The sequence below is a fragment of the Ixodes scapularis genome, unplaced genomic scaffold (assembly GCF_016920785.2).
Source record: "Ixodes scapularis isolate PalLabHiFi unplaced genomic scaffold, ASM1692078v2 PGA_scaffold10__122_contigs__length_95168666, whole genome shotgun sequence".
NCBI classification, from domain to species: domain Eukaryota; kingdom Metazoa; phylum Arthropoda; class Arachnida; order Ixodida; family Ixodidae; genus Ixodes; species Ixodes scapularis.
The window spans coordinates 81,858,723-81,929,626 of record NW_024609836.1 but is presented as its reverse complement, the minus strand read 5'-3'; the positions used below and the strand labels follow the sequence as shown (position 1 = coordinate 81,929,626).

Genomic DNA, 70,904 nt, shown 5'->3' with positions numbered 1-70,904 from the left:
TAAAGATGCAAGAAAGCGTGCACCAAAATATCGTTTGATTGCACTAAGAAGCCCACCACTAAATCCGGCAGTCAAGGACCGTCATCGAGGATCGAGGTCGCGCGTCGCGCACGCCGCACGCACCGAGCGTGGCCTGGAGCTCGGGCCGGGCGCCATTCTCGCCCAACTCTCGTTCGAACGAGGAGGGCGAAGTGGGACGGGCCGGCTCCGCGAGTTCGAATCTCCTCCGGAGGACGCCCCGCGCTTCCGCACCGCGTCCATCGGACGCCCTCGGCCAGGATGCGGCTGAGCGGACCCCCAAAAAAGCGGCGAGACGCCGCCCCGAACCGCATCCCGCCAATGTGGACATCGGCCAGGGCCCCGGCGGTGACCCCGCCCGTGTGGCGGTTTCCGCCGCTGCGCTCGCCCTTCTTCGTACCTGCACCTTTCCTCGCCGGCGGCGCTGATGGAGGACCTCCGCCGTCCATGTCACAAGGCGGTAGTGGCGGCGCCGCGGCTGCCGCAGCGGCCGCCAAGAGGGACAAAGCCAAGATCGTCCAGTTCGAATGGAACGGCTGCACCTTCTACCGCTACATCCCGGATGGCGGCAAGCTGGGAGGAGGACGCCTGATGCCGGGTGAGCCTCCTTTCGGCAGGCCTCGGGGCTTCGAGTGGCAACAGAGGGGACCCCGGTCGCAGAGTCGACGTCGCAAGCAGGTAGTACCGCCGCTCCGCGCGGCGCCCACCGCCCCGCCCTGGTCAACCCCTGGACTGCCCGAGCGTAAGCCGTACGGGGCGGCTCCGTTCCGAACTCGGGACAACCCCAGGATTCCGCGCAAGGACAACAAGGCTCCTTCAAGCCATCTGCACCTGCCACCGTTCCTGGTGGGACCGGCAGCGGCGGCTGACAAGCCGACGACGTCTGGGTCTTCGACCAAGAGCCAGTCGCCGGCTTCGACAACGTCGAACCTATTGGGCCCGCCACCGAGATCGGGCATCTTCCAGTGCAGACCCAAGGACACCGCGTTTCCATTCTCCGTGAGGTCCTACAGGACCCCGGACGACTGCCTGCCGCCTCTGCAGCCCAAGCGAGAAACCGCGCAGACCAAGGCCAAGCCGACTGGCATGACAATCCACAGGTCTCAGGAGATTCCCGAGTCCGATTTGTTGGGAGCCAAGCCGAAGAGACCGCTTCGGATGACAACGACCGTGAAGCCAGAACGTTCCGCGAGCTCCACGTACAGTAACGCTAGCAGCAGCAATAAGACATTCTCGAGGGCACCGCCCTTCAGGAATAACCCACGAGTCTACAGTTCTACCGTGCTTAAGGATTTCAACCTGGCCGGAAAGCAGGACCTGGCAGAGAATCCGTCCGGAGACAGAGGCCCCCTGGTCATGGCGACGCCTAAGCGCGACTCGCCGCCCAAAGAGCAGCGCAGGCCGGAAAGAAGAGTGCGCTACAAGGCCGAGATTGTGGGCTCCAACATCATCGTAACGCGGGAGGAAGCCAGTCCCGACAAAAAGCAGGAAGGCGCTTTCGACTGCTCTAAAGCCTTTGCCATCGAGCGACAGGTCTCCAAGGTCAAAGAAGGAGAGTTCTCAAAGGGAGAATCCTCAAAGAGTATTTCTGCTGCTAAAGAACCACCGATAACGAGTTCAGAGGAGGAGACTGCGGTCATGAATCAATCTCTTGAGGCTGACTTAAAGACAGGCCAAGGGGCTGAAGGCCTCAACCCGGCGAAAGCAGACGCGTTCACACAGCTTTCAGATGATTTTGCCACCAATGTTGGAGACAAGCTCGTTTGTCCCAGACAGCTGACACTAGCCAAGATAGACATTTTGTCGCCAGCTGATAGCGAAGACGACGGCAAGTTTCGAAGTGTTTCGGTTCAAACCCGAACTTCCGACACGCCGTCGGAGATGCAGCTTCTTAGCCCGGGCACGGAAACAGAAGGCAGCAGGTCTGACGACAAAGACTGGGATTCCACCGAAAAGCCGCACCCTCTTGACGACGCAGATATGTTCGCTGACCGCTACCGGCAGCTCACGGACGAGGAACGAAACTGTATGTCCGAAGATCCTCCCACAAGCAGCTCTGAGATCTACTTGGACAGCCTCGTATCGAACGGCACGTCGTCGTCGTCGCCCAAGGACGACGCCCAAGGTAAGTTGAGAAGGAATGGCACCGACGGAAAGACTGACCGGACGGCGCTCCTAATGGAAGATCTCGACATACTTCTCAAGGACTGCAGCCCAATTAAAAGTGCCGACGAAAAGAGTTCTTGCGAGTCTAATCCTAACACTTCTTCGACGCCGTGTCTGGATCCGATCAGCAACGACGACTCCGGCAGTTCGAGGGATGAGTTCCTTGAGGTGCCCAAGCTCGCAAAAGACTTGGGGGACACTATCTCGACCACCAGCGATGTCATCCTAATCAACTTTGCCGAGGACACGACAACCTTAAAAGAGCACCTGGACGGGATCGTAGCCGATTACAAATCTAAGGCGGGGATCGACACCGCAGATTCGGGATGCAATGACCTCAACGTGCTGGAAAGTTACGCTGGATCATCTCTGGCGGAGTCTAACGCACCTGTTCTCAAGCCGGCCGATGTTTCACCCGTGCTCCACGACGCCGCTCTAGAAGACGCCGCAGCAGGAGACGACAGCCAGGATGGTCGGCAGGGGTGTCCGCCTCCAATGAAAACTCAGCAGAGAGAAGTAATCTCTGACAGAGGAGACCAGAGGAGCCTAGAGTATACCGGTTACACCGTAGCACACGGGTCGGGACCCGGTGTGACTGGCAGCAGTGACGAGAGCAAGAGCTACTGTAACAGTTGCGGAGTGTACAGTCCTTGCTGCAACTCGATGGACAGCGAGGGCGTGGTCAGGGTTTGCTCTTGCAAGACTAGGCTCGCCAGAAAGAGAGACGTGTGCAAGGCGGTGGCCGACGTGGCCCTGAAGGAAGAGTACCGTGACCCGGAAATCGTCCCTTGTTTTGCGGAGGAAAGTGTCGAGTACCTCCTCTTGGAAAGCGAGGAAGAGGAGTACGAAGAGGTGAAGCGCCGGGTGGCCCCAGGCCAGCCGGGGGAAGAGCGCAAGAGGTATCCAGAGAACAGCAACAGTTGGAACAAGAGAGATACGATCTCCGATCAGGAGCCGGAGCAGAACGAAGCCGGGGCTTCGCGAGGACTCATCTACGACTGCCCGTGGTGGATCCACGACCACGCCGAAGACGCCATGTGCAAGAAACTCGTAAAGGAAGACAGCAGCAGCGTTGGATTCACGCGAGAACTCGCGCCCGCGGCCCTAAACCCGTGGTCACTTTTGAACGCGCAGAACAAGGAGTCCGGCCTCGACTGCGGCGGGCCGTCGGGAGAAGGAACCAATCCGTGGATCCCGTTCCTCGCAGGACCCAAGGTCGGGGTGATGATGTCTTCCGGAGACCACCACGGATCCGCAGAGGCCCGTCCTACCCGCTCGGACGCCGACTTCAGCACCCTCTACATGGAGGGACAGCCCCGAAAGCCGCTTCTCAAGCAACACTGGGCTCCGCTCAACATGACCCCCGAAGAGCTGCGAGCGCGCGGCTTGGACCGGGACTCGTTGTCCTTCTACGAGTTCCCGATGAACGAGCAGCAGGACACGCACGCGCAGTCGCTCAGCCTGGAGACCCTGGTGGGGTCGAACCATCAAGACGCGGCATCCACGTCACCAGCCGAAGGAGGACGGCTCGCCGAGGGAGAACTGAGGCGCGGTTCCCTCAACGGCAAGGCGACCGGGAGTCCGTCAGACTCTCAGTACTGCGAGGTGGAGTTGTACGCGCCCGTGAACAAGAGCGGGCCAGCCGTGTGCACCGTGGTCGTGCCGTCGCACCCGACTTCGGACGCGGACGGCAGCAAGGGTGATGTCCTGGTGGATGGAGGACCCGGGGCATCGACGCCTCCTGACGACGTGGTCGACTCGTGCGGTGACAAGAAGGCCGCGGAGAACAAGCCGATGGGGAAGATACGCACCCGTTTCCGCGATTTCTTCTGGAAGCACAAGTAGCTTTGTTGCTGAAGTCGGTTGTTGCTGTTGAGTTCACTGAAGGGACATCACTGAGCATCGTTGTTGGACATTGACTTTTTTTGCGACCAAACGATAGTTTCGCGTTAGCTTGTGTCCAAGCACACGTTAGAAGTGCAACACAGCAGAGCACGGCAGAATGAGGTTTAGTGAGTTGTTATTAACGCGCTCGCTGTTAACTCGGGCATTTTTTTTTTGTTGAGTTATTAATTGGCTTATTACAGTTGTTGAGAAAATTCTCGTTGCAAATGGTGTTTTTGTAATCCCATTTTCGCGCAATAAACAATTAAACGTTCTTTAGTGTGTGGATCTTACCGGACTCCAACAATAATTACCTGTCATTTTGTTTTTATATTTTGCCGTTTGACAGCGACAGGAAGAAATTTCAGCTACTTGCAAACCGCAAATTCCAAGGCCAGCTTCAATACCGTAGACTTGTTCCTTTTTTAATATTATTATTAATGCGTTAGCATTAGTACCCACATGACAGGAAAAAGGTCACCCATCTGTGGACGGACGCCGTCACCTTGCCTACTGGAGAACCACTGCGATGGGCTGCCTCTTGAAACCTCGGGGTTCAATCAGGAAGGGATGTCACTTAAAGGGCCTCTGACACGCCAAAAAAATTTTTTTTTCCATGCTAGGCATTGAAATGGCATGTCAGGACATTACAAAAAAAAAATGTTTCACTATAGAGGTGCGTAGTTTTTTTATAAAAAATAAAAATACGAGTCCCAATTCAAAGTTCTTGCCAGTACACTGTGACGTAACAGTGTACCGCAAGGTGTCGGGGCGGTCAGAAGGGAGGCATCGCCGGAAGTCACGTGAGTTGTATCCCTCCTCGGGCTTACAGCCAGCGCGTGTAATATTTTTTAAATATTTTTGTTATTCTCCGCACCTCCACGAGCGATCCAAGCAGACAAGGTTTCTTTTATTTGCTTTCCATCGCTTAATGTTGCTGTAAAGGTAGAAGAAGAGGAGTCAGTGAATTGACGTGATCAACTACAATGCCTAGAAGGTGCTGTGTGAGGGACTGTCTCGGTATTTCAGCAACTGAAGAAGAGATCACACTGCATGCATTTCCGAGAGACGGCAGGCATCTTCAGCCTGGAAAGTATACAATAATTCGACGAACTTTTTTTTTTTTTTTTTTGCAAGAAGCATAGCTTGATTGTTTAGATTAGGTGCGCTATTTGTGCATCCCGTAAAAAGCCCAAAAGGGCTCCGGCATGCGCGTTCACTCTGGTTCATTTGCAGTAGTCCTCAGGGGAGGCCAGGTTGAGGTCTTGTGCCTGAGTCAGGGAAAGGAGGCGGTGCTGAAGATTTGAGCAATTCCAGAGAATGTGTCGGAGGCCAACTGTGGACGGCCTAGCAAAGCAGTAGAGGCACGCCGGGCTGGCATCATCGGGGCCTCGGGAGGAGAAGGTGTCCGAACCTTCAGCAATGCAATGCTCGAGACACGTGCCGCGCGCCCCTTCTCGGCGTCTGAAATCCAGCTCAGTGCTGCTGCAGTGTACTTGAATACTGTAGTGCTGCGATGTGCCGCCATGATCTTCCCAAGGGCTGCACGTTGCACGTGCCTCGTGCATCGAAGCACCTTGCGCTACTTTTAAAACATGAAGAGGCTTTAGGAGAGGCTAAAGCTCCTCTAGGAGAGGCTAGAGTTCCCGTATAGACGCTTTACACACGCGCTAAATTACAGCCGCCATTGCTGACCTTCTCTTGTATTACCGAGATGCCGAGTAACTGAAACGGTTGACGATCCTCTACAAAAGCCGATGCTTTAGAAAAGGACACAGTTGAATCTAATATGGCAATAACCTGGCCTGCTATGGTAATGATGAAGTGAATGTGTGAGATAGTTCATCGCTCGTGTCGGCTTTGCCGACACGAGGGAAGAGGAAGAAGTGTATTAAAGAGCGGGCAGTTGCGTGCCTGGTTCCATGTTGAAAGGTCGCCCTTTTCATACTTCCAACATGGTGTCAGAAGTGGGATCCGGCCATGCATAATCCCTCAGCTTGCGAAACAACCGGCTCTTCAGACGCCGAAGCGACCGCAAAGCAGCTGCCACGGAACAGTTCTGGTCAACCTCTAATACAAGGTACGCAATCAGACATCAGCTCTATAATGGCGTCGTTCCAAATAGCTCCACCCGACCCATTTAACTTCACCACTCCAAACGAGTGGCCTGCTTGGAAGAAACGTTTTCTTCGGTACCGCACAGCCTCGGGATTACAAGCTGCTACCGAAGAAAAGCAAGTCGACACGCTTGTCTACTTGATGGGAACGCAAGCGGAGGACATCTTCAACACTTTCAAGCTAAGTCCTGAGAACGCTAAGAAGTTTGAAGTCGTGTTAGGCCACTACGAGACCTATTTCTTTCCAAGACGCAACATAATCTTCGAAAGAGCACGATTCAATACCCGAACACAGGGAGAGAGTGAATCACTGGAAGACTTTGCGACGGCATTGCACACATTAGCCGACACCTGCAACTTTGGCGAGCTAAAAGAAGAACTCATCAGGGATCGCTTGGTCGTGGGCCTGCAAGACAGAAAAGTTTCAGAAAAACTACAGTTGGACTCGTCGCTGGACTTGATGAAGGCACTCACAATTGCCCGTCAGCATGAGACAGTCCGACAACAGCAGAAAGAGCTACGATTCCCAGAAAACACAGAATCAGTAGACCAGATACACACCAGAAGGAAATTTACTACGCCGCAAAAGGCTGCAGTCGCTTGGGACAGAACTTTATCAAAACGTTACCAACACGACACCAAAGCTCAAGAACGATCCTGCATCTGGTGCGGACACGAAACACACCCTCGATCGAGATGTCCAGCAAAAGACGCGGTGTGCCGGAGTTGTGGAAAAGGAGGACACTTTATGACGGTTTGTCGGTCGACATCTTCTCTTAGAAATGTCACCGAGCAACAAGAAGGGCTCGTCTCAACAGGACAGTTAATGACTGCCTCGAAACCCGCCACCGCAACGAAGAACAATGGGAAGCAAGAGCCAGGATTTCTCGGAACGTTATCAAACTTTGGAGCCTCAAAGTGGGAATTGTCAATATTGGTCCAAAGCCAACCGGTTCTATTCAAGATAGACACCGGTGCAGATGAGACGGTGATCCCCGAAGACCTTTTTAGGAGTCTCTTCAAAGACCGCACTCTACACTCGCCGAGACGCCAGCTGCAGGGGCCCGACGGCAAGTCGCTTCACGTTCTAGGCGTCGCAAGCATGAACCTTTCGTTCAAAAACTACAGTAGCGAAGAGGAAGTTTACATTCTGCGTGGCCTCAACACACCGCTGCTTGGAAAGCCAGCTATAGAAAAACTCAAAGTACTCTCTGAAATCTGCGAGGTGCGTGGACTGTACCCTGAGGAAGATTTTCCCAGCCTTTTTCAAGGTCTCGGCACAATGGAGGGTGACTACGACGTAAAGCTTGCACCGGATGCGACGCCCTTTGCCTTGACTTCACCTCGCAGGGTCCCTCTGCCTCTTTTTAACAAGACAAAAGTGGAGCTTGAGAGGATGCAGAATCTGGGAGTCATTTCACCAGTGACAGAACCCGTGGAGTGGTGCGCCCCGATGGTAGTGGTCCCTAAGGCCTCGGGTGACATTCGGATCTGCGTTGACTTTACGCAACTGAACAAGTACGTCCAGAGGGAATGGCACCCGATCCCATCAGTGGAACACTCTTTGGGAATGTTGCAGAAGGCAACCGTTTTCTCGAAAATCGACGCCAACTCGGGGTTTTGGCAAATCCCCTTAAGTGAAAACAGCAAGCCCTTGACTACATTCATAACACCTTTTGGAAGGTTCTGTTTTAACAGGTTGCCGTTCGGAATTTCTTCGGCGCCAGAACACTTCCAAAGAAGAATGAACGATGTTCTTTTGGGTCTTGAAGGAGTGGCGTGCCATATGGACGACGTCCTGATCTGGGGATCTACAAAAGATCAACACGATAGCCATCTAAGAGCAGTCCTGGAGCGTCTCACTCAAGCGGGGATCACACTAAACAGAGAGAAATGCCTCTTCAGCGTTACGAAGATTTCTTTCCTGGGACACGTGATTGAGAACAATCAAGTTCGTCCAGATCCAGCAAAGCTGTCAGCTATTCTGCAGATGCCAAATCCAACATCAAAGAAGGAGTTACGACGCATCATGGGAATGGCAACGTATCTGGCGCGCTTCGTGCCTAATGGTGCACAGCTCCTAGAACCGCTATCGTCGATGCTAAGCACCAAGCACGACTTCGTCTGGAATCAACCTCAACAGCTTGCCTTCGACCGGTGGAAATCTATGCTTTCATCAGACCCAGTTCTAGGCATCTACGATCCAAGCAAGGAAACAGTTGTCAGTGCTGACGCATCGGCATACGGTCTAGGTGCTGTCTTACGCCAGAAAGAAGGAGAGTGGTTCAAGGTGATCGCCTACGCGTCAAGACTCCTAACAGACACTGAACGCCGATATGCACAGATCGAGAAGGAAGGCTTGGCCCTCGTATGGGCCAGCGAGAAGTTTCGAGACTACCTCGTGGGAAGAAACTTCACTCTTGAAACTGACCACAAGCCCCTCGTCTCACTCTTTGGGTCCAAAGCGCTCGATGACCTGACACCGAGGCTACAGAGGATGCGCATGAGACTCATGCGTTTCACGTATGCGATTGTTTACGTCCCTGGCAAGGATCTCACTGCAGCCGACGCTTTGTCAAGGTCTCCTATCTTACAATCCGAACCTTTCGAGCTCGAAAATGAAATTGACGGCTACATTACACACGTCGCCTCTTCTATGCCTCTGACAACATACAGTATTCAAAAAGTCGCCAGTGAACAACGTAAAGACAAAGTGTGCATGCGTCTTCAGAAAATCATTCAAACAGGGTGGCCGAGAAGAAGAGATGTGGAGCTGGATCTCAAACCCTATTGGGAAAACAAAGACAACATCTCAATTGTTGACGACGTATTAGTATACACGTCAAGAGTGATAATCCCGGAATCGATGCGCGACCAAGTCCTGCGCCAACTTCACGAAGGCCATTTCGGGATGGACAAATGCAAAGGACGAGCGAAGGACTCTGTCTGGTGGCCTGGAGTCGATTCAGACATAGAACGTTTGATCAAAAACTGTCACGTGTGCCTCAAACAGAGCGCCAATCACAAGATGCCTCTTCTGCCAACAGATTTCCCACAACGTCCATGGGAAAGAGTAGCGATGGATTTGTTTTTCTGGGATGGAGCCTGGTGGCTAATCGTAACTGATTATTTCTCACGCTACCCAGAACTGACCCGCCTTGCCAGCCTCTCGTCAAAAAGTGTGATCAATCACTGCAAGTCCATTTTTGCGAGGCATGGGATACCGGACGTGGTGTTATCTGACAACGGACCCCAGTTTTCAAGTGCCGAATTTGACAAATTTGCAAAAGAGTACAGCTTTCGCCACATTACTTCGAGTCCACGATATCCCCAAAGCAACGGAATGGCAGAAGCCGCGGTCAAAATAATAAAGACGTCACTGAAGAAAACTGGAGACCCGTATAAGACCCTGTTGGCATACAGAACAAGTCCACTGAAAAATGGGTACTCTCCGGCAGAACTCCTGATGGGCAGGAGGTTGCGAACAACTATTCCTGTTTCATCCAAGTGCCTTGTTCCCTGCCTTCCAGATCTTAGCAGCGTAAGAACATATGAAACATCCCAGAGACGAAAGCAAAAACAAGACTTCGACCGTAGGCATGGGGTCAGGGACTTGGTCGACCTTGACGAAGGAACCGACGTGTGGGTAGTGGACCTGCAACGACAAGGAGTCGTCGAAAGCAATGCAAATGAGCCCAGATCTTACTGGGTTGACACTGACGCCGGAGAGCCCATTCGCAGAAACAGAACACACCTGATTCCTTTACCAAGTCAGATTCCCAGGCCAGAAATAGTACCGGTACACGAGGATGTGCAAAGAGACGAAACTGAGCAACCGGAGCCTGGACCTCATTCCGCCGAGAACAATCACACCTACACAAGGAGTGGAAGATGTGTTCGTCCACCAAAGAGGTATCCCGAACAATGAACGTTGCCGATGTGAGACTTAGTAGGGGAGATGTGTGAGATAGTTTACTTAGTAGGGGAGATGTGTGAGATAGTTCATCGCTCGTGTCGGCTTTGCCGACACGAGGGAAGAGGAAGAAGTGTATTAAAGAGCGGGCAGTTGCGTGCCTGGTTCCATGTTGAAAGGTCGCCCTTTTCATACTTCCAACAGTGAAATGAACGAAATAAGAGGAAACAAAAACTGAAGGTCAGTTATGGCGGCGTCCATGCACAGTTGCTGCAAAGCGTCTATAGGCTCCCTACGGGAGCCAGAGGTGCGCGTTCATCTCCGCAGCGCCGTCTTTCCTGCGCGGAATGTTGATCCCGCTCGTCACGTGACTGAATTCGGCGAATAGCGGCGCCGCGCGTTCGAGGCGCGCGGCGCGCTGAAAAAGCAGGGGAACGTACGCCGGGGCGCTTGCAACGTCTACTTTCCCGCACGGCACTTGATCCGGCTCCTCACGTGATCGGATCTCGGCGAATAGCGGCGCGGCGGCACGTGGAAAACAGAAGCGCAACTCTGGCTCCTGTATTGGGAGCCTATACAGGAACTCTAGGAGAGGCTAAAGCCCCTTGATAAAGGCGTTTCTTACAAGTACCGCCAACCATTGTTGGGGAACCGCGCGAGACACGTGCCACGAGCGGGTGCTCGGCCGCCATTCGCTTCCTAGGGCCGCTCATTTCAGTGCTGGGCCGCCATTCGCTTCCAAGGGCCGCTCGAGACGTGGGTCTCGTGTACTCGCGCATTTGACGCTACTTGCAAGACAGAGACAAACACATCGAGGGGCTTTAGGAGAGGCACGTAACGGGCGCCCCGCTGCAGCGAGACGCCGAAACACACTTGTCCCGAACGATGGAATGTCCGCTCGTGCTCCTCGCGTTCTTCGGGCTACCGCTTCTTTTCTTGTCGGGTTTGAAACCCATGTTTCGGGTCCTCGCCGCTGCAAAAGCTGTGCGCTGAATACCGGAAATGCTCTCTGCTACCAGATCCTCCCGCTCCAAATCTGCGACCGGGCACTCTATGGCTCCGTCGTCGAACTGCCAGGCTTTGTGAGTACAGAGAAGGCTATGGTAGTGTGCTTGCTTTTAATTCGAACAAATAAAAAAAAAAGTGGGTGAGAGTTACGTGAGCGCCCTCTACACCATATCTTATCAGGTTTGGCGGACACGTGGTGGAAGAAACATGTGTTTCTTCCACGGTGGGCGGACATTAGATGAGGAAATAATCGTCATGGTAATTTGGCTCATTAACTAAAATCCGTTGACTTTTTAATGCTTAATTTTAGGGGTCATATTATAACTGCAGTAAAGATGGCAATTACTATTAGAGGTAAGATAATTTGAATGAATTCGTGTAAATGCAATGGTTGTTTAGACGTTCACTTATCAATGACAGTGTAGCAAACCAGCACAAGGCGCTGGATGACATCACTGTTTTAATAAACGCCTACTTCTCTCTCTCTCTCACTTATCAATGTTTACGTTTTCCAGTCCATTAAAAAAAACGTTCAGCCTTTCTATTCTGTGAAGAAGGCAGAGCAGCGGAGTTGTAGCTTCTGCTCTCGGCGGTGGCTTTCCAGGCCAGCGATCTGCTCTTCTTTCGCAAGGGAATCTGAAGCGCTCGACGCAGTGGAACTTTAGGCGATAGCGGCTTCGCGGCGGTTGCGAAACCATTCGCGCTGCTGCGCACATCGCCACTCGTTCCGCTCCCGCTCTTCTTCCTTCGAACCTCCGAAGGAAGGTTGCCGCCATCTATGAGCGACGGCGGATACCAGTTGTCTGATTGCCGCCGTCGTTCATAGATGGCGGTAGCTGTCCAGAGTTCGGTGTCATCATTTCTAATCCGGCGGACACGACTAACCCCACCGTTGGTTAGTGTGATTCTGAACCAACAGACGGCGGTGGGGTCGTTCTAAACCTGTACATCAGTGCAAGAAATCGTGTGTGGTGGCGCTTCGATACAGTGGGGCATCTTTTCATATCCTGAAATTTACATCCCTGGTCCTTCGCTTGTTTTTCTCTGCACGAGCTTTCTTTGGAACGCGCATGGCTGCGCCAGTTCTCGTGCAAGGGGGTAGTTGCCTACGCTCCGAGTTTACGTCTCCAGCAAATGTGGTAAGAACAAAACGCGAAAACCGTCCTGAGCCGAATGACGAAACACGTATACAAACAAACAGCTGACTGTAGTGCTGCGCTGTGCCGCCATGATCTTCCCAAGGGCTGCACGTTGCACGTGCCTCGTGCATCGAAGCACCTTGCGCTACTTTTAAAACATGAAGGGGCTTTAGGAGAGGCTAAAGCTCCTCTAGGAGGGGCGAGAGTTCCCGTATCGACGCTTTACACACGCGCCAAATTACAGCCGCCATTGCTGACCTTCTCTTGTCTTACCGAGATGCCGAGCAACTGAAACGGTAGTTGACGACCCCCTACAAAGGCCGATGCTTTAGAAAAGGACACAGTTGAATCTAATATGGCAATAACCTGGCTAATGATGAACTGAAATGAACGAAATAAGAGGAAACAAAAACTGAAGGTCAGTTATGGCGGCGTCCATGCACAGTTGCTGCAAAGCGTCTATAGGCTCCCTACGGGAACCAGACGTGCGCGTTCATCTCCGTAGCGCCGTCTTTCCTGCACGCTTCCAAACAGCTGACGCGCTGAAAATTATAAAATTGCCTGTGTGCCGTTAGCACTCCGCGGGGATTTCGGAGGCCAATTACACATATTTCAATGTGAACAGATTTATTTGACGGCCCGGCCCTTTTGTCGTACAAGTGTTTGGCTCTTAGTAGATTTCCATGAAAACGTAATGACGTGATAGACTTGGGTTTCCAAAATTCTAGCTTGAGGAATTAAATACCTAAAAAGTCAAAACAAATGAACTATTTTCGGGGGGTCAGGTGTCTCATTTAGGTAGCTGGGTGTTTATTTTGACCAAAACCACGAGAATGGAAAACGCAAAAAAAAAAAATGTCACTCAGGTTTAGATATTGAGTTTGGTAAACCCAAAATAGGACTGGTGCGGGAGTCATTATAAAAAAAATGCCAAGGTTAAAAATTAACTCGCAGCAATAAATTATAAGAATTAATTCTAATAAGGGTTCAGTGATAAATGCAATGACTGGCCAGGCAGATTCTGGGTCTGTGGATAGCTTTTGCACAGAGTTTAAACAATGTGCGAGTCTTAATTTGGTGATTTATGTGCGCAAGTAGTGGTGTGCAAAAATTATGATTTATGCAAACGGGTGGAGTTTGACGTTGTATAAAATATAGGGTAAGCGCGCACAAGGTATACTGATTAAGACTGAGACAGCGATAAATTTTGCACTAGCGTTGAGCGTATCGAAAGTTAAGGTGTACCGAAAGCTAAAGCTTGTGCACATATACTGCTCAGGTCGTACTGTTTGAATGTTCATAGTATTTTATTAACCTCAGATTTGGTGTAAGTCGAGTTTTCTTGTGATTGCTTACAACAGGAACAAGGAAACATTCTAACTCTGGGTTGATAAAAAAAATTCTACCTGGTGACAGCTACCAATCATCTTGGCGCCGATTATGAGTATTCACTGCTTCTCAACGGTCGTGTGCTTAGAACGAGTTTTTCCCACGTGATTTCATACTATCGCAGTTGTTCTTGACAAACAATATTGTTTACTCATGCAAGTGGCCACGTGCGAAGTTTAGAATATTTTGTATGTACTGTAAAACACGTAATAAATAGCATAGGCTTTTTTTTCTTTTTTTTTTTTTTGCTACCAGCGAAATAGAATGTTTTTTTGGTTACCTTGGTCTCTAATGCATGTAGCACACAAAAGAGCACGAGCTGAATTGCAGTGGGAAACGAAAACAATAATGATGAACAAGTCTGTAATCACGTTAAAACTGTGTGCATTGCACGTGCGCAGAAGGTAAGCTTCGGTTCACTAAATACATTACCTGTGAAGTATTTGGTTTTATTGTGCGAGCGAAGGGGAAATAGAAGAGCGAACATGCTGCCCCAAACTACTCTTCCAGTGTACAAGCGCGCCGTTCAAATCATGAAACTCGCTTTTACAGTCTTTGGTGCGCTCAAACTTTTTAATATACAATTATAATCAATCCCATTATTTTTTTTTTTATTAAATGCACCTATGATTTTTTTTTTTGTCTTTTGCGCCAGAAGTCCGACAACTATAAACATTTTCCACAAGGGCGCCGCCATCTTGAATTGTCGTCACTTCCAGTATGGGCGAAAACATTGTTTTGCCTTTGCCACTCCAATAGAAGGCATTTAGGATATAAGCGTAACCGTCACACTTTCTCGTTTTGCCTCCCCTTTATTTTTTTTACTATATGCAGGTTGAAACGTTTTAGTATTTTTTCGTCGCCCATACCGGATACGCCTATCAGGTGGCTGGGGACGAGAGTACACAGAAAAGGTCTATAGTCTGTTTCATCATAAGTAATAGCCGCATAATAAAAAATGTAGACCAAAAAAAGAAAAAAGAACGCGAACACGCGAACACACATTACAAATGCAATGTAACGCTGCATTCAAAATTAGTCTTTATATTTTTAGAGAGCAGGAGGTTCGTAGGGCGACATTGTTACCCGTTGTAGATTATAAATTTAGCCAGTGCAGTACAACTGCTAGCTCGGGGTCTTGAACGTGCATCACGCAGTATATGTGGTACACGATCGCCAGACGGTAGGATGCAGATGGGCGACTGAACCCAGGGTCCCTGCTAAAGCCCCTTGATAAAGGCGTTTTTTACAGGTACCGCCAACCATTGTTGGGGAAACGCTCAAGACAGGTGCCACGAGTGGGTGCCCCGCCGCCATTCGCTTCCAAGCAGTGTTGGACGAATACTCGATAAAAGTATTTAAGTTGCTAAATACCTGCTTCATAAAGTATTTAACTTGCTAAATACCTGCTTCATAAAGTATTTAATCAATCAATCAATCAATGTTTATTTTTCTCTTGTGCTAACCAACAGCTCGAAAGCCTACTGGGTTAAGCACACACAATTGAAATACACACAAAATACAGAATAGACAAAATAAATAGTTGTGAAAAAAAAAAAAAAAACATGCAAGCACACAAACGTGTATATATGCCAATTGAAAACACATGCATCAAAATGATCGTTCTCCAAAAGACAGGTTTGTACTAAAAATATCGACGTCAGTAAATTGCGTGTTTAAAACATGTTGGATACGCGAAATCGGTGATGCGTTTCGAATGAGGTCTGGGTAAAAGACTCTAGGATTTCTAGAGTTCGTTCTAAGTGGAATGCGAAAGTGAACACAGGTGAGGAGAGTAGGGCTGTCTATTGCATTATGAATTAGCCTATGTAAAAACTGAACATCCCGAATAGACTTTCTTTTACGTAAGGTGCCCAATGTTAATTTTGCTAAAATCGAATTATATTCATAAAAACACTTTCCTCCAAAATATCGGTCGTAAATGATGCGCACAAATCGCTTTTGTACATGTTCTATACTTTCACTTGCTGTTATAGATATGCAGTTCCAGACTACAGATGCAAATTCTAGTTTCGAACGTACATGGGTACTATATAATTTCAAAAGACAGTGATGAGTGATAAATGGTCTAGTTAAGCGAGACATTATTCCTAGCGAGCGCAATGACTGGCATGATAATGGAGTTTACATGAGAAAGGAAAAAAAGATGGTCGTCCACAAGAACACCTAGGTCTCGCATCTGCGTCGTCCGACAGATCGTTTCATTTTCCAGAACATATACATAGGATAAATTATGACGCTTTCTCGACAGCGACATGACTTTTGTTTTGCGCGGATTTAAGAAAAGATTGTTAGAACTGCACCATTCTACCACTGAACGAAGATCGTCCTGCAGCAAAGTACAGTCAGTGACTGAGGTGACCTCCCGAAACAACTTCACGTCATCTGCGAACATAAGTAATTGAGAGTGTTTAAAGGCTCGTTCACACTCTTGCAACCGAGTACGACCGAGAGAGACGAGACCGGTTTTTAAGCCTTTTGCGACTTCTTAGGACCGGGTGCTCTGCAGCGGAGCTGTCTTAAGAGATCGCAAGAGGCTTAAAAACCGGTCTGGTCTCTCTCGGTCGTTCTCGGTTGCAAGAGTGTGAACGGGCCTTTACGGACGGCACCAAATCATTTATAAAAATAAGAAACAACAAAGGTCCAAGGTTTGAACCTTGGGGCACTCCTGATATAGAAATGAATGGACGAGACAAGAAGCCAGATACCCTTACACAGTTCTGCCTTTTATGAAGAGAACTCCTAAACCAGGTATTGTACTCAGGACTCAGGCCATAGTCCCTAAGTTTCAGCAATAACAGCTCATGATTGACCTTATCGAAGGCTTTGGACATATCCAGATATATTGCGTCTACTTGGCCCCGAGACTGAATAATTGGAAAAGCAAAATTTAAACTTGTGCACAGATTTGTCTCGACGGATCTGCCTTTGACGAAACCGTGCTGTACAAGAACAAACTTCCTTTTAAAATAATTATACAAACGATTGTACACCAGCTTCTAAAAACCTTTGAAAATTCATTGAGAAGGGAAACAGGACGATAGTTACTAACATCACAAGAATTACCTGACTTGAAAATCGGGAGTACTATCGAATATTTCCATTTTTCTGGAAAGATACCACTCTATATAGACAGTTAAACACTTTTTCAAGAACACGAGCAAAACATTCGGCACATCCTTTTACAACGAAGTTGAGAATACCATCTGAACCTGTGGACAGTTTAGAATTCAGCTTTCCAATAGCTAAATTCTAAACTGTCCACAGGTTCAGATGGTATTCCCAACTTCGTTGTAAAAGGATGTGTAAAATACTACTCAAGTTACTTTCACTGTAAATTCACTGTAAAGTATCTTGAGTAGAGCACAAATACCGAGAAATGTAATTCAATTACTTTTGAAGATAGTTCCGCAGTCCGTAATTTGTATCGACGTCAGTGACAAACACAATTATACAGTTGCGCAAATCTGGTTTACCCGAATGGTTTATTAGCACGCAACAACAGACGCTGATTCTCAAACTTCTCGTCGTATATCCGTCCTCCTTTGCGCTGCAAGTCATCACCGCATAACTTCGGTTTACCTTGACAAATGGAAGTACAATCGCCAAATACAATACTAAACTTCTTAGGTTCTTTATCTTCATTGCAGTTAACGCGAACTAAATGCACATAGTAGTTGTCTGGAATGCAAATGCTTTGAGATAACATTAAACGATTGTACATGTAGAAATGAACCATGAAAGCGACAATAAAAATTAAAACATACCATCAGGTGCTTCCGGATAGTGGAATTTGAAGCTTTGCCAACGGAGAGCATTCTCGTCTTGGGGACACGTAGCTTGCATTTAACTTGCAGATAGCTGCCCTTCTCGGACATACATTCAGAATAATCTTTTAGATAGGGCCACAGTAGGACAGAACCTTCGTCTTCCATCTTGGTAAGCGTTGCAACTTGAGTGAGTGGGATTGCAGAAAGGAAAGCAAATGAAGTGTTTCGCAGCCAATGAAGTGTCGAGAAGGTGGCTTTTATAATATGAGAGTATTTTTTTTTTTTCATTTTTTATGGAGTTACCTTGCTGATGCGGCCGCTTCGAGTCTCACGGCGTTTCGTGTCAGCGAGCCGGCGGACACGCCGCTAAGTGTGGTCGCATCGACTAAGGATTGTTCGAGAAATTCTCGCCTGACAGCTGTTGTCAGGCGAGAATTCACCGTAGCTTATCGGAGCTAGCAACAGGATTTGGTTGCTAGAAAGAATGTTCACGCTCCCTCGGGCCACGCCAATGACACTTCCTACCAAGAAACTAGGAAAATGACAGAATGTCAAAAACCTGTTTCAGATAATGAGTATAAAATGGTAAAAAAAAATGTAATTAAAATACAGTATCAAATACTCTCGATCAGAAGTATTTCAAGATACCAGGATACTTCAAAATGTAGTCTGCTACCAAGGACCAATCCATTTAGTGCTGCGCCGCCATTCGCCCCCAAGGGCCGTTGGAGACACAGGCCTCGTGCACTGGCCCATTTGACGTTACTTGAAAGACCAACGCAAACACATCGAGGGGCTTTAGTCCCTACAGGTTCTGCAGTGTGAGCTCCACGTGCTCTGATCTGCGGTGCCACTACACACTCGGCCAACGACCTCCCACCGCACTTAGTTTAGCCTAGTGAGCTAAACCAAATAAGCCACGCTTAGAGTATCGGCACTCTTTTCCCGGATATTGTCGTGGACGCCGCTATCGCGCTGATTAGTACAAAGCAGTCGCAACTGCCGATCGTCATGATTCAAAAGTGCGACTTCCTCAGCATTAGTTGTTAGGAAGCTTGCGCAATATTGCTTTGCTTTGTCGCGAACTGTTTAAACATTTGTGGTGGACGGAAAAGCGTTTCGTGCGATTTCATATAAAGCTTCAGATAACTGGCAACCGTCATTTTAGGCACCAATATGTGTATGAAGCGTAGCTTATTTAGTGGCTCTGGTTTAGTCCGACGGCACAGGCACAGAAAGTGAACGAACTGCTTGACCTCGCGCTCTTGGCGCTGCTTCAATGGCTTCACCAGCCCGTAGCGTTGGCTGCGCTCCGAACTAAGGTAAAGCAAGGCAAATATTCAGATTTTAGTGTTTTACAAGCCAAACCAACAAATTCGCCTAACACGAATGGAATTAATTATAATTAATTCCATTTGTTGATCCAAAGTCATTTTAGGTGTTTGCATTAGAGAGAGGGTTTGCGATGGTCGATGCCTGATTCATTTTTGCATTTGATCGTGATCGTCTGCTATTCTACTAAAATTCAACAAGTAATGTGTTAATATTACAAAACGATTGTCACAACAAAATGTAAAGAGTATAAATATACTTTTTATCTCATTCCATGCAAGTAAAAGTATGATCTCTTTTAGTTCAGTTCTACTACTTTCTCAGACGTTTGACCTGCTGCCTTAGGATTTCGCTCAATCAATGTATCCACAGCTGCTAGTCTTTTTTTTTTTTTTGCTTGTTTTTTTTTTAATGTTACAAGTGCAGTTTTTATTAGTCCTCAATAGGCGTCTCTTGTTATTGAAAGGAATCGTAGCAAGAGCGTTATTTGAAAACAGATAAAATTGTAAACGCTGGGGAACGGATGCTTGTTTCGACTCCGCTTGTGTGAAAGCCACACTGATGCTGTTAGCTTGGTTTCCTTTTAATGAACATTACGAACTGATTGCATTAGCGCGTTAACTTGCGTTGATCTTTTTTTTCTTCTTCCCGGTGTTTCGATTGAACAGGTGGGACTAACAGTAAAAGCGTGTAAGGCGCAGTAGTGCAAGTGGATGATTTCCAAAAAAAGGATCACAGTTCAAAAGTAAGACACGCGTAAAATACAAAAAAAAAAAAAAAAAAAAAAAGTCTCTAGCGCGATTTGAACCCGGAACTTTCACGCCGTGACGACAAGTATCGGCGCTTTAACCTCTCGACCACAACGGAAGATTTTTTTTTTTTTTTCAAAATGTTTATTTACATGATTATATGCACTTTTACACTATTTTACAATATATACATAAATTGTTCACAGAACTGGTTACACATGTCACACACTCTACACTCAAGATGTTAGGGCGCATTACTTCCAAATTAGTTGTTTTTCATTGACACCGATTCCAGTTCGCCTCAACTAAAGCTTAACTTTTCTTATAAAAATGTTTTGCTATTATATAAGCTAGGTGTTTTGAATATAACCTAAATGATGTCAGGTGAACGACTGAGGCTTTGTACAACTTCTTTCCATTCATCATGTCCTTCATAATTTTCGAGCATGCTTTGGCCTACGAATATGGCTATGTTTTTAAAGTTTACCCAAGAAGGTTTGGCCACACCCCCATCCGTATCCACTTTTCGAGTTTTCCATAGGCTATATAAACCTAACACGACGAGTGTGTCAAGAACTGAATCCAGTTGGCTTCCAAAATGCAAGTAACGAAGAATGCACTCTTCAACTTCAAAGTCCTTTTTCAGTGTCCGCTTGAAGACGTCCCAGAAAAATACAGCATCAACGCACAGTACAAAAGCATGAGTGAATGTCTCAGTTGTCTTGCACAGTCTACAGTTCGTGCTCCAAAATACGTCAAACCCACGGGATTCGCGCCATTCCTTCACAGGTATCGTTCGAGAATGAAAGCGGAAAAAGAACGTCTTGCACTTAGGTGGTATTGGCATACGTTTAACCCGTTTCAGGACATCCTGCTTACAGTTGTGAGGAGCCGCAAACGCACTTAAGCGATACAATGGTTCGGGAAACAAAGAGTTGATGAGAGATGTAACTAAATTCTTTTTAGAGCATGACTCTAAATAGGCACTAGAGAACCGTGCATTCAAGAAATCGATAGTTTCAGCAACTTCTTTATAGAAACCACGTAAAGTGATTGTGTCGCCCGAAAGCTTTTCGTCTACTCTGGATCCTATGTACCTCGCCAAGAAAAACTCTTTGCATCTTTCTAGAAACGGGTGCTGTAAGGTTCTAAAAAATTTCCATCTCGCGATAAGTTGCCTCACAAAGATATGGCCAAGGCCGAGGCCGCCATCTTCAGTTCGTCGAAAAAGGTTAGATCTCCTCATTGGCTCATACGACGAATTCCAAATAAATGTCGCAAAAATTATGTTGAATTCATTAACGGTAACTCTTGAACAATGCATGACTTGGAGCAGGTATGTGAGCTTAGACAAAAGGAAAATATTACAGACAGCGGCTTTCCCAAAAATAGAAATGTACCTTAGATTCCACATGTGAGCAGCTGACTTAACGTTAGTTCTTACAGTGTCCCACATGGACCTGGGATTGTCCATAGCGCTCAGTGGAACGCCTAAAAGTTTCGGTTTGTTCGTTGACCATCGGATGTCCTCGTATATGGTTGGCGTTGTTCCCCACGACCCGCACCAAGATCCACTGCTTTTTTCCTTATTCACGGAGGCACCGGACACAGAGCAGTAGTCTGCAACACGTGACATTGCTGTAGCGATGCTTGGCTTGTCGGAGCAAATGAGGACCAAGTCGTCTGCATACGCCAGGAGCTTTACTTCACAGGCGTGAAGACGAAAACCTTGTACGTTAGTATCGTTGATGATATCCCTGCAAAGAGGTTCTAGGTAAACATTGAATAGTAGCGGTGACATTGGGCAGCCTTGGCGTACCGATCGTTTCACCATGATGGATGTAGAAAGAGATCCGTTTATGAGTAGCTTCGTTGATATGTCCTTGTAACATAACTTAATGCCGTTTTCAAGGATGTCGCCGATGTTTACGTGCTTCAAAAGGGCAAATAGGAAAGAATGGTCCACCTTATCGAAAGCTTTCGCCAGGTCCAATTGTAATATAGCAGCTGATTCATGCGTACGCTGGCAAATCTCTAATATTGATCGAACGATATGAAGATTGGTCTGTATATTTCTGCCTTTGATAGAACACGTTTGGTGATCTCCAACGATTTGACTTATCACAGTCTGGAGTCTAGCCGCTATCATTCGAGCTAGTATCTTATAATCGCTGTTGAGGAGGCTGATTGGTCTATAGCCTTCAACCTGTTGTAACTTCTCAGGGTCTTTTGACTTCGGAATGAGTATGGTGTGAGCCTTACGAAACGATAGTGGCAGTGTACCTTCTGTATAAGAGTCTTTGATCACGTGACATAGAATAGGGGCTAGTTTTTCTTTCCATTTCTTGTAAAAACTTGCAGGTAGACCATCCGGTCCGGGAGCTTTACGGCTTTTCATTTCGGTGATATTTTGTGTAATTTCGAGTGCATCGAAAGGGGCGTTCAATTTTTCCGTCGTTTCTTTTTGTAATGATGGTAATCTTGTTATTATTTCACGCAGTCGGGGAGCAGGGGCATTGGTACTCGATGCAAAGATGTCAGCGTAGTGGGACACAAATGCCTGCTCAATGTCGTTGTCCGCTGTCAACTCTTGGCCATTTTTCCGTATTAGTGGCACCAGCTTTTTCTTCACGTATTCACGTTCAGCATAAAGATATCTCTTTGTAGGCTTTTCACCCTCAATTAGTTGCAGGGTACATGTCCTCACAGCAGCTCCCTCATATCGTTTCTTGTCGTGTTCTTCGATTTGTGCCTTTATATTTTTTATTTCTTTCTTATACAGCCCCGGTTGTTGGCTTTCGAGATTGTATAGGTATAAGAGGTCTTTGTTAAGGCGTTTCTCTTCTATTTTTTCGTAATACCTTTTTATTGAAGATATCTCGATCGCGAGTTCTCGTATTTTTATCTTAAACAGTTCCCACTTTTGGCACCACCCAGTTTTAACTTGTCCGAGGTCATCAATTAAACGTTCTACTCCAGTCTTAAAGTCATCGTTTTCGAGCAGGCTTTCGTTCATTTTCCAGCATTCCCATGACTGTAGCTTTTTTTTCGTTTGCTTGCGACTAGGCCCTACGCTGACAGTGACCATACAATGGTCTGTAAAGAACGCAGGGATCACGTTGTAGTCACAAAGCTTACTGCCAGAAGAGCCAGATACGTATATACGGTCCAAACGAGCATGAGACGATCCTTGAAAATGCGTGTATTGAAGAACGTTCGTTGTAGTAGATGCATCGACCAGGTCACAATCTTGGACGAGGGCCCGAAGGATGTCTACACTGGAATCAGCGAATTTCTTGCTTGGAACTTTGTCCTTTGCATGCAATACACAATTGAAATCACCAAGGACAATAACGTCGAATCTAGTGTCTGCATGTATCCTCACTTGGTTGAACAAGCTCTCCCTTTGTATGGTGGTGTTGTACGCATAAACAACGACTATGCGCCAGGGGTTGTCTTGTATAAGGACATTAGCTACGAGGAGCCTACCTGCGTCCATTCCTTCAAGCAAACTGCACATGCGGTACTGCAAACTTTTTTTGAACAACAGGGCACATCCAGCAGAATAGTCTCTTGCGGGGCAGTGGTATATGTCGTACAAGTTAGCCCAGGCCGTGTTTGCTGAAAGCAAAGCCGTGTCTCCTGACACTTTGGTTTCTTGTAATGCGACTATATCACAATCGTGAGGTTCCAAAAAACGAAGGAGTTGGTATTGTTTTTTTCGTGAATTAATACCTCGGACGTTAAGGGTACATATAGTGAAATCGCTTCTCTGAGTGGTGCCAAAGCTGACTGTGGTCATTTAAACGTTAGGGCCGGATCGGGCTTGGCTTGTTTTCTGTCTATCCTTGAACTTTGACCTTCCTCGTTGTTCTTGGAGGTCGGGACTTCGCTGCTGTTCATCTCTCACAGCGATGTCGTCTTTGGAACAGCAGGGTTCCGCTGTGGGGTAGGTTTCAGTTTTCTCCACCTTCGCTTTCTTGCGCAGTCTCTCTTCTTTATCCTCAGCCGTTGTAGGTGGAGTCGTCTGGGCGGGAGACTTTCTTGGTTCTTTAACGTTTGTAGGTGGAGTGTCCCCTTGGGAACCTTGCATTTCTGCGTCGTCCAAACTGGGCGTCGGTCCACTCTCCTGATGTTCTGGAGACTTCCAATTTGTTTGGTCGACAGAGCCCTTGGGATCCTGGGAACCTTCTGGTTGTTCTTGATCTTTGGGGAACATTTCCTCGACGTCCATGATGTGTTCGCTTACATCAACGCTAGGTGAAGCATTACCTTGAAGCTTTGAGGCGTAGGTCACGACACATTCCTCCATGGAATGGCCGAACCGCCAGCACTGAGTGCATCGTGGGGTAGAGCAGTGCCTACGGATGTGGCCTACTGCTTTGCAGCGTAGGCAGACGGGAGGTCGACCGGGAATGACCACCAGGGTATTCACTCCATATATGTTGAGCATGTGGGGTACCCTGTCAACAGAGAGGTGGTCCTTAAGGACAAGAGTCACAACCCGTGTCAAGGTGGCTGTTTCCTCAAAATCAGAAAATCTCCACTTCTCTCTTGTGATTTCCTTTACCGTTCCAAACGGCTCTAAAACCTTCTTAACCTCACTGTCCGGTAGTTGGGGTGGTAACCATAGAAGTTTAAGTTTGATCTCGTCCTTAGTGGGATCGATCACGACGCACCTTTTTTGCTTGATTACGAGCTCTTCACACGCTTTGATTTTGCACTTGGCTGCTCCGTTGGCGAAGACTGCCATCCATACATGGCTCATCTGGTAGGGGCCTAGTGCGATCAGATCTTCACGCTCAATTATCGAAAAAAGAGCTTCTTTGAAGTCTGTCGGCTTGTATGGTCTTCCGGTGATATCCGCGTGCAAAAAGAGTGAGTTGGAAACCAGCATACCTGTCGGTAGACGTGGCAGAATGATCCTGTAGTCCTTGTACACCTTGGAGTTTTCATCTTCATGAACATTAACCCGGTCACCAATGACCGTCATACTACTCTCCTTCGAGCTCATCTTACTTGAATAATCGCTGCCTTCTCCGCAGCGGTTTCCAGGGCCACAAGGGCCCTAGCAAGAAGTTAAAATTTTCAGACAGTCAGAATAGAGCGTCCACTTATGGTCACTTCCCCACAACGGAAGATGCGAGGAGCGGCGCCGGCGGAGGTATATAAAAAACTGCTACCGCTTTTATCTCGTGTGGTTTTTTCTTTATTTTGGCTTCTATTTGCCCTCCCTGGCCGTAACTTTACCTGCCGCTCCTACAGTATAAAGGGGCGGTCAATTAGATTCCAGTCGAAAGTCCCTCCAATCAGTTTCTGCGAGCGAAATTAGGCTTTTGTGCTTGAAGCGATGCGGATCTCTCCGCCATTAGGCAGGGACGCTAGGTACTTCCTTGTCCCCATGGAGCTGGTCACGTGACGTAAAAATCCCTCCTGGCCGCGGCCGCGTCCGCAGCCGCAAGATGAGCAAACCGGCCCTGGCGCTTGTTTTTGGAGGGCACCGTCTGAATTATAAATGAGTCGCGTGAAAATATAGGCAATACTTCCTCCAGCCGGCCATCGACAACGTTGAGCGTAAAGGGCGCGTGGGTCAAGTCGTGGACGATGGCGGCACCCACTACGCCGAAGATTAAACTTCCCTGTTCGGTCGTATACCATGCAGGTAAAGATGGAAACCATCTTGCTCTTCCAGTGATGTCCTTGCACCGTGCGTTGGATCCCGACACTCCAGCTTTCAGCAAAATCGGAGTGCAAGATGACAGCACGTAACTTCACGTGCGCTTTCTCGAGCCATATGGCTCCTCGCTGGGCGTGTCAGATGAAGAAGTGGAGAATGTATTTTTTGTCCACTTCTGAAACTTGCTAAAAAATGACGTAACATGCCTTTGCACTTCCACAAGGCAGGCTCCAATATGTTTTCGTGCTCGAGTCCTAGCTTAGCCAGCGATGCGTCATTCCTTCTCAGACAGGCTTAACATTCTAGAAAGAAGCAGTCTTGCGAAGGTTTTTTTTTTTTTCAAAAACGTAAACAAAAAATAAACATATATTTTCGAAATCGTAGAGGTGCACAATGCGGGTAAGGTATTTCAGTCAAGTGAGCACATATTTCACACGATTGCGGCTCAAATGGAAGACATAAACCAACAATATTACTTTTCTAGATTGTTTTCTCTTGTAGTCGACTATTATATCTAAAGAATTGATAAAAAAGAAAATCTTACAAAAATGAGTTTTTTGAGAAAATCGACTTCAAACTTTCAACATTTGTTATTTCTCACAGCGTTTACGCTGTGAGAAAGTGGAAGCATTATTTTTTTTTTTTTTTTTGGTGGGGGGGGGGGGGGGGATATTTATACACCGTGTAGTTGGTCTGCCATTAAAGTTGCGACGAGCCACACGCTGCAGATGAGCAATTTAGCCAGTGCTGTACAACCGCTAGCCTACGGTCTTTTAGGGTCTTTAACGTGCACCACGCAGTAGTGATACACGACCGCACGTCGGTACGATGCTCATCCAGATCGAAACGGGCAGGGGTGGGGCTCGAGCCCAGGATCCCTGGGTTCTGCAGCGCGAGCTTTCGCACCACGCGCGTCGAGCTGGGTGTGCGCTTCAGCGTATTGCTTCAGCCCACTCGGCCACCGATCCCCCCCTCTCAGCAGTATACTTCGCTTCAGCCTATTGGCAACGTGAGCGATCGAAAGGGTCGCTGTGGTCGGCCCAACACAATTGGCCGAATGCTGACTATGAAGTCAGCAAAGGATTTTTCAGCGACGCAAATAAGAGGAATGTAAGAACTTCAATTTTGACGGTGTTGGCAGTGTTGCTTTGAGAGCGCTATGATTTCAGGCTTTCACCATGCCCATTACAAACACCATCGAACTTGTTGTTCACAAGGTAATGACGTCACGAAAGGTAACCAAACGAGGGCGCCACCGAAACATCTCGCCGCTAATAGGTCCGAGCGCTTCGGCTGTGACAGCGCAGGTTTTCATAGTGGTAGTGGCGGAACATTCGCAACGAGAAGCGCGAGGTAAATTTATGATCGCGCATTTAGGACCTTAATACGCGACAAATAGAGCCAACGTAAGGAGACACAATGTGTGCTTCTCGAAAGCATCGCTGTCTGCCTTCATAAGAAATCGAAAACAGTTGTTTTTGATGATATTGGGGAATTGTTTTTGAGGTATAAATGTTCGGTCGATCGGTTTATCTATGAACCCATAAAAACTTTACATTGCGCTCGGTCCCAAGTCTGCAGTTACTCAAGTGCCCTGTTTTCGGGAAGATATCCGGATTGAAATAATTTATTTACACACAAATGGTACAGGGCTCCCCGCATAAAAAATGTGTCCCAGCTTGACAGCTTGCGGGCGCCTGAAGTACGCAATATGTGTGACGCCCAAAACAAACTGTCTGCGTAGGAATCACCCGAGTGCAGCGTTGTCGGATTTACATATCAGCGGCTAACGACGCCGCTGAAAGTAAAAAAAAAATAATAATAATCTTTTTAAGCGAATAAAAATCTGTCTACACAGATCCATGAAGTGGTGCATTCGACTTCAGCTAATACTTTCCGGAGGTCATTTCTCACGAAACTTTTTTCGCAAATTTTATTGGAAAACAGATGTCAGACTTCACTTGACAGGAAGCTGTAACTTATCTCATATCCTGAATACGTCGAAGAAATGGCCGTATAAGAAATATTTTACTTCGTAAGCAACTTTTTTGAAATTTTGTTAATGAATACTTTAGCAGAACCGATAGTTGAAAACATTTCATGCACGGCCTAGTATGAAGCATCGCAACAGCTCTCTATTTCTTAATTTCTTACAAAAAAAATGGAGACATTATTGTTGTTTGTTTTGCAGTATGTGCGTCGTTACAAAGAGTTTTTCTAGTTGGCGATGTTCAAAAAAAGAAAAAAAAAAGTTTGGGGTCCTCGAGAATTAAACAGTGCGAGCACTAAACTTGTTAGTTCAGGCTTCTCTCCGGGATTCAGCACATTGTTAATCAGGTGACCGAATTAATATTTTATCAGGCATCCACGGATTAGTTTCTGTATTCTTTAAATTCTAAGGGACGTTGTCGTCAGCGGACACGGCTGTAGACAATGGTATTCTTCCTCCTGGCATCAGTTAGTCGTTTTGCCACCGAGCCTGTCCGAATGCCGAGCATGACATACGAAGCTGTCCGTAAAAACGTCCTCATTTTAGGCTCGGAATCACTTCGAAAGTGGCCACAACACGAGAGACACGTTTGCATCAGCGCCAAAACCGAAACCAAACAAGTCGCTTCAACTTGTTTGGTTTCGTTTTAGGGGGGAGGGGGGAGGCGGCTGGCTGGCTGGGAAAAGGACGGGGCAAAAATAGAAGCACATGGAACAGACACTATCCTGTGCGCTCCAACTTTTGTCCCGTCCTTTTGTGTTGTTTTTAGTAACGTTGTTCAATAACCAACTAGCCCAGCAAAGCGCCCTTCTACTGCAGAGTCCCATCTGCCTTCTAGATGTACCATATTAATTAAAACACATCCTCATAAGGTATAAAAGTAAATGCTTTGAGGACACCCAGAGTACATACTGGGACCGGACAAATCAACGTTTTGAGGACGTCCCGAGTATGCACTGAAACACGTCAAATCAACGTTTTGGGGACTACCAAGGGATGTCGCAAGAACGTCCTCGGGGCATCTTCACATCCGCAACAAGACGTCTTTAGGACATCCTCAGAATATCACTAGGGAGTTTTAGAATATCGTAAGTAATTTTAGCGCACGCTATCGCTAAATTTAGCGCTTGCGTTAGCGCACGCGACGCGAGTTTTAAGGCCGGTTCAGAAGGGTTCAGACACTTGCGTTTGACTGCGTTGCGTCGAGAACCGAAAGCGAGTCACCGGAACATCTGTGCATCGTACGAAGCGTGGAATCCAACTCAAGGTATCATCTTGGCACGCGGTATTAGCAGCAAGGATATCCTGGTTTCTCGCAGCCGCAACGCAGTCAAACGCAACTGTCTGAACCAGGCTTTAGAATAGCGTTTCTCCGCCGCGACGCAGAAAGGGCCGCCCACATTAGCGAGAAAACGCGCCCGGCGCGCCGATAAATCGGTTAAGCGGGAAGATAAAGGGCGTGTCTCTGCACGCGCTCGTGGCGCTGACTGTGCTTCGGCGACATTTTGTTACTTGCCGCGATCGGCGTGCCACGCGCGTTTTCTCGCTAGTGTGGGCGGCCCTTAAGCCAAGCATCTCGCGCTTGCAACACCAAAAAGATAGTCACGATTTTATTTCACAGACGAAATGCTGTAACTTGAGAAAAAAACAAGATTTTTTTGGTTCAGAGTAACATTTTACATTTGTTTAAACGTGAGAATGCGACGCGAGCGGTCGACCGGTCGTGTCCGCATGCGTCGCCTCGGCAAGGGTGTACTGACCTTCGCCGACAAACGTCCGCTCGTTGCAAGCACAACTTGTCGGTGATCGTTGGCCACCTTACTGGGTTTTCCAAACCGAGTGCAATGTCGTCCTGTATTGAAAACAGCAGTCGCGAGGGTACCACCGACGTCGCGCTCACGACGCCGCCAAGGGGGGGCCGCAGCCATGGCCCTGGCGGCCGCCATTTTTTTTAACTGCGCTCGTCTTGGCTTTAGTAAACTTCCCATCACAAATCCTCCTTGGGGGAGCGCACTCTGCGTACGCACGCAATTTCCGAGGAACAGTTTTTAGTTTTCGCAAACCGCGTTTCCCCGTCCGCTAAGCCCTCCGCAACGAAGCCGCTACTGCGCCGGCGCGCCGATGGAAACGATCTACGAAAACTCCATAGTGTGCAAAACGTGGCTAGCGTTCGGCGCATGCGCAGTGGCGACGACGCTATTCTTTGCGAACGCAAAGCTTTAGCGTGCGTTATTCTAAAACTCCCTACTGTGTTGTCTGGGTAGATTGGAGAGGGCCCATCCCAAACCATGGGGGGGTGTTTGCTATTTAATGGCGGACTCCTCCCGCCCTCCTTGCCTCCCGCACCGATTGTTTGCAAGTGCGCATGCGCTGCGTGGCGAGGAGTTAATCAGGCGGAAAGGAGGAGACACTCGCAGACGACCATGGAGAATAGAAGTACTTCTAACCTCCTTGCAGACGACCAACGCTTTCGTCACCTCGCAGCGCGTTACAGTGTTGCCAACCGTAGGGTAATTACCCTACTTGTAGGGTATTTTAGGCATTTTTGGTACATTGTAGGGTTGTAGGGCCGTCCGGCCATTTCCCTGCCAAAAGTAGGGTATTTTCAAACGTTGCTTCTTCAAGGGCAAGCATAATACAAAAAAGTAAGAAAAAGCTGATGTGCAAGCTTTGCAGAACTTTACAACGCGTCTGCTGCCACACCACGACATCATGCAAAACGGAAGTATCCAAGTTACAAGACGTGCTAACAGAGTGCACCACACGAAAAGCTGGAGTAAAGTCCCTCGATGTTTTTTCTGGAGGTTTGGAAAGCTGGAGCAAGTGAGAGGGGAGGCGGGAGGAGGAGGAGTTGTGCATATGAAGTTTGGAGCCAGAAGAGGCATCTTCCCAGTGGAAATGTTCCCGCCAATTTTTTTCTGATGACTCTGGTCCATCCGGCGGCCTTCGTTGCACCTGCGATACACGTGGCACCGCGGGCGGAACCAGGTCGAGCCCACCAGAACCGGCAGCCACCTGTTCAACTGGACTTTTCTATGCGCTGGCGTGAGGTGCGCATGCTGCAAATAACCATAGCGGGAACTACCACTCGTACTGGGCGCGTTTTTTTTTTTTTTTTTTTTTTTTTTTTGTTATGGCGCATTGCAATTAACTCTCCTTACCACGCCCATAGAGCGCTGATCACGGATGATCGACGAGTACGGAAACCGATTTCAAAGCTCCCGCGGAGCTTCCCGGCACGTTGTGCAGTCGGTAGGAAGCAGGGTGTCGAACCGGAACCGAACCGAACCGGTATTTTTTCCGGAACTGAACCCGAACCCGAACCGTTATATTGTTATCGCGATGAACCCGAACCGGAACTGAAACGGAAAAAAAAATAACGGTTACCGGCTCATGTCAAAACGGTTCGGCCACGCGCTGTTGACAATGAATGTGCTATCAATGCCATTTGTTTTTTAAGTGCCGTCAACTGACACACACCTCGCTTACATATTTTTCTTCTCCACTCAGTCTTAGGAATATAAACGCTGCATCCATGAATCTTGACAAACGCTGCATCCATGAATCTTGACATAGGAACCAGTATTGCGCTGATCGCGGCTTGCACGGAAAAAAAAAAAAAAAAATTAAAAGGCTGTGCAAAAAAAAAAAAAAAAAAATCGCGTCACGGGATTTTATTTTTTTACAATCTCGTAAATCCTAAATGCTGCTGTGTGCTCATTTCATAACACGTTTCTAGAACGCGCGAGTTCTTGAAGCTTGCTTCCATCGGAATGAGAAAAGAAAAGGCTGCGGAGTTTGATAATAATGCATCCGGTTTCGTATAGGCACTTAGAAGCTAACATATTTGTGAGACAGCAAACTTTTCTATTTTAATATTTATCCTATTACGTCCTTCTGGCGCGTCGTTCGGTGAAGTGTTTTTCATATTCCGTATCTTGTTTAATGAAAACTTCTTGAAGGGTCTAATTTGAGTTACCGAAGGCTAGTTCAAATAAAGAGAGCTGTATTTTCTCCCCACTGTTCCTTCAATTGCTTACACGCCGAGGTGGCGGGATAGTTAGCGAGTTCTACTTGTAAGTGGGTTTGTAAGGAGGTCGCGGATTTTACAGCTACTGCGTCGGACCCAATTAGATGAAGTCCGAATGCGTAAACGTCGGTGAGGTAACCTTTGAGTGCACATAAAGAAACCATTCCTGGTAGAAATCCCTGAGCCTTACACTACGATGTATCCCGTTTCGTACGTGCTGATTTGAGATGTTTTATTTGTAATTTATTTTGATGTTGCAATTTGTCATTTATAATTTTCGAACCGGTTCGCGGATCGAATTAATCGAACCGGAACTGAACCGGAACAAAATAAATTTACCTGAACCTGAACCGTAACCGAACCCGTATTTTTTTCGGTTCGACACACTGGTAAAGAGTTTGAAGACTGTTTACCGTCTGCGCAAGTAGTTGGGACTGGAGGCGTTCACTTGAGTGAACGACGTTTTAGCGAACAAAGTCGAAACCATCACGTTTCATCGAATGACACTTTAGCAAATACGAAAGAGCCGCCGGTTTCCTATCCTCCCCCGGTGTAATAGCCTAGTTTGTCGAAATATTACCTTAGTTTGACGAATCCCTAGGCGGTTCACCCAAAGAATAAGCTAATATACCGTTCCGATTAGCTTCCTTTTGTAATGAGCCGCCTTGTCTGTCGCCGCGAGTGCTGGTCCGACGTAGCCCAGTTTTTAATTTGATGACAAATCAGCTAAACATGTTGGTTGGGGATGTCTGTGCGCTCGGAGCAACACTGTTGTGCTGATGCTACACAGCGCGCATGCAAGCATGGTGTTCTAAAATAACCCAGGTATGCGCGTGCATGCGTACCCTGTCGTTTTGTACTGTATTAATACTACCCTATATCAGCATAATCCATGCAACGGCATTATTTGAACAAAGATTTGCCTCGTAGGGTAGAATGTAGGGTAATAAGAAATATTCGTAGGGTAACGTACGGTTTTCTGGACGCTGGCGTGGGGTATTTTCAAAAAATAGGTTGGCAACACTGAGCGCGTATAGCAAATGTGGCCTATAAACCACGTGACCCCAATCAAGCAGTTAATCCGTAATATCTCTATACTTCGTTTCGTCCAAACGCAACCAACGCTACAAGCCTATGGGGCCAATCGCCGATTGGACAAGAGTTCTAGCCGAATGCCGACGCAGTACTCGTGTCCAATCTGTGCCCCACACTGGCCCCCAGTTGGTGACGTACAAGACTTTGCAGCACAACCTCGTTAATTTTCATTAAAGCTCTTTAGCTTGAATTACGTCGCACGCCGCACACGGTTTTCGTGTGAAGCAGATCAAGCGTGGGCTTTAAACGTGCAAAAAAAAAAAAAAAAGTGCTTCCTTGAATTAACAACACAAACAGAATTCATCTTCGTTTGTATTTTGACAGCAAAACAGAACACCTTGGAACACAGACCTCTAAAACCGAAAACTTTTAAAAATAGTTGGGCTATAGTTGCACTCTTTCATTCCACACATTCATTCTATTAATATCGTCACCAAACTCGCTATGATGCTCCAGAGCAAAAATATACCTCGTATAAGAATTTAGATGTGGGCAAGCAATCGAAAGGCACTACAAGTATTGCAAGGGGATTCCCCACACCCCACTGTGCCCGAGAGAAGGTGGGGTTTCGTGGCAGCAAAACTGCTACCGGCACATTCGAACGCCACAGACTAATGAATGCCACGCAGTGCAAGAAAGAAAAGTTCCTTTCCAAGAGGAAATTCAATAAATAGGTCTCTCGAGTCTAAAGCGGGACAAAAATATGATTTAAATAAAATGAGCTAAGGGCACCAAGCTAGACGTCTACTTGATAACCCTAAAGCCCCTGTATACGCAAAAAGTAATGCAATTCATTGTTCAAGATGTAATTCCTTGCCGGCAAATAAATTTAAAAGAAAGAGGCGCGCAACCAAAGGAGAGGTGCCAGCCAATTGCGGCCTTGCATACAAAACGCACGAAGCCACGATTGGCTGGCGCTTTCGCCCAAAAATGCAGTGGTGCAGCCGAGAAAAAACTGTGTGAACTTGGGAAATCGCGTTACTTTTCCGTATGCAGAAGCTTTAGGTCCCTCAACAAGTCTGGTGTGTTAGTCGGAAGGCCACATATTGCATTGCGTGCCTGCAAAAGCATGGTGAGATGTGGGCGTTGCCACCGTGGAGATTTGTACCAATGTTGGGCAAGACGTGCAATGTGGTGGTAGTACCTGAGATACGCTACACCATGCGTTACGTGGGCTACAGCTCCCCCCCAAAAACGAGTCGACACCATCAAGGCGTTTTAGCGGATCAAGTTTCTATCACTTTCCGCTGCCCCAGAGAGAGAAAAAAAAACTGGTCCGGCAAGAAGAAGGCAATTGTTGGCAAGAGCTCTGGAGTCATTCCGCACCAGTCCACGCCGTCTTACGAATGTGTACGATTGCAATCGCCTAGCTAGAGCACGGACCAGGGAAACTAACCTACAACGATGCTACGTGCGACCTGCGTGCTGTAGTGGACGCGCGTGGGGCAATGGACGCTAGATGTGCGCAGCCCGACACACATGCTGCCGACGGATGCAAAAGGGATCCCCGCTCCAGCTAACCCCGACCGTGGCTGTACAACGGGGCGCGACTCGCAGACCCAGCCGGGGGCACACGCGGTCAAGAAGTCGGCCAGTGCTGCTACCAGAAACAACAAACCCGGCTCGAAAGCGAGTATTTTCGCCTCGCATCTCAGATTTCGAGCGACCGTCCTTCTAAACAGCTTCTGACGCCGCTCGAAGTTCGTTTTTCTGCCCTTTTGTGCACCGCACTTATGCGCACTGCTCTTTCGTGCACCACACTTTTGTGCGCCTTGCTAAAGTTGGCCCCGTGATAACACCAAAAATGCGGGCGTCGTCATCCGAGAGTTTCCCGTGATATTGCTCTAGTCGACCGACGACGACGTTGTGGGCCGAAGTTGGCCAGCAGTCGACATTCTCTGCTCTTCCCCGTGTGTAGACGTTGGAAATGGCTTTCGATGGAATGTTGACCTTCCCAATGCGGGGCTTCATGCCGCACGTCTTGTCATCCGCCGACAGGGGACGGAAAGGTTTTTGTCAAAAGCTGTTGTTGTTCAGCCCGTTGAGGCGCTTCTGTAGTCCGTTCACGAGTTCTTCGAGCCTGCAACGACGACAGAGACGACTGCTGTCACCGTTGTAAAGCAGTACAGTTTTATAACTGGAGTGCATAATGGAAGCTTTCTACCGTTGAGTAAGAAGTATGGATGCACTGAACTGAACACTAGTAATATATTAATTGTTTTACTTTACTCAAGATGCTGCAACTTTTTGTTTCATTCTGTTTTCGTGGATGAGCGAAATTTTGCACGCACATTCGCACGGTGCTTCTCGTTGCAGGCAGCTTTTTCTCTGTCCGCTTAACACAGAAATCGTGTTGGCGATTTGAGGGACGGCGAAGGTTATTTTAGCCTAAAAAAGACAACCCAGAAGAGGGCTCCGAAAGTTTCAATGATAAAGCCTCGGAGAACGATAGTGCTTGTTCTATGAATGAGAAACAGTAGTGTCCTTACGGGCACTACCATTTCTCAAAGTTGGATGCCATTCACGGATGTAGGTCGAGAATCTGAAACTTCTATTTTCAGTAATATTTCACGAACACTTTAATGACAAACTTAATTTGACGAAAAAAAACTATGCTATTGTTGTTTTAAACGTAAAATCATCCCGACCCGGGGTCTAACAACGAAAAAAGTTGCATGACCCCAAAAGGTTCACAAACGTAGGGTGCGGCCAGTCCTAATAGTCTCATGATCACCCCACAGCCGAGATTGCGGCATTAGCCAACAAGAATGCCCAAGAATAATCACGACGAAGCGCGAACAACGCCCCGCAAACGGCTTCGACGAGCCGCGGAAAACCTGTCGAAGGTATGGCCTTGCCTCTGGCACTTGAGCTCCGCCCCCTGGCGAGAGGCGATCTCGTCGTCAAGCCGCTGCCCGATGCGCCGCACCTCCTCGCGGAGTTGGCGCAGGAGCGGGCTTCCGGCACCCGACGGGTCCCAGGCCTCCTCCACGCCGATGAAGTCCGTCTGGGCCTCTGTCGAGATCTTGGCCGTGTCGGCTGTCCTGTCGCTCCCACTGAAACGCGAAAGTGGAGCGAGGATCCGCCGGATGGCGGCGGCGATGGGCGGGCGCCCCGGACGGAAACATACCTTCCGTTGCCGAGCCCGAGCGTTTCCTGCATCTCGTACAGACGACTCGACGTCGCTGTCCTTTCGTTGGCCGTCTGTTGCAAGGTGTCCTGTAAGGAGGATGGAGTCGTTTGGCACCCTCACCGAGGAGTCGTGCGTGCCAACAATGCAGTGCCCAAAAAGCACCTTCGACTAGTGCGCTTATTCATTTATTAATGCATTGGCATTAGTACCCAGATGACAAAAAAAAGGTGACGGGGTTCATCTGTGGACAAAGCAGTGGAAAGGGAGGTGCATCACGTAGAGAGAAAGAGGGTAGCGATGAACAAAGGCAAGAGGGAGGCAACGTCACGGGGCAGAAGCCTATGCGCACACGGATGCTAGGGCAAGTCTTGACTTGCAGGTGTGCGGGGCGCATATGCTTTGGTTTGTGCTACAAAATGGAGTGTTAACCAAGTACCAGCACTGGTCCAAGCAGGCGGCAAAAGAAGATGGATTGTGAACGAAGGGGACAGGATACACAACATATAACGTGTCCTCCAAAAGATACACAGCTTACGGCACAAAACACACTTCCAAAAGAGATTGCCAAAAGAAACCGCCAAAGCTAGAAAAAATTAAAGGAAGATCCATTGGTGGATCATTAGGGAATGCAAAAAACGTGACCCTTGGGAAACTCTAGACATGTTCCCCTTTGGGAAATCCTAATCCTGATCCCATAATGAAGCCCAAAAGAGGCAGCAAAACATAAAGGAAGCAAAAAAGAAACCGAAAACAGAAAGCCATACAAGAGGGCCAAACGAGAAAGCTAAAGCAGAAAAGTGAAGAGTCAGCATTAGCGTCTCCCAAAAGAGGACATGTATGGCGCTTCCCAAGAGTCATGCAACACATTCCCCAAGGATCCACCAATGTTTATTTCAAAGACCCTCAAGTTAAATACATTGAGGAGGGGAGAGAGCTATAAAATATTAACCACGAAGTGTGCATGATAGCATGTTTAAACAAAACAATATCAGAGATGTTATCAATTGGGGCAGGAAGGTGGTTCCAGTCTATCAATCTTTCAGGCATAAAAGAACATTGAAATAACCAAGCTCTAAACTTTGGGATACCAACCCTATGGCTACGATCAATGCGAGCAGGGATGTCGAAAGCTGAAATAATCAGTTTATGACAAAGGGCAGCATTTTGACAAAATATTTTACGAAAAAGACAGGACTGGCAGATATTTCGGCAATGAATTAGTCGCGGCAGACCTAGAGTGTTTTTCACGGTAGAAACGCTCACAGCGCGATGATACAGCTCGCCGACACGACACAAGCCGAGGGGTTTCGAATAAACTCAATAAGAAAAATTAGCAACGAGTGATTTTTGGCAGGTTAACATCCCGTACCGCCCTTACATCGAGGGTGGTTCTGAAACGGCAACAAATCATTTTACGAGAGACGGCACGTTTTGCCGTCGGATGTCGGAACCCTGGCGATTGGCCATGGAAGTTCCGCGGCAAAACCAACGAGCAAGCGCGATGGTCGCCGTCGTCGTGGCGTCCCAACTCGTGGTGCCGAAGCTTCCGTGAACTGTCAGGCTGGGGAGTGACCTAAGGCAGGACGAGCACCCGCTGCATTCGTCTCTGTCGTCGTGTCACCACCATGATTGCGTGACGTGACGTCGTCAGGAAAAAATCGAGGGATCACTAACCGGTAATGCCGGTCAAAAGAGAGGCTGGCAATCTAGAAAGAAACGCATCTCGGCAAAATTGCTTTGCAATGGTTTAAGACTTCCCTAGTTCGGAATCTCCACCGTCCTCGATTTCGATCGAGACGTAGCGACGAGAATGCAGAAACACCTTCGCCACGGTACGACCTCGACGCAATCTCTACGGAACCGAACGAGTCATCTGCGACGTGATCGAGTTTGGCAGCAGGCACTTTGGGTGGCATCTGTCGTTAGCCTTTCCACCCAATAACTCGGTTATTACTATCGCGGCCCAGGACCAGACTGGAGGGATTGTAAGTGTCGTAGAGCAATGAAAGTCAGTGAGAGAAAAAGAAAACCACTTACGGTGCCCCAGTTTTCCGACTTCCAGATGGCCTTCATGTGGAGCTCCTGAACGTCTTTTTCCAGCACCTTCACCTGATGGACAGGCCAACGAAGACTCGTCAGCAACTTCGCTCAAATAGTTCAGACACCCAAGGCAGGTGACAGACACTAGGGTTCTCTCTCAACGAGTCTGGTACGGTCTGTTGCAGGACAAGAAAAGCGAGACACGAGCTTTTCCCACGAAGCCCTCCAATCTTTCACAATTCAGCAGAGTGAACGCTTAGGAGAGGAAAGTGGAGGAAACCAACAGGTAGGGCGGGCTAAGAGCTTGCTGCTGCTTTTCTTAACCTGCACCAGACTACAGTGTGTACCATCCAAAGGTTCGCAAAAATATCTCCAAACTATTTTTTTTTTTAAATTCCACGTTGATTGGCTCGAAAGCTCGTAAACTTCCCAGCGGTTGAAGTTTGATACGTTTAGACTTCCATAACCCAGTTGGTTGTCGTTGCTGTAAACGTATGGCGGCAATTACACATTTGAAGCTGCTCCGTTAAACTTTGTGCACTGCGGAGGGTGTTGCTATGTGCGTCTTAGGCAAACTATGACCGTTATATCTGCACACTGTTTCACTCTGCTGAGGCTATTTATAGTTTTGATATTAGGCACTGACAAGCGCCAGACGGTCGCTTTGCATGTCAGCTGCTCTGGCGGTAAAGGCAATTTGAGCGCAGGTTCTTCTGATTCAGACGTTTTCTTGATACCGCTCCTTTGGGAACCAAACCCAACTACTGGGAAACATCTTCAGGGATAAAAATTTGACCATCAGTGGGTTAAATAGCTTCTTTGGGAGTCGATGAGAGTTCAAACGTTGCACATTTTGCACGAAGCAAACTTGGACCAGTCATAACCTAATTTGAGAACCGAGTCTCTCAGAGATTGTGATCCGGTCTTTCAAAGACGTGATACGCACTGCCCTCTCGACACGTGTCTATAGAGAGCCTGGAGAGCGACCGCTTGCCTTTTCGAGGGCCAGATCCCGCTGTGCCTGCAGCGCCCTCAACTGGTGCCTGCCCCGGCGGCCCCGGCTTTCCCGCAGCCGGTGCACCGTGGCCAGCAGGGTCTCCTGGTGGCGTGCCACCTTGGCCGGAGTCCAAGTGCCCTCCAGGCCTTGAATGATTTTGTCCAGACCCTGGCGGGTGGCGCACGTGCGGCATATAACGTCCATCGCACTCGACAACACTGCCTTCAACGGCGCTTCGTTAACTTTTCAATGTTATATAACCCCGCGTTTTCAATAAATACCAATAAACCCCCCCCCCCCCCCCCCCCCCCCATCGCACTGCGGCACCTCCTCCTCTCTGGCTCCACGCCAGCTGTGCGACGCTCCTTTGACGAAAACCCGGCGGTGTCTGTCGGTTTGTCAGCGCCAGGGGGAGAGAGAGAGGGTGACGCATGCTGACGTCAGCGTTTCAGAAGCCCAAGCTTTCTGGGAAGAAAACCTTTCTTTTTATCTGTACGGGGATGTTTTCCGAGTGTTCAAGTCACACGCACGTTCCCAGGAGGTTGAGAATTCTAGTGCTCATGTCAGATTTCTTCTGACGTAAGCCTCGACAAAGCCTGATTTTCCATTAGACACCAAAAAAACCGAGTGTCGGAAAACACAGAATAGTGGGACAAAATAAATCCCAAAAACTTCCAGAATTCAAAGAAAAACAAACCCCCAAAACACGGAACCCTATTTATGATTGAGAGAAACCTACGCTGAGCACGAGGTTGTCGCAGTTCTCGTCGTCGCTCGACACCCCGTCTGATGCATCGCACCTGCAAGCGGTAATAATCGACTGATTGGTCGACGGTATTCTTATTCGGCTTCAGGGTATGGCCTCGTACTTAAAGGCCAACGAGCGACTAGAAAGGAGGAAACTCTTCCTCTATTCCTTCATTTCATTCGCAAAAGGAAGAGGCCTTCCTTCCTGCGGGGAGTGGCTCAGAGACCCTCTAAGACTCGCGCAGTGCGAGCAGTAACGAGCATGTGTGTTTCTGCTCGGGCACAATCCCAACTCGTTTTCCAACAGCGGGGCTCACGGCCATGTTGGCACTAAAACGCCGCAAACAAACTCGAAACAGACCTGGCGTCTGCGAGCTTCCGCAGCTCCCTCTGGCAGAGATCCGCGCTCTGGCTGGCGCTGTCCAGACGTTCCCGCATCGAGTCGTCCCGCTCCCTCTGCGCGTAGTACACGTCCGCCAGGAGCTCTGCAAATCGCCAAGTCACTATTTATTGGCACCGAGAATCGTGAACGTCTTTGCCGAACGGGAACGAAACAATAGACCCCTTGCCGAATTATACCCAAGGATCAAAAAGAACGCTGGGAATGCAGGTACACGCGTTGCGCATGCTGGCGTCTCCGGCTCTAACTCTTTGAAAGCAAAAATCTAAAACAAATGGCACTACTTACGCGCGCTCCACGGGTGCTTTATTCTGGTCATTTACTTTGAATCTTCTATAGGGAAGGCAAGCACGTGCAGTGCATGTGCCAACGTCCCCAACATTCTCTTTGATGCGTGGGTAATCTAGCAAAAGGTCTCTTAGATGTCTGCAGTTTGTTGGTTCTCAGGATGTGTGCTACGATGGACAAGGCCATACTTTCCTGCAATACAGTGCAGGGTTTCCAAAACAATTCGGTTTTGTGGAGCGTACACCAAGCAATGACCCAAAATACTACTAATAATAATAATAGTAATAAGGAGTTTTAGAATATTGCACGCTGAAGCTTTGTGTATGCAAAGAATAGCATCTTCGCCGCTGTGCATGCGCCGAATGCTAACCAGAATTTGCGCCTTGCGTGCGCTGTTTCAGCTTACGCTATTTTTTGAAAATTGCATGCATATGCAAAGAGTCTTTGCGCTTTTCCAAAGAGGATTTGTGATGAGAAGTTGGCTAAAGCCAAGAAGAGAGCAGTTAAAAAATGGCGGCTCTCAAGACTACCAAGGCGGCCGCCACGCCGTTGTCGTAAGCGCAATGTCGGCGGCATCCTCGCGACTGCGATTTTCAATACGGGACGACATTGCACCCGGCTTGGAAAACCCAGTAAGGTGGGCAACGATCACCGGCAACTTGATGCTAGCAAAGCACAAACATTTCTCGGCAAAGGTCGGTACACGAGGCCTCTCTTACTGAGGCGACGCAAGCGGAGACGACCGGTCGACCGCTCGCATCGCATTCTCATGTCTAAATAAATCTAAAATGTTGCTTTGGACCAAAAAACTTAATTTTACTCGAGTTACAGCATTTCATGAATGAAATAAAAATTGTGACTGTATCTTGATGGCGTTGCAAGCATGAGATGCTTGGGCTTTTGCGTGGCGGCGGAGAAATGCTATTCTAAAACTCTCTTGCATAGCGTGCGCTAATGCAAGCGCTAAATTTGGCGCTAGCGTGTGCTAAAATTACGTATGTTATTCTAAACCCCCTAATAACTTTATTTCCATTGTTTATAATGGGGGACCGAAGGCAAAAAGCTGTAGTGTACAGCTCTCGTCCCACTCCCACAGCTCGTACACTCAAATAGTGCAGATGCCTACAGGGTGTATCGACAAATACCCAAACCATAAAGAAATGCATGCAACAAAATAGTGGTATCAAAAAGTTGCTACCATATGACACAAGCAAACGAGAGACTGCGGTTAAAACAATGTGGAAGACCGTGACAATACTCTTACATACAGCCTTCCGGCAATTCTAAGAATGTCTCCATAATAAAGGCGTACAAGGTAAAGATATGGATATATAATGAAGCCCGGCCGGGATACCCTTTCGTTGAGAATTTTCGACGGTCATCGAAAAAGAGAAAGACAATCCTAAAAATGCAAATTTTCTCTTTTTTTTTTGTTAGTTGCACGTTTTTTTAACGATTTCGTTCCGGTTTCTAAACAAGCTAGATCGTTGAGCTATTCATCACCCCGTACTACTGATATAAAGGCATCCGAGGAGCTGAAAAAAAGAACTGAATTTGCTGAAGAGAAGTTTTGCCGCGCACAACCCGACAGCATCCAGTCAAGGACGTGCTCACCAGCAAAAGAGACGCCCGTCGGCGGCGGCGGCGGACTTCCGTCGGGGCTCTTCAGCCTCCGCTGCATGTCCAGCTGCGACTGCAAATGCTGCAGCTGATTCCACAGCTGCAACGGGAAAGGTGTGCAGATGCATCGTACTGCGACGCATTCATGAATTCATACTCGGCGTCGGAAGTATCTGCGGATGCACATCAAGCATGCACGAAGAGTATTTTTTCATACATGCAGTATACTCGCGATAATTCGAACTCAAATATTTCGTACCTCTGGTTAATTCAAATAAATTTCAAAATTTTGGTCGTCTTGCTATGTTACACGATAGCGTAAAGGAGCTCGTGTTGCAGAAAAGCCGGCGTCGGTGGATTGACGACGGGAAAAGCCTGACTGGTCGACAGGGTGACGTCACAGCCACAAGACCTCGTGCGGGAATTTCAAATACACAACGCTCACGTGAAATATGACGTCACGCATGGTATGAAAGTGATGAAAACATGACAAGTAAGGCGAATTAAAGGTCGCCGCATGTCTGAAAATGATTTCACTTTATAAAGTAATTATTTCTACCTTAAAGGGCAACTCCAGCCAAAACTCAAAATGAAATGAATTACTGGTATCGCTGTAGTGACACAAAATACGACCCCAGCCAAAATATTACGTCTGGGGGACGCCGCATTCTCAACTGATGCCGATAATAAAAATGCGACCCGCCGCGAGCCGCTGCTCCTTTGCGGGCGGCCGGCGGGTTGCCGATCGCTAAAGCAACATTGGGCCGTGACGTCAGTATCGTTCTCTTTTTTTCCTCCGGTCCGACGTTGCGCAGTGTGCGCTTCTTTGAGCCGCTGCCACCACTACTTCGGCTTGCAATTGTCGTGTTTAGCCGTTGCTTTTATCTATAGCCCATGTACCTTCGGTATAGCCTTTTGTTTATTTGCTTGTGAGGACTCCAAGACTTGTTTTAGCGAGCAACTCGGTGCGTCCAAGACTGCCCAGCTTTTCTTCGAAAGATGCCAAGTACAACTTGAAGCGCTGTGGGCTGCTCAAACAACTCGCTGCACAACCCAGAGGTGCTTTTTCACAAGTCTCCAACGGACCGGAAATTGGAGAAGGAGTGGGTGAACGCTGATCGACGAGTGGACTTTGGACTTCGGCTTTTACGCGCCCGAGGAAAAAAGAATGAAAAAACAGATGTATACAGCCCAGCGCATGTGTGTTCGGGCACCGCGGCCCACGCCGGAGAGCCTCAAAGTTTCATGTCTGGGACTGACCCGCAGCGCGAAAGCGAGAGTTCCCCCAGTACTGTACGTCACTGGCAGCGTGGCGTAGAGCAATGCCGCTCCATCCACGGAGCACCGACAACAATTTAGGCCTAGCGCTGAGTACGGAAGACCGCACACACGGCGACAGCCGCCAAGTACGGCACCGAACGAGTGCACTTGTTTTCCAGTCGCTAGCTTTTGGGGATACGCACTAACTCTTGATACTTATGCTGGATAACTACCACCTATACAGAATTAAAACAAAATCAGCTTACCTCCTATCTTTAGACGGCTAGTGCAACAGGGGTAGGTGCCGCTCGGCCTGCGTACTCTACACGAGAACGATCCCGACGTCACGTTCACATAGCGGCTGATTTCCAGTGTTGCCATGGCCTTGAGCAGCTAGTTTCGGTTTTGTTGGCCGCGCCCCAAACAAAACTTTGAGGCGTCGATATCTTTAAAACTATGCACAATAACAAGAAAAAAATTACACCTTGCGATTCAGGGACGCTGACTGCACTAAAAACAGTCATAATCACAAAATCGAAAGTATGAACCGGAGTTGCCCTTTAAAGAAAAAATTTGACGACTTTTAGGCGGGATTCAAACACACAACTCTTTGGTTGTGAGCCAGATGTGCTACTGACTAGCCCATGCAAGGCATGCTTGCACGGCTTGAGAACGACCGGGAGTTTATACGTTTATATGCGTATCTGTGAAGCTGAAGTGAGGTGACAGCAGCGACAGGACAATCTCGAGATGCGATAGCACCTCCGAGCATGAGAAGCAAATGAGAAGGCGATGTGAATGGGGCCCGATAACGCATTCCACTCTTAAAGGTGAAGCTTAAGTGTCCTCCAAGCTTTTTTTAATTGTATTCATAAGCTGCTTATTCAATCGGCGTTTTCGTGAAATTCATATCTTTTGGTCTCGTGGTCACGTTGAGTGTGTTTCTTTCTGAGCACCGGTGCACTGCAGAGAAGCAGCAGTCGTGGAGCTTGCTTCCGCATCTCTTGCTTCTCTGCAGTGCACTAGTGCTCGGCGAGAGGTGCACTCAACGGGGCTCAAGTAGGGCACCGCAGGCTATGAAAACGGGCACCACGCGGAAATTTCCATGGCAACTTGCGCAGACGCTGCGATGTGGTGGCGTGGCATGGGTCCAGTTCACGGCGGCCGTGCAAGTTGCTATGAAAACTGCCGCCCGGCCCCCATTTTTGTCGCTTGTGCGTTTAATAGTTCACACTAGACTATTCCTTGGCCCGACAAACAAACTTGATTTGGTTTCAGGTTGTTACGTGCTGTCTAAGCAGTCCACGATAAACAACACTTTTGAGGGATAAATAAACTTGTGTCATAGATTTCGCAAATGTTTCTTGTGTGGCATACCTGCTTATGATCCATAGGCCTACGTAGAGTAAATTGTCAAATGTCAGGCTTGTATGTGTAGAGAATACATATGGCAAATCATAATTTTATCTCGTATCATATTTCAATGAATTTCTGATAATTCAAAACTTCTGATAATTCAAACAAAATTCGTGGCTTCCTGGAGTTTGAATTAAAGCAAGGCTCCTTACTGTACAAGGAAGAAACATGCCTCAGAGAGTGTCTCCGGACTGTCTTTTAGTATGACGTATTAGCAGCGTGACCGCGACCTAAAGCTTACGGCCGCCTGCGGGAATCGTGACACGATTCCGAGTAGGGAAGTCCCTGAATCTCGTCGCTTCTGCCACCGAGGCGGGGGGAGCGGCTTACTTTGGCATTGATTTCCTTGAGGGCCTTGACCTCTTCTGGCAGCGGAAGTCGCAACCGAGATGGTGTCGGCGGCTCTGGCTCCGCCTTGCCTCCGCCAATCGTGAAGGAACCCATCCTGCGGGAAGTGACGCGGTCTCCAGTCGACGACGCCATTCGTACTTCGGACAGAATCGTCGTCAGCATTGCGGTTATGACCGCAGCGCAACTGTAACTGCAGCGTTACAACAACACTGCCCCACATTTCGACGCGTGCGGTTACCATGCCTATTGGAGAGTGACGAGTCGGCAGACGCACCGCATTAACCTACGCTAGCCGAGGCGCACCGGTACCATACTTTTCCAACTATAGTCTCCAGACAATTTAAAGGGGAGCTCCCTTCGGCGGTTTCTCGAGCTACCCAAAAACATTTTTTAACACCCAGGCCATTAACTATTGAGAAAACGGCAATTTTTTTTTATTCATTTATTTCAACATTCTGCCAGCGACGAGGCCAAAGCGGGTTTGCGGGTATTTTAAGAATACGAGCACGCAAGTATTAAAAGTGTTATCAACAAAACTGCACACATTTTCGCTAACAACAGCATCCATGAATAGAGCATAGTTGTAACCCGAGACTGGGGATACGGACAAGGGACAAAACACAGAACGACAGGGACGTTCTGTGTTTTGTCCCTTGTCCGTATCCCCAGTCTCGGGTTACAACTATGCTCAATTTACACCAGCTAGCCTGCACCCTCACCATTGCTTCATCCATGAATAGTTCCATTTATCAATACAGTTAAAAAAAAAGTTTCTAAAAGAGTCAGTGTTGAAGCAACTAGGCACAACAAATTTGCTATGTTTCGTTCTAGTTTCGTTAGCGAAGCTTGCATATTTCCGAATATCAATAAAGCGACGACCCCGTAGCAATTTAAAAAATAATTTCGTTCGAGTGAACATTGTCCTGGCACTTGTGGCCAGAAGGCAGGGCTGGGCAGTATCGCGATACATAGTTTCTTGGAGATACTTTTGAGTATCTGCATCCCTGTATCGAGATACATTTGAAAAATGTATTTGTATCTCAATAGTAAAATACATTTACAATGTATCACTTGTATCACAATACTTTGCCAGACTAGGTATCCCGTTACATTCGTTGCCATTCTTAAGATAAATTTAAAGGATAAAAAACATATGTTTGGTGCAACTTGCTTCGAAATTTATAATATCTCAGTCACCAACAATAAAAACAAAATTGTGGTTTAAAGAACGTTGCTTGCAAGAATAACAAAATCAGCTCCTCTCATAAAGCCCTCCACTCTTTCCAATTCAGCGGAGCAAATGCCGTGAAGGAGTTAAGTGGAGAAAAGGTATGGCCCTGTCGTCCAATCTCCCTACACTACTCAGAGGCTTATATGACAGTTTGAGATGCGCCCTCATGGCAAAACAGGGTTCATTTCGCGCAGACGCCTTTTGTCAAGCATGGTACGCAGTCTTTACCGTTCTGTAACTATGTGGTTCAATGGGGGTGACATGTTTTTTTAGCGGAATTAATGATAAAGGGTTCGAGGTAATGGGTAGTGCATAAAATGGCACAAAAAGAGGAGCATAAGCATAAATTACCTTTCGCATTCGCCACGAACCTGCACCCTCTCCACGTAGCACCATTCGGAAACAAATGTATTTCTACGAGTATCTGTATCTGTAATCTAGAATACTTTTTCGCCATTATTGCGAAAGTATCTCAGGAATATCCCATTGCATAAAAGACAAATGTATCTCAGTATCTGTATTTTGGCCTTAAAGCACATGTATCTCAGTATTTGTATTCCCGAACACTTTTTGGAGTATGTCTGCCGAGTCCTGGTAGAAGGTTCGCGTCGAATGTCAGCAGGGAGACAGAGTCTATGGGTCGACGGCGATCGAAAATAAAGGCGATGCCAAAACCAACATTCAGATTTTCCCCATCTGTAGTGGCACGACGTCGCACGTCGTATAACTTGCATCTCGAGCAAGCAAACGCAACATTTTGCGCGTCTTTTTTTTTTTTCGTTCTGCTTGCACGAGCCTAATTAGCGTACATTTCACACCAACAAACTTTTTGTGACCCGTCGGAATCACAGGTGGCAAGCCTGCCTGCCACGGATGTCGCGGCCCTGAAAAGCGCGGGTATGTTTTGAGTATTGGCTTCGGCACCATTTTCGTTTGCCGATTTCACACTGACTATTCTAAATTTCGCGATACTAAACAGCATAGCAAAAAAAAAAAATAGTAGGGGTAGCTCGAAACATCACATCGGAGTACACCATTCAAAGGCCGCTTCAAAAGTGCGGGAATTGAGAGGGGCCCCCACCTCTGACACGAGCTTGTCCATATTCCCTCGTCGTCCCGTCCCGCCCCCTCGTCCACCTCGTCCAAGTGGATGACGGGGTCGCTGTGCGTCCGGCGCGGGCTGCCGGGGGGCGCCGCCAGTCGACTTCGGCCCGGCGCCCCGCCCCCCGCAAGCGCCTGGGGTTTGCGCACCTCGCAGCCGCGCCGGCACGAGGCCGCTGTCGGCACGCCGGCAAGCACCGAGCGCGACACGACGTCTGGGACGTCCCGTTCCTGTCCAGGGGTACGGGCCGTGAAGGACGGGTACTGGAGGCCAGGCGAAGACGCCGGGTGGGGTGCGCGGACGAAGGCACTGCGGGGCAGCAGCCCCGGCTGGCTGCAACGCTGCGAAGTGAGGTATGGGCAGGAGCGGCATGTAGCGCATCGTAAACGTCGACGTCGGTAGTCTCGAGGTAAAGAATAAAAAAGAGAGCAACTTCAAAAGATACACTATTTTATGGTCAATGACAGGATGAGAATATTGGGGAGGCTTTTCGGTCGTCCCGCCTGCGGAGCAGGCTTCTTACCTTCGACAAAGCACCAGCGACCCAAGCACTTCGAGCGTGGGCACGCAAAGCGTGCCGCAGGCCAGGCGATCAAAAGGTATGCCCTGTCATTTACGTTCTGTCAGTGACTACAGCCGCCGACACTTACCAGGCCAGAGCAGGACTTGCGCTCCAGAGACACGCTCAGGGGCAGTGAACGGAAGTCGTTGCCACCAGGGACAGCCGCCGGGGCCGCCTCGTCGCAGCCGCCGCCGCCGCCCCGGCCGCCGCAACTCAGGGAAAAGCAGGAGGGGGAGCCCCCGAAGTTGGGCGGGGGGTCCAGGATCCACTGAGAGGTCAGCTCTGGCCCCCTGGAGTCCCCGTCCCCCGTCCGGCCCTGGCCAGACGCCAGGCCAACGCCCTGCGCTGACCTGCGGAGGCTTCCCACCACCGCGCAGTCCGCATCTGCGTCGGCAGACGGCACCGGTGAACAGCAGACGAGAATGGAGGGTCTAGATTGACGAGAGGGTTCATCTCTGACCACGAGAAACGTTGCAATTTAATCCAATAAATTTAGGGAACGTACTATGAAGCCGAGAGTCGCGATTTCCTCGGAAACAAGCAGAAAAAAATTTTTAAACGGAAGTATGAGTGCACACCAAGTGAATGTACTTCGAGTGAAGTACAAGTTTTTTTTCAAACCTACTCGAAGTAGTACTTTAAATACAATTTACTCCAAGTACTTGCAACTGCTTACGACCATGTGCCTTAAAATCTCTTACAATGAGGGCACGGTGCAGTCATCCATTGGGTAGCTGTGGAACACTGCGTTTCCGTATACTTCCTATTTTTTTCTGCCATCGTTCTTTCTTCCTTGGCTCGATACATTTTTTGACAATGTTTTAAATGATTATTTTTCAAACATAAATACATACATTTGATCTCGCAAATACCGCAAAACCTTCGCTCTAGTGAAATGCATTTCCAGGGTCAGCTCCTAGATGGCGCCATCGTGCTAGCGCGTTTCCTTGTCGTAGGATGTCGCAAGAACTCGGTCGTAAGCAGACGCAATTGCGCGAGCGGACCTAGAGAGATCGCGAGAGGATGCAACGAAGTCGAGCACGTCCAGGTGCAAGTGTCTGAACCAGCCTTCACGCACGTGATTTCGTGCACATAACTCATGCAAACGGGAAGTTTCCGGCGGACACACCTTTGAGCGACGTGACAGAGTGGCGCCGCCTGGGAGGCTTTGCGGGAGGATTGCGCTTGGTCCCCGAGCTTTCGTTGGACGAAGTGCTGCGCGGAAAAAAAAAGCAACGCGCGGAACCTCGTTTCATTTGCGTGGACGTACACCCGAAACAAAACTGCGGTAAGGCGGTTGGCGATCACCTGGCCTCCGCCTTTCCTCTACGCGGCTCACTCGACGGCTAACTGTTGCAGGCAGATTGAGCCTAAGTCGAAATGTAATCCTATTTGATTGGCATGCGACGCGACCACGGTTGAAAACAACTGTACATTTAAATGGAAACTGAACTCCTAAAAAATATTTCTTGTTTAAGTGCCTCATAGGACACACATGTCATGAAATAAACTTTTCTTAATAATATTTTGCTTGCAATGTTTGTATCGCAAAGCACGTTGTAGGCGAGATGATTCTGAAATTTGATCCGATTTCAAGAAATTGACACCGAAATAGAAGCATGTTTCGGAATCGTTCAAATGGTTCTCATAACGTGAATAATTATTTTTTTCTTTTTTTTTTTTTTTTGAGGGGAGGGGGGGAATTGCAGCTTATTTGTGACACATATAACTAATCTGCCCACTTAAAAAAAGAAAGTTTTGGGGAGTTTATAAAGAAAAAAAAAAAAAAGTTGCAAAAGAGTAACACATCAAGTTTGGGGCTGTGGTTTGTTCACTCGAAATGTTTTGCTCACTCTAAACATTTTTTTTTTTCACTCGAAATAATGCACATGGCATCATTAATCGTCAAACATGACGTAGAAAACGCCAAAACGCTGCAAAATAATTTATTATTACGCTATTGGCTACGCCGATAAATTTGGCTCTTATTACGCCCCTAAATTTGACATCTCTGCTTTTTTGACGATCCAATAACCTAAAAATAAGTAAAACCTAAAAACAAGTTGTCACAAACCATCTTTATTGGGAAACAAATATATAGATCTTTTTAGAATACACTTATGCAACTTTTACTGCTTGATATAACCCAAAAGACCCATACTAAAACTGTCAGTAATTATAATAGATACTGCCCTCTTTTTTGTTGTCATTTTCAAAAGTGAAGAACAAAAAATTACGGAATTGACAAGCTTCTATGCATTGGCAATACACAAGAACCAATTCAATTAGTCCGCCAAGTATATATAACCATAATTTCATAATAATTAGGAGAAGCCACACATGTATGTATGTGGCTTCTCCTAATAACCGAAGTGCAAACCTGAAAAATGCCTGGAAGCCTTTTGGTGAAACTTTCAAAAGCTGGACGTGCTTCAAAGCAAGTGTTTCTTCCTTGGGAAAATACTTTCTCTTTGCGGGCCGTAATAGCAGCGCTGCCACTCGTCAAGGTCAAACCAAGGTCCTAATTAACGTAATCTGAGTCTACAAAGCATGGGTGATTATGTGACATGTGAGAGTGAAGAGCTTACTGAATGACCAATGGGGAAGGGTCGCGACAAGACAATGGAAGGAGAGGGAGAGGAAAAGAGCAGACGGACGAATGGAGGCAAAAACATACATCTCCTGGATGCATGCGCGCCAAGTTCACGAGTTGATGGTGATTGGCCGTGTTGGTTGGCCTCGCCTAACATATAGAGAAAGAAAAGCTGATTGTACGGTTCTCCTATTGCGATTCTTAGCAAGCTACAAACTGCAGCGTCACATATGAGCGAAGTGACTCATGTTAACCTAACTGATATGCAAACAAGAATGAGGCGCACATCGTTCTTCGCAATTTAGTTTCCTGCCTCTTCTCTAAAACAACAAAAGGCACAGCAAATAATTTATTAAAAGAGCAAGTGCAAAGAAAAGCTTAAAAGTATTGCAGATTTTATACATTTTGCTGAATTACATTAATCGGGTAGCGACTGTTAATAACATGTTATATTCAAACTAATTGATTATCACAGCTTAAACATGGTGAGAGGTATGATGCATCAAACTATAATTCTGAAGCACATCAGTTTGTGATCTCTTGTGTAGTGTGATTAAAAAAGTCAAAGTAAAACGAAGAGGCTCCAAGTTCGATATAAAAAATAAAAAGAGAAAACTCAGACTAAACGCATATGCAAGAAAAAAGCTAACAAATGCGCATACGTTCTTAAAAAAAAATAATAAAACCCCGGGGTGCATGGAATTGAACGAACTCTCGTAGTCACGCTTGGGAAAGCCGAGCGCTCGCATTCAGAAGTGATATCGTGTCCGTCATTTTATTTTTTACACAGAAAGTATATGATGAGCTGATCAGCGAGATCATACCTTAGGCTCGAATCATCGGGAGGTGTGTCTTGGAGCGGCATTAATGATTCGCCACCTTCCGCAATCCGAAAGTCCATCGACCTGACCGCCCGGCCAAGTCATACACCTGAAACGAAAATCGAAGCCAAACCACTTTAGTTTTTTTGTTCGTTTTTGCCCCCCAACACACCTGAACATTTCGCCGAAACACACAAATGCATATTTCGTCGAAATCTGCGATCTAAACCGATGTAAACGAAGGCGGAAGTTTGGCCGCGGAAGACAGAAGTGGTAGCTGTCAAACTTACGGTCAACATTTTTAAACTCGAATCAAGGTGCGAAGCAAACATCGATAAAGAAAAAAAAGGTCGCGACGTCGAGGAGCGTTGCACGTTGTCGTCTTGGCACGAAGTGGTCTTAAAATACGCTTATCGCGTGAAAATTAGCGAATAAAGAAATCCTGGCACGAATCTTGCATCGGAAGGCAAACAAATTCGCAGATGTGTCGGGCATACGAAACAAGTGGTTCGTAGCGTTCTATGCTGCGCTCGTTCGCGACCTGCAAGGGCTGACAAACTTACCAACGTGCGGTGCCAGCTCGCAGAGTGGTATTAATAATATATTCATCGTTGATAACATGGAGTAGTAAGTGTGGTTCCCTTTAAAGGCTTTAAATGTTCGATGGTAATCGCCTGATCAAACACCAACACACGTATCTGTTTGCAGTTGATGTTCGCCACCGTAGATGGCGCCAAGGTTGCTTTTGTTTTTTTTTTGTGCGTTTTTATTTTAGGTGTAGAGGCATTCTATTGTCAATCATTTGTCAGCTGTCTTGATCTCTCGAGTGAGAAGCTGGAAGTTCAAGGTCACATATTGTTTTACCTCCCCTGAGTAAAACTGTTACTCCGTAATCATTACCAAGGGGACCGAGTGGGATCATATTTGCTCTTAGAAAGCTAGACGGATGACTCGATACTTGATCGCAGTAATTATTGACATGGACATCAGCACAATGGCGGTCGAGATGTAGCGTCGGTTGTGGTTCGTGATGTGATCCCAATTTGTGCGGTTTTCCTCGTGTTTGGGTGCATTCCTGCGTAATGTCATTAGATAGGCACATTACAGAATGCTTTAAGATGAAAAAGCCGAAACCATCGCCGGAAAAAAGCTGTTCGAGCGCCACTACGACTCCGAAAAGACGCGCCGCAAAAAGCAAGCTCGCCTCCTCTGTCCGCGGTTTTTCGACACCGGTTGGAAAAGCTGGCGGTAAGTTCAATTTATATTTGACTGCATAGCTTTAAGTTTCTTAAGACGGGACAATTAATCAATGCCTCTCTTTACCTCAGGATCGAGACGCGACGCCTCGCCGGACCTTCTCGATCAGAGTTGTTACGAGACGACTGTGGACCTAAACACGATCGCCGACGACTTGCTGTGCTCTCAAGACGTCGTTGCGGCCGATGTCATCTGGGACTGCACTTCGCCGCGAAACAAAGTTTTCAAAGGTAATTAGCGTTGGGGTCCTCGAAACACATTCGCCAATAGAATCAGAAAAGTGAGAGAATTGTATACTGTTAAAGGCGACACGAAAAGAATGTTTAGCTGGTATAAATTAATTTAGAATGGGATTTCGCTAATAGCATATCGTTTAGTGGGCCAAAAGAAAGAATGCACTAAGTCAGAAGCCTGCTTTTTGGTACGAACATTTTAAAACATAGCGGAATATTTCGTAGCTCCTTTCTTTCGAAAGCTCTCCGCCTTTTCACTGTGATACATCCGCGACACCCAAAGCACGTCAGCTGGCCCTACAGGGGGCGCTTCTCTAGCTATCATCATCATCGTTTGCGACGTCACGGGTAGGAAAGACTGGGACAGACCGTGCAGATCTTGGATCCCTTGGCGCGACAGCTCGCTTCATGCGCTGTTTGGGTAACGTGCGGCAAAGCCTGTTTCACGCGTTTTGTTTATTTGGTGAAGTGATATTTGTGACTAATAATCCCTAAAGAAGGGGAACAAAGAAGACAGGGCAAACACAAATCTCCAAACACAGCTAAGTGTTAAGCAGGACTCCTGGTTAACTTAGTTCGTAGAGCACTCCACTGGAAATAGAAAGGTCCCTGGTTCGATACCAGAACCAGACGGATTTTTTCGGTCGCGCACCGGTCACCTAGCTGTGTTTCGAGATTTGTGTTTGTCCTTTGTCCTGTTTGTTCCCCTTTTCCAGGGATTATTATTGTCATTCTTTTCCAGCTCACTTGCATCTTTGCATTAATTGCATTATAATGATATTTGTATTCGGACATTTTACCAAAACTTAAAAGCGTGGCATGCGTAGTCGTGCTAATAAACACTTTTGGCACTGTGGTGTCGAAGCGCTGGGATGGTGGTGTGCCATTCTTAACCCCAGTACAAAAAGCAAGATGATGAAAATAGAATATCCAGCGCTTTATCCCAATACAACACCTACCATGGCAAACAGGGTGTATTTTTTTTATGATTCAGACAAAATAAAACTCGGAAAGGAATCTCTCATCAAATTGAAACTAGGAAAGCAAAATTCAAGAAATTCTCGCATGTGTAAGGAGCACTTTACTGAAAGCGACTCCGTGTATCCTGTTGGTTCTAATATCATCTCTGAGTGCTGGTCTCTTATTAGTTCCAAGCTGATCTTTTTTTTTTCTTTTTAATTTTGTAAACCAGTCGACAAGCATTTCGTTAGAATAACTAACAGGTAGAAGCGGAGGCTGACTTCAGAGTCGTTTCAATTAAATACCTGCTTAATCACCTGGTCAACGTGAAACGTGCGAGACCCCTTCGCGATGGATCCTTTCTGAAATTCAGTGCCACCTGGTGGTTCGTAAAGCAGTTTAGGTTTTGCCATATCAATGGCGGATATGAACTAGTATCGGCACCGTCACTTTCGCAAGTCAACGGCATGCGAGGAATTGTTCAGTGTGAGTTCTTTCTCAATCACTTTCAGTTTGATGGTGACCAAGAACCTGCATTCAGAACAAAGCTCCAACCAACTCAGATGCCTCAAGAAAATTCTATACACCAAAGTGCTTTAAAGCCGGTTGTGTACCTCCCACAGACTGACTGAATCTGAGTTATTAGAAATAAACGCTTACATGGCTCTTGTGTTCCATTCCTACGTCGCATTGTACTGACCCCCCAAATGTACAGGCCTCGCAACATCCGCTTAGGAGCATCTTCAACGTCTTCCTTTATCAGTCACTAGAACGCCGCCATTGGTATGGCACAGATGCCGTTTCACAGATGATAATAGTGATCAAAGTGGCCAGTCTGAATTTCGGAAAGAGTCTTTTGAAGGGGAGACTTCAGCGTCCCAAAAAATGATATATAAACCAACACGCGGCACTGACATCATGCCCCTGCGGTGGTGCTGCTATTGGCAGGGCGCATACGCGGACGCTCCACTTGACATGAATCTGGTGCATGCGCAGTGCCCACATCCCATGCGGAAACTGCGTGTTTGCCCACACCTTGTGAGGGCTTGTTTGTAAACAGTTTGTTGGTCTATACACCTTCTATGAATTACTACTGTTTGCATGTTTAATTTTGCGGACCCAAATGCACATAATGCGTGATGCGCTTCTCAGCGAGCGATTTTAAATTTGTAAAGAATTAGTGAGAATTGGATTAGAACAAATCAATCAATTGCCTGAATTTGCCGGGCCATGTCCGACAATTTAAGAATTTATTAAAATTTCTGCTTTTCTTTTTAGCAGAAGTTGCGATGTCACAAACTTCTTTGCCACGTATTCGATGCAGGAGGAGCTAAGTGTAAGTTACTGACGAGCATTTGCTCATCAGCAACTGTCGAGTTGCACTTGGATAGAAGCGTCAGTATCAGCAAGTTCAGTGTAGCTAAAACAAGTGTAAGGCGCTTTGCAGCACGACTGTGCGTGCATGCACAGCTAAGAAGACCGCACATCATTTGCTCTGGTGAATGCAAAACTTTTTTCTACAACAGCCTCCACAGATCCAAAAATGCACTAATCAGAGAGGCTGTGAATAGCCCTGACGCACGTCGCGCAAGCTGTAATATGAAGCTCCAGGGTTGCTTTTTAACATTTTAAAGTTGTTAATATAAGAAGCAACTTCGAGGCACTGTTATTCATTAAAAAAATCACTCACAAAAATGTATACACATTTCTTTCATAAATACACCGTTTTTAATCGGCATAGATTCAAACTAACATAGCCACACCGTGCTTTGACATAGCGTGTCGTCTGCTCGCATTCTACCAGCTCTATCACAGGAGGCCGCCCGTGAGGCGGCGCCACCAAGACATTTTGTCACCAGTAGACCTTATTCGTTTACCCTCGTCCCCAGCCACCTGGTAGGCATATCCGGTATGGGCGACGAAAAAAAATAATAAAATATTTCATCTTGCAAATAGCTGTGCACTTGGTGGACCAATCAGCTGCCTCCCTTTCATCACCTGGCGCCATTCTCTGCGCTTGGTTATGCGCAAGGGAGCATGATCACATGGCAGAAGATAAAAGTGTGGCTGGCCCATCAAGCATGTAGCTCGCACAGCACTTGTCAGCTTAGGGGGAGTGGAGGATAGTTGCTCGCAGTACTGCGGAAGCTACAGGCGGGAAAGGGGGAAAAGCAACTTTTGTCCGAATTCGGAGTGACGGGCTAATCTTCTAGGGGGAGAATGGCGACGGCTGGGTACCTAAACGAGGGTCCGAGTAAGAGGGGAGTTCCTTCTTTCCCTCCTCCTCAACTGTTTGGTAATGCTGCGCGACTTGTGAGTTGAAGAAAAGCTAAGAAGGAAGAAGTTGAAAAACGCAAATAAACTATTGCTTTTTTTCTCCTCTTGTAGGCTGTTATCAAAACTACCTGTATGGCAGGAAGTGATCTTTCCGGGCGCTAACCTAAGTGGTAAAGTTTGGGGCCCCCCCGAATGCCCCTTCCGAGTAAAAAGTGTAAAAAAGTGTGGATCTCGTGTTTGTGCTAACAGTGTTGCACAGTGTACGCACCTTCATAGTTGATTGCATATAACTATGTACCTTCAATGTCATCATCTTCTTTGCAGTGAGAAAAAATGGGGAATCGGACGTCAAGAATCTGGTCAAGCATTTCAGATCTAAGGTGACGTCACAATCTTGCCCTCTGAATGGTTCTGCAGCAGTGGCATCACTGGGAAGGGGACCGCCCCTGGGTGCAGCGCTCAGGGGGGTGCAGCTGGGCAGTGAAAGGGGGGGGAAGGATGTTGCTGCGGACCATTTCCCCGGATGCCGCTGACCCTGGTGACTCCGCTGTTCTGTAGTCATACACTAGTTGGTAAATGTCAGTATATAGAAATCAGGCGTGTTGACTGCGTCGCAGTGGTCGCCTATTATGCGCTGCCACCCAGCGGTAGCCGGCGCGGAATCATCGGGAAGCAATGTCAAGAAACTGCATAGTGGACAGCACCCCCGTCCTGATTATGACGGGATCTAAGGCGGTTGTGAATCTAGAAAGGTTCTTTTGTGGTGTCTATACGACAAAGAAAAACACTTCTTCACGAATCTGGTCACTTGTACAACGTGAAGGATGTCCGTTTTGACGGACAAGTGGACAACACCGAACTATACTCCGCAAACGAAATTCTGCGTGCGTAAGAGTTTTCTTAGTTGGCGTTGAGTGGACTGTGCTAATGATGTACATTTATTGCTTTCTGAATCAGCTTGACAACAACCGGGTAATTGTTTTTTCGCTATTCTGCGATTCCCTGCCTACTCTTTTTCTGTGGGCTGATGGAAATATCCAAGGGTGGGTTGTAGCTTGGGTGAGCAACCTTGCTCCGCTTCTCGTTCCCGGTGAAGTGTTTGCTGCATATTTTAGAGTTTGCTGTAGGTGTCCATGTTGTTCCATCGTCGCTAGAAAAAGGTAATTGTATTATTCGTCAGCAGCCTAAAGCAAAACGCGAACTGCAAGGTGAGAGACGCCACTTACTCGCATCGACGCACAAGTTGCATCCAGGTCGCGTGGCGCTCCGCGTCGTACGACTTTGGAGGGAGGCGCCGTAAAACTTTGTGCCGTGCACATTCTTGTACGTACTGTTGCAGCCAACTTTGCAGCGGTTGTGGCTTTTTTGGTGCGGAATAGCCATTTCAGAGACTACAGCGCTTAAACATTAATATCGCTACAACACAACTAACGCAGCGACTGGCAGAAGCTTCCCGATGAAGCCGACCTGTTTGCTTCTGGGGCGCCCAAGTTGGGGCTTGAGTTACGTCCGCCCAATTTGCATTGTGTTGTGTATATGAGCTACAATAATCACACGTGACTATTTACAGCCAAAGGAGACGGAGCCAGCTGCTTTGTCGATATTGGACATCATCGGAACGAGCTACAACCATACGCCACCTCGAGCCAAACCTGACTGTCCCCGGTAAACGACATTACCGTCTTTGATTGGAACTTAATCTCCAGATGAATTTTATTTTTCACTCTACCTTTAGTCCTAACCTTAGGCTTAACTTGCTTTTTCACTCCAATTGGCAGTTAATCTTGAGCTTAGACTTCCTTTTAACTCCACCTTTTATAATCTCGACTCCCTTTTCACTTCATCTTTCAGTGGTAGTTACTGTGAACTCCCTTTTCACTTCATATTTCTGTGGGAGTCACCCTTTAGTTCAACATCCCTTTTCACTCCACTCTTGGTGCTAACCTTTGGGTTAGCCCACTTTTTTCCTCTGTTTCCCATTGGGAGTTATTCTGGAGTTTAGGCTCTCACTTGACCACCTTTAATATAGAGTTAATCTCGACTCCCTTTTCACTCCAATGATACTCTCGATCACCGTTCTAGCAAGCAGAGGGACCTGGCAAGCGATGCTGCGAACGCGCAGGTCATCATGGAGGAGATGCAGATGCTGTTGGACATGATGAAGCAGCCTGGGCCAAGTGGTAACTGCTTTGTACCATGCATATGTGCATGCTTTATGCATGCATTGTGTTTTGCCTTTTGGCATCTGGCAGTATTGTTATGCTGAGTTTTCTGTTTTTTGTTTGTTTTGTTCAGGTTCCGGAGCAACTTTTGCAAGGTATGGCTACGTCTATCTATTCAGATAAACACAGCTGGTGTTTGTCTGTCTTCTTTCACTGTTTTTTTTTCATTGCACCATTTGTACTTTTTATAATGAACCAGCTGCCCAACCGTGTACATTACTCAAGTTCTGCTCCAACATTGCACGTCACTGAGGAAAAGGGAGTGAGAGAAATATCTGAAGTGACCAGTTTCCGTGCAGAAAAAAAAGTGAATTTCGAGCCGCAAATATTTTTCCTTGGCTGTTGGGCGCTTGCATGTTTCGTTTCCGTGAAAATCCAGGTAGGCGATAATACTTTGCGTAGGAGCACTCTAAGAACATGTTGGCTTCTTATTTGTTGGCTTCGTCGTGCACCCGTTGCTCTGCCTTTTAAGTCTGCATTTAGACTGTTCACTTTTGACATTCTCTGCCAGCCCAAGCCGCTCGAGAGACGTTGAGAAAACCGAGAAGCCCGCCAGGGTCGAAAAATCTGCCGCGAAGGTGCCGTCGCCGCCGTCGCCGACGAGCGATGAGAAGTGGGCAGGCGAGGACGACAGCCTGCTGGTTGCGGCGACGCAGGAAATGGAGATGACCGCCGAGATGAGGTGAGAGCATGTCTCGACACGTGCGGCGCCATGTCACGCGATGTGGCATGCTAAGTTGAGAAGTATACCATCAAGTCCTGTGGTGCATCCATGACCTTTCTGTTTAACACTACAGTATACGTTTCGCGACGCCAGTCTGTACTCCGTTTCACCTTACGTCCGGACGCAGCGGACGCCTACAAGCTATCCCAGTCAATCTTGCTCTGTGGACGCAGTCCGTGATATGCTTTCCGCGTGTCGCTGTGCCCCCTCTCCAAGGTCACGTGACCCACACATGGCCTTGGATTGGCTCCTATGGCTCGTAACATCAGCTGCGCTCGGACGTAAGGTGAAATGGAGTATAGTATGAGAGAGTTGCACGGTACGTGTTGATCGCATGGCACTCTCGACGCCTGATTGGTGCGAATCACTTGCACGGATTGCTAGGGCGAAACAAAGCATGGTCTCCGTATATCTTTCTATATAAAAAAATAGAGTATGTTGCCTTTTAGAGGGCAGCTCTTAAGTGCCCGTCTCCGGCTTGAGCGGCATTGCCGCCAGCGTAACCGTGAGGTCTCGTGACCTCACGGAAGTCACGTGATCTCACAGGGGTCACGTGAACTCATGAGGGTCACGTGACCTCACGACGGTCACGTGACTTCATGTCACACGTTGCACTATGGGAAACGTCCCTCCTCCTCCTCTCTCTTCCTTCCTCCTCCTTATCGAGAGCTGCACTCTAATTTTGCATTACAGAGATTTGAAAACGTCTTTCAGTTTTTTCATTAAAGAAAAAGTTTGAGGGCCTAGCAGAAAGGCGTACAACGGAATGTCCGCATGTAGGGAACTCGAAACCTGTCGTCGATGTTTTCACTGGCTGTGTCGCACAGTGTACCTTCCCAATGATGCCTCCGGGTTTGTGGCACTGTTTGTTTTGTAGGACACCGTCGAGACTGGTGAAAGTGTCACCGGCGTCGCCTAGCGTTCCCACGGCGGCGTTGCAGACGCCTCCCAACATCTCGATGTTTGCGTCGCCAATGCGGTGCCACCTGAAGCGGGCGTCACCACGGGACCGGTCGAGCCTGCTGCGCAAGTCGCCGAGGCTTCAAGCCCTGTCGCTGAACCGCACATCTTCTCCGCCGCAGCAGCGGAGCCTCGTTCCCGTCGCGGTGTCCGCTTCAGAACGGGCCCCGGTGAGGGAGTCGTCGCAGTGCGGTTGGGCCTTGTCACGGGCGATTTTGAGTGACTTACTACTGGCTCGAAATTTCGCTGGAATGCATGCTGGAAACTGTTTCCCCATACGTTTCTAGGTGCTCATTAGTTAGGAAATATGCATATAAATGAATTATACTCGATCGACTTGAACAGAAAATTATGAAGCCACCGAAGGACAAAAGTTTTGGCGGCACCAGGACTCGACTAAACACAGATATGGCGAAGTTACGAATATAAAGGAGTTCTTTTTTTTTAACTTGGTGCTCATTTTGAATTGAGCCGGAAAAATTGGCATCTGTGCTTAGCGAGCTCAGTTTTTCATGAAAAGTATGCTGAGCGCAAGTTCGTCTGCTTCTTGTGCAGGGGTTGCGATGACATCAGAACGCTGAGCTCTGATTGGCTCTGATTGGACGGATAGTGGATAGACCTCGAGGCAGCTAGCATTGAGGTCTACCCACTCTCCGTCCGATCCAAGCTAATCAGAGCTCGACGTCCTGACATAATCACAACCCCTGTGAAAGAAGCAGACGAACTTGCGCTCCGCATACATAAAGGGTGATTTTTACTGTGAGAATAGAATTCAAGGTGTAGCTCTGTTTTTGTAACAGATATGAACAGCATCTTTGAGAATTGCATCAATGGGAAATGAAAGCAATCGCAATTGTACAACCCCCCCCCCCACACACTTTGCAAACATGTCGCTCAACCCCGTCGTCTGCTTTGAGAGACCTGTGACCCCGTTTCGTAACCGTCTTCCGAGTAATAATTGAAGTACCGCATTATTTTGTTGCCCGACAGGTTCAATCCCCGGGACCGATCTTTGACGAGGATGACGGGGATGAAGCGCTCTTGGATCAGATCTGCAGCACATACGAACAGCAGCAGGAGTTGGAGAGGAAAATGGCCGCCAAGTGTCCACCTCCGCGTGCTGACTCTGGAACAGCAGCAACCTCCTCCAGACTCGACAGAGGCAAGCCGTCGCCGACCGAGGTTGCCACGACTCTTGGATGCAGCGTACACGTTGCAACCTCTGGACTGCTCATCAATGAGCCAAAAAGTGCCACAGGCTTTAAACCTTGTGGAGTGACAGCACGAGTAGCGTCAAAGACGGCCGGTTCAGAGGGCGGTGTTGCTTTCGAAAGCGGCAAGAAGGGCGCTGTTTCGAGTTCCCTTTCCCCGCATGGCACGGTGTCTTCGTCTCACAAAGCGATACCTTACGTGACACCGTTGAATTACGCCCACTCTAAGGTCGCCGGCACGGCAAACGACTGCGGAGTCTCGAAGAGTGCCGACGTGTCTTCGAAGAGACTTGGCATCGTCTGCAACACGAAAGTGCTGCCGCCGACTCTCCTGCCCGGGGCTCGCAATGGGAAGCACGTCTCAGGCGTGGTCAGCAGCGGCTCCAACTCTTGGGTCGTCAGCACTACTGCGACAGGACGTTCTGCCGTCAGCAACGGAAGCGGGACGTTGCCCGTCTTGCCGAGCGTTGCACAACCTTCGTCCTCGAGGAACTCGGCTTGGGCAGTGGTGACGACGACAACCCGAAGCCTGCCGACTGTACCCAAGTCGAAGTCACCCTTCAGAGCCCAGGCAAGGGTGCAGCTTTCAAGGGCCAAGACAACCAACACGGCAGATGCGAGTATAGACTTCGGAGACGACGACGACGACACGGACTTCGCGACGCCCGACGTCGTGTCCTGGCTGGAGAAAGTGGAGTGTGAGTGCCGTCTGCTTTTGGACACCTTTCCGGTGCTGTCACCCTGGTGAAAAAATGCCGAGTCACTGGGCCGTGGATGCACGTGCGACGTGTAACATCCGGTAGAAGAGGGGTACTGCGTGTGCTCGAATCGTGTTCCATGGCCTTGCGGACAAGGATGGCAGCGCTCGGGAGGCAATTGTTAGAATGGCCTATTCGCAACTCGAGCCCGCCACTCGCCCTCTTGTGGACGAACGGAGAACCAGAGGAGCGGGGACGGCAGTGGCGGCAGCGGCACGGAAACGGTGGAAGGGACTGTCGGCCTTGATGCGTGAAGCCGTTTTAACGAAAAAAGTGAGCGCGTTAAAAAAGGAATTTTTGTGCTCCGCCTTGCAGCACTACAGTGTTTCACGAAGGACCGGGACGTCCAATTTCATTACGGACTTTTCGTATATCGCATACGCTGCGGGTTTCTGGTCTTGTGCATGATCATCAGCTCAGTCTGTGCTTAACGTGACGGCGGCAAACGCTCCTGCTATTAATGTAGAGCACTATAGTACGGTCTACGAAAAGTCTATTTTTTGCCATAAGTAGGAGAAAACTCGTCGCGCAACGGTATGTCGAGCAACAGACACCGGGAATGGGTTCGCGCTTTAAGGCCGTTACAAGGAACATGACCATTTATTCCATGCATTTTCAAAAGACAAAATACGCGTACTTACTTTCAGGTAATTACAAAGGAAATAACGAAATGTTCGAAGCATTTTAAGCGCGTCTGTATTAGCCAGCTGTTCGTGACGAGAGCTTAGAACAGGCAGTTTCGGCGAGAGGGGCCGCAACGTTGCAAATAACACAATACAAAAAACGTATGGTATATTAAAATATTTATTTTTGATAGAGCGATTTATAAAACCCCTAAACATGCCGATTATGTTAATAAGCAGTTTTAGCATAGCATACAACACCCATAAACTGCAGTTCGACGTACAGCACACTGACATTCAACCGACGCTACCACCTTTCACGAGCGGCTTGACAGCCGAGTTGTACAACTTATTAAAATAGCTTAAATAAGTGTAAATGACTGTAAAAAAACAAGTAATCGTTTTTTGCTTTTTTGTTTTACTGCAAAGCTTTGGTGTTTTTTTTTTTTTTACTATTTGATGCATACTTTAGCTCTTTAAAGTCTTATATCGCACCATCATCAAGCCACTCGTAAAAGTTGCGGCCGTCAGTTTGACATCCGTGCACTGCACAGCGAACTGAATTTTTGGGGTGTCGTATGTGCGACAAGGGGTGTAAGGTGTTTTCTTTTAAAGTGAAGAGCACGGCAATGTTCCTGGCGCGCGCGGAAAATTATGCTTCAAAGGCGCAGCACAAACTTCTGGTTGTAATGTTACACCGCACGGTAGCCTGCGATAACAAACTTTCTATCAGTAACCATAGAGCAGTTTGATCACATGTTGCAATACACTGAAACCGAGACGGTGAACAGCGAGTTGTGAGCCTGTGACATGAAGACATCAATACTGTGAACACTGCCTTTCCGAAGTTCGACGGTCACCGTTCGTGGTCACGTTTTAGAGCACTAATGGTCAGGCAAAGCGCAAACATGATATGTTCATCACCCTCAAAAATACTCTGCCACAAACGGGGACGTGTATGGTGCCCGAAATGCGCTCGCTCACCACAAAGCTTCGCAAGTCGAGGTTTCTGCAACTTTTAGGTATCAGCATGCTCGTTTTCGTAACGTGCATCAACATCTCCCTCACCTGTAATATGATCCCTCCCCAACCGCTTCACATTTGTAGACAAATAAATAATTTTTAGCGCGTGACCAGCGTCAGCGAGCAGGCGCACGGGAAATCCTAGAGAATCTATCCCTGTCTCTTCCGCCTTCTTGAAACTACCGCCCCGCCACCTATGGGGCGTTGGAGTTGCGAATATCATACTTTCCCGTGGGGATTTGTAAACATGGCACAGCTTACAGTTGTGACTGTGGGTAGAAGCAGTGTTTACTTCAAATATAAACTGAACTGCAAATGAGATCTCGCGTCAGTGCTGTCGGGTTTTGGTTTCTCTTCCTAGCCTCGAGATTTGAAACCACATCAATGCCTAATCCTCTTGCCTGCATGCTTTTATGTATTTTCGAGATGCAAACATAAAGTTAACATAACAATCTAGAGGGAAAGGTCCCGTGCCTTTCGGCCGCTTCGGAACGGCTGGGCATTGACGCGGGCATTGGTTGTCTCGATGGAACCGCACTGCTGGTGACGCGTCTATATAAACAAAGAAGCGGGAAGACATCACCTTCAAGGTCTGTGTCTAGATTTTTCTAGTTTTAATGTGCACGAAAACACGGGCGTCATACGGAATAAAATTATGTTGATGAGCACTCGAGCAGCTTCAGCTCGTTGCTGCAAAACAAACATGCTTGACCTATCGTCTGCTTTCTTTCTCCTCTTTTCTGTCACTCCATTTCTCTCGAGGCCTCTGACGTTGGTGCCAGTTTGCTGCGTTCTGTCTTTACCGCCGGGGCCATAAATGGTCACATTGTTTGTTTGTCTATTTCCTCAGCCCAGCGTGCTCCGAGCCAGAAATGCACCCCAGAGGAAATCGCCAAGAAGAGAGAGGAGGCCCTGCGTCGCCGACAACTCAAGGCCGCCCAAGCCAAGCACCAGTGGAAGGGACGCCTGCGGCCGTCCAGGTGACTGCAATGGCTGAAGCTGACGGAAGTCGTGAACTGAAGCTACATTGTGCGTATTTCAGGAGACATTAGGAAACACGCTTACAAACATGTCGCAAGAATCGTGTGGGTGTGACTTTGCCTCGTTTGTTCAGGTAATTGGGCCTTTGTCAACGATGTGTCTGGAATGCCAGAGGCTGGCATCTTTAGACAATCAGGCTGTGGACAGTCGACATAAGAGCATCAACTTCTGATGTTGTAACAGTTAAGCATCCTCCAGGGAGACATTGTGGGCGTTGTTGCTGGGTTACTGTACAAAGAATTATCAAGATTCGTGTTTGGCGGGACGGACAGCTAAAAGCAGCCTTCTGGAAAGCTTTCAGGTTCTGTCGCGGCGGTTGATCACATACCTGATCTGATGTCAAACCAGATTGTACTGTGTGTTTGTGTGTGTGCATAAGATCACTGGGACACTTGTGTTTACACATCTGTATCTTGTAATGCAAGTGAAGCCTTTAGTTCACTGACATGTTTGTTCCTCAATGCAAAAAGCATGCAAAAAATCCGGCTGATTTTTTTTTTTTTTTTGTAATTGTGTTTGTATTAGCTGGATGAAGTTGAGATATTTTCGTGCCTGTGCTTGATTAGGTGAAATAAAAACCGTAGAAATGTTTGCTGCAGAAGCCTCATTGCTGTGCCATTGGTTCATAGGTTTGTGGTCAGTATATGGCCAAATTAATTAAACACTTTATTTTTATTTATTTGTTTTATGAAAGGTTGCAAAAAGTACTATAAAAGTAGAATTCATTTCCGTAGCACAGGAGCTGGCACAGGCACATCCTAGTGCAGGCAAATGGATTGGCCCTATTTTTGTGGCGTCACCCGTGGGATGTCCTAGGGTTCCAAAACTGCCATTCGTTGTACCTTTTTCTTTTTATATATATATATAAATATATACTTCCAAGCCCTTGTCTGTCGAGCTTCGGGCATTTTCTTTCCATAATTTAATTTATTCTAGCTTGGGATAGGAATATGGCCCACAGACTTGACCACAATCAACTGTAGCAGTCTCTATAGCTTCGAGGAGGGAAAGGAAATAATCATAGAGCTATTATAATGTATGTAGGAGGTTCAACTGGCGCTAGTGTCCATGCGATTTCTGGGATGCAAGTAGGCAGCTCCAGCCTACTTTTGCAGTGTTCTTGTGCATTCCTATGGGAAAACTCGCGTGCATTATGTCTCTTCACCAGAAAATAACATGGAACTCTTTTGTTATTTGGGTCATACGAAATAGTATGTAGCTTTACTAACATTGTAAAAGTGTAATTCCTTTAGTTACATCATTTTTCTTCATCGGTGAACAATGTTTTACTGTAAAACCCTTAATATTCGCAAGCCTCTAATTTTCGTGAATTTTGCGACTTAAAAAATTTGCTAACTTTGGTGGCCACCAATATTTCAATTGTGCGTAGAGGTGAAATCCAGCTTTTAGAATTCGCAAAATTTAATGGTAGCGAATATACCCCCACTGGCCAGTTTGCTAAAAATCGGGGCCGCGAAAATAAAGGGTTTTTGCAGTATATGAAAATGGCCTTGTCGTACATCTTTACGAGCGGTTCAAAACGTAAAAAATAAAGTATGTGGGCTATGAAAGGTGCCTCTTTTTATTATTTCCTATGCCAGGCAGCTTTTATCGGGCACATGTTTTCTGGCTTTTTCCTATTTTAAAAGATTTTGTGCGTGCGGTTGATGTTTTGAATGCAGAACAAGCATCTTTGAACATATGTGCACGAGCAGAGGGAATAAAGCAATGCAGAGAGCAAGTCATCTGCTTCTTGCGCAGGAGTCGCAGTGACTTCAGCACAACGCCGAGCCATGGCCAAACTTGATTCGCGTGCTTCTTTTTCGCATGGCCTTTTTTGTCACAAGAGAAAGCATGTACAGACTGATAACCCTGGAGCGTGGGGACAGAAAAGTGACTGTCAGACACGAAAATCCGAATGCAGCCAAAGATTTATTTTTCAGACTACATCCTTAAATAGGCCCACAACCACACAAGGAGACGCACACTGCCTGAGGTCGCACAACCATGACAGATAAGAACAAAAGACCCCGGTGACCTACAAGAGGTTACTAGTTTGTAGGGACACAAGGAAACTCTGAAAGAACCAATGCACACTCTAAAGACAAGCGACCAACACAAAGGAACCAAGATAAGCACTTCAACTACACCTTTCCCCCCCTTTGCTTTAACAAGAAAGCATGTGCATCTTTCTGCGTGGGGGCACGGGCACCCTACTATTCTCGCTGTTCCATTATGCTAACCTTGCTTAGAAGGGTCGGTTTCTCGTGGCCCAATAGTATATTTTGTGTTTCCCGAATAGCACGTCAATATCGGGGAAGACTTCTGGCGTGTCTTTCCACCAGCTGCCCAGCGATGAATTCCTAAGCACCACGTGAAAGAAGAAGATACCAAGAAAGAACCTTTTTGTCAACCAGTACCCACCTGTGGTGTATGCGTAAGGTCCTTTATTCCCTTAGTGAGGCATTTAGCAGATTATTGTTATAATGGCAATCAAATGAGCAAACAAGATAACGCTCATACCCTGCGATTTTTGTGCCATGGCATTACCTCAAGGAGAGTCAGCATTCAGGTCTTCGACCAGCACTGTAATTATGCTTTTTCTATTGATTCTCGGTGTTCATACTCAGAATTAACGTTCACCGCCTGTCACTGAGAATCCAGCAGCACCTTATGCACACGTCGCATTTCCAGCAGATCGTAAGCAATAGGGCATAGCAGGCTCCGCGATAGTTTCCAGACGATTTACGTGTTTGCTTTTTGTCGGCTTCTCCAGTTCGCTTTCAGTGGCATTGCCAAAAAGGGGAAGAGAGCAAGCGTGCAAAGCTTTGATCAGCGCTCCAGGGCGCACTACCGTACCTGTGATTGCAGCCGCGTTGTGGCGCAGCTGCAATGCCTCACTGGACAGGCTGTAAAAGAATTGTGTTTTGTGTGTATGCTTATACAGCCTGAAGTTAGTCCGCCACAAAGGGTGATTTGTCTTTTGACTGTAAATGAGCAATACAGCCAGTGCAGTACAACTGCTAGCCTGGGTCTTTAACATATACACCACGCATTACTGATACATGACTGCACACTGGTACGATGCTCATCCAGATCGGAATGGGCAGGGTTGGGGATTGAACCCGGGATCCCTGGGTTCTGCAACACGAGCTATCACTCCATGTGCTCCAAGCTGGTGTGTGCTTGCCCACTCGGCCACTGACACCCCAACAGGCCGTAAGACAGCGAGCCCGTATCCAATCCGGCCGTGGCCAAGCTCTGAATGGCTTGATTGAAAGGATAATGGAATCCTTTGACCTTAGGTTCAATCCCCACCCCTGCTCGTTTCGATGTGGATGAGCATCGTACCGGAGTGCGGTCGTGTTACTATACTGCGCAGTGCACGTAAAGACCCCAGGCTAGCGGTTGTACAGCACTGGCAAATTGCTCATCTACAGCTGAGAGACAAGACACCGTTGAGGCAGACTAAGTTCAGGCTGCATAAAGATATCAACAACCCCCTCTTTTTTTCTTCGAAAGGATATTGGGTTGACCTTAATGCTAGATGTCTTGAGGTCTACCCACTATTTTTTTCAATCAGCCAATAAGAGCTCGGTGTTCTGACACTATTGCAACCACTGTGTGGGAAGCAGATACACTTGCACTCCGCATATAGTACTTATTTATTGCAAATTGGGACTATACGCGGAGAGCAAGTCGTCTGCTTCTAGCACAGGTGTTGTGGTGACGTCAGAACGACACCGAGTTCTGATTAGCTTTGATTCTAGGGTAGTGGGTATACCTCAAAGCAAGCTACCTTTAGTCTACCCACATACTATCCTTCAATCCGAGCCAATTAGAGCTTGGCTCGGAAGCAGACGAACTTGCGTTCAGCATTAACTTGGCCCTCACTTTATTTTGATAGTTTTCATGCACAGGGAGTTACTGACCCAGTGTTACTGCGTAGTTTTCATTTCCGTGCTTGAGAAATGTTAAAAACTATTACATTATAATTATTTGTAATATTTATTCTTATAATCAAGTGCAGAAAAAAAATGCACCTGCTTTTCCCCGTAGACATTCGGTACTGGATGTCAATTTTCGACTGGTGTCTGCGCTTCCATTTGAAACTACTATCAACTAAGGGACCTTATTACTATCAACAGCACACTAGCGCCAGCTGAACCTCTAGCGTACATTATAATATTTCTATGGTCACTGTCACTCACTGATCTCTATGACCATTGCTGGATTTCGTATCTCCGCTTGGTCGCTGCAGCGCAAGTGCGGCCACCAATTGGCCATCTTGCATCTCAAAAAATAATGTTTTTGGAGCGTTGCGGAGACTGGCAGCAGCGTGCTGAAGACACGTTTTCTACTTGTTCGTCGTCATTTGCCTGAAGAAGTTCTTTAAAACCCCGGCGTGTAAGCCGTGAAACTTCCCGTTGAGAACATGTGGAAATTGTGAGAAAAAAAGCACAACTTGTCGAAAGCAAGTTTTGCCGGGCGTGATGAAACCTTCCTTGGGAGAAGTGCTGTATCTCTGTGCCTTCGCATGCTTGGATACCGATCAAGTATCGACACCATGTGGAAGTGTTTTGCGAGTGCAATATGTGCTTGAAGCCGTATGTGCCTCTAAAGCAGCGTTTTACTTTACTCTGACTGTACTTGTAACTTGCAGCACTTGCGGTCCAGGAACAAACTTGATCCAGCGTCCAGTGCCGACGGAAGAGGGGGAGGCAGAGGCTTGTCTTTTTTTGTATCATTAGACGGTTTACAGAATACACGCACAACAGCTCCGTATCACTGATCAGCACTGGCTCATTATCAACCTACTTTATTGCACTTGTTGTTTGAGCGCGGCTCGCCTAATTGTGATTGGTCGACAAATTTAACACGACCTGTGAGCAAGTGTCGCCATCTATCGTTGCATAGAACAAATGTTTATACTACTGCCACCTGTTGTACATTTTGATAAATAAATAGTTGTTATACCCAACATATACCCAACAGACCGTATGGGCCGCGCTTCAAAAATTTTCATTTTCGCCGTTTCGAAAACCTTTCAAATGCCCTATAGCATTACTTTATTTGTGCTGCCAAGTGATCCATTGGAGTAGATTTAGAACATAGCCATGGTATAATAGTGCACAAGAGCAACCGTACAGATTGTTTTCCCCCCTTTATTGATTGCAACTCTCCGGAACAACTGGACGATCCAGAACTCCGTGGCCGATATACGATGCGGACATGTACGCGTGACACACCTTCAAAACTTTGCAGCGGCGCCGATGCTTGATCGGTATCCAAGCGTGCGAAGGCACAGAGACACAGCGCTTCGGCGTGCCAAGGAAGCTTGGATCACGCCGCGAGACCGGCGAAACTTGCTTTTGACGAGTTGTGCCTTTTTCCTGCGGCACTGCGGTTCCATAAAAATTTCCACATGCTCTCAACGGCAAGTTTCACGGCTTAGAAAGGGTTGTAAAGAACTTATTCGGCGAATGATGACAAACGAGTAGAAAACGTGACTTCAGCACGCTGCCGCCAGCCTCCGCATCGCTCCAAAAACTCGATTGTTCGAGATGCAAGATGGCCGTCCGGTGGCCGCCCTCGCGGAGCAGGGATGTCGCTACGCAAAATAAAAACAAAACAAATCTTGAAGTAGTGTTGTAAATTGGGCTAGTTGATAACTGCTAAACATGATGAAAAACAGTCTCACTAAATACGGATGACGAATAAGAAATGAACGCGACAAAACAGCAAAAAAAAAATCTTAAACGTCTAAGCTACTAGAGGGCGCGACACGCCGCCTAATTCAAAACGTTAACTTGCAGTTATTTATCCATTTTGATTTATAATGCTCGCCTCTCGTCTTTTTTTTCTTCTCGTTCTTTTTCGTCCTTGACTCACTTCGCGTCGTCAGCGGAAGCAGCGTTAGCAGCGTCAAGGCAGACTGCAGCGTTGGCCAGTTCGCGTCAAGCCGCGCCGTTTGACTTTAGCCATCTGCGTCGCGCTGTGCACGTAAACAAAGCTCAGGTCTCGTACCGCGGCCACAGGACTCCACCGAGCAGAGGATTGTCAGCGAGCGAGACGACTGTTGGAAGCGTTTAGACATGGGCAGGGAATTCAACGTGGTCGTCTTCGGGGCGACAGGTGTGACGGGCCAGTACGTCGTCGAAGAAATGCACAGGACCGCACTAGCCGAGGATCCCGGCTTGAAATGGGCGGTGGCTGGCAGGAGCAAGGAAAAGCTGGCACAGACGCTCAAGACAGCCGCACTGAATCTCGGGCTCGAAGGTATTTAAGCGTTCCTCTTTTACTTATTCATCTCTTTCCTTCGTTTTGCCGGCCTACGCTACGTCTAGCGGTGTGGGCGGTGGTCGCTACGCAGCTTGCAGCAAACGTTATCCGTCGGCGTTAACGCCTTCTCTTAGATGTTATCGCTTAGTAACTGCCAAATTGTTGCCTTAGTTATAAATTTGCAATTGGCAAAGCTCTCTGGAAAGACGGAATTTTCTCGAATTGTCCGTTTTGAGAGCGAAATTTCCACATTCGAGATACGTTGCGCTGCACTTTATTTAATTTTTATCGCGTGTTAAGTATAGAAAATGTGTCGATAATGTATAAAAATGAAAGAAAAAAAAAAGAAAAAAAGGTCGCTCACCCAACCAACGTATCTAGAGCGTAGAGGTAAAGAAAACAAAACAGGCCATTCCTCATTCCTGAGGCGAGGAACCGGACTGTGCAAAGCGCGTAGGAGTGTGAAGAGCCAGT

At 47.5% G+C, this 70,904-nt stretch overlaps 4 protein-coding genes across 4 annotated transcripts in view; 3 read left to right on the top strand and 1 right to left on the bottom strand.

Annotated features, from left to right (window-relative positions):
- The first annotated feature begins 279 nt into the window (after positions 1-279).
- Positions 280-4,029, top strand: LOC8031968. Its single transcript, XM_029982493.2, has one exon. It carries the CDS (start codon positions 280-282, stop codon positions 4,027-4,029), a length of 3,750 nt encoding a protein of 1,249 aa, XP_029838353.2.
- Positions 4,030-32,597: 28,568 nt separating this feature from the next.
- LOC120836330 lies at positions 32,598-51,579 on the bottom strand. The gene is made up of 14 exons (XM_040219838.3): positions 51,423-51,579; positions 50,863-50,968; positions 48,575-48,660; positions 47,534-47,829; positions 46,863-47,224; positions 44,530-44,644; positions 41,518-41,623; positions 39,577-39,700; positions 39,208-39,268; positions 38,466-38,636; positions 37,469-37,540; positions 35,429-35,517; positions 35,157-35,354; positions 32,598-34,378 (listed from the first exon to the last, which is right to left on the bottom strand). Exons 2-14 carry the CDS (start codon positions 50,937-50,939, stop codon positions 34,315-34,317), a joined length of 1,821 nt encoding a protein of 606 aa, XP_040075772.2. The 5' UTR covers positions 50,940-50,968; positions 51,423-51,579; the 3' UTR covers positions 32,598-34,314.
- A 259-nt stretch (positions 51,580-51,838) lies between these two features.
- LOC8023723 lies at positions 51,839-65,719 on the top strand. Its single transcript, XM_029982472.4, has 10 exons — positions 51,839-52,107; positions 52,188-52,346; positions 55,911-55,966; positions 57,157-57,251; positions 57,669-57,766; positions 57,882-57,903; positions 58,320-58,490; positions 59,410-59,662; positions 60,483-61,401; positions 63,958-65,719. Exons 1-10 carry the CDS (start codon positions 51,942-51,944, stop codon positions 64,089-64,091), a joined length of 2,073 nt encoding a protein of 690 aa, XP_029838332.2. The 5' UTR covers positions 51,839-51,941; the 3' UTR covers positions 64,092-65,719.
- A 4,274-nt stretch (positions 65,720-69,993) lies between these two features.
- Positions 69,994-70,904, top strand: part of LOC8023722 (saccharopine dehydrogenase-like oxidoreductase) — a 23,344-nt gene continuing 22,433 nt past the window's right edge. The window contains exon 1 of the mRNA XM_029982473.4: positions 69,994-70,427. Coding sequence (XP_029838333.2) covers positions 70,244-70,427 — 184 coding nt within the window. The 5' untranslated portion in view covers positions 69,994-70,243. The remainder of the gene's footprint in view (positions 70,428-70,904) is intronic.

Coding starts and splice junctions, on each gene's coding strand:
- LOC8031968 (XM_029982493.2), top strand. CDS start 280: ATGCGGCTGAGCGGACCCCCAAAAAAGCGGCGAGACGCCGCCCCGAAC.
- LOC120836330 (XM_040219838.3), bottom strand. CDS start 50,939: ATGGACTTTCGGATTGCGGAAGGTGGCGAATCATTAATGCCGCTCCAA. Junction 47,830..48,574: donor CTCTGTCACGTCGCTCAAAG/GTGTGTCCGCCG, acceptor CTGCCGACGCAG/ATGCGGACTGCGCGGTGGTG. Junction 47,225..47,533: donor GCAAGTCCTGCTCTGGCCTG/GTAAGTGTCGGC, acceptor CTCACTTCGCAG/CGTTGCAGCCAGCCGGGGCT.
- LOC8023723 (XM_029982472.4), top strand. CDS start 51,942: ATGTCATTAGATAGGCACATTACAGAATGCTTTAAGATGAAAAAGCCG. Junction 52,108..52,187: donor ACCGGTTGGAAAAGCTGGCG/GTAAGTTCAATT, acceptor TCTTTACCTCAG/GATCGAGACGCGACGCCTCG. Junction 52,347..55,910: donor GCGAAACAAAGTTTTCAAAG/GTAATTAGCGTT, acceptor TCTTCTTTGCAG/TGAGAAAAAATGGGGAATCG.